This window comes from Dermacentor albipictus, chromosome 7 (genome assembly GCF_038994185.2).
Source record: "Dermacentor albipictus isolate Rhodes 1998 colony chromosome 7, USDA_Dalb.pri_finalv2, whole genome shotgun sequence".
In the NCBI taxonomy this organism is placed as follows: domain Eukaryota; kingdom Metazoa; phylum Arthropoda; class Arachnida; order Ixodida; family Ixodidae; genus Dermacentor; species Dermacentor albipictus.
The window spans coordinates 91888470-91949417 of NC_091827.1; the positions used below are offsets into that span (position 1 = coordinate 91888470).

The 60948-nt window shown below is 48.1% G+C and overlaps 1 protein-coding gene across 2 annotated transcripts; it reads right to left on the bottom strand.

Moving 5' to 3' along the window:
* Positions 1-38623: 38623 nt before the first annotated feature.
* Positions 38624-54818, bottom strand: LOC139048068 (uncharacterized). Of its 2 annotated transcripts, XM_070522462.1 has the most exons (3): positions 54667-54818; positions 42878-42896; positions 38624-42124 (listed from the first exon to the last, which is right to left on the bottom strand). In XM_070522462.1, exons 1-3 carry the CDS (start codon positions 54687-54689, stop codon positions 39356-39358), a joined length of 2811 nt encoding a protein of 936 aa, XP_070378563.1. In that variant the 5' UTR covers positions 54690-54818; the 3' UTR covers positions 38624-39355. The 2 variants fall into 2 exon arrangements, with proteins under 2 accessions (XP_070378563.1, XP_070378564.1); XM_070522463.1 differs by lacking the exon at positions 42878-42896 and having other exon boundaries at positions 54667-54816.
* Between the last annotated feature and the right edge of the window lie 6130 nt (positions 54819-60948).

Consider the following 60948-nt stretch of genomic DNA (forward strand, 5'->3'; position numbering starts at 1 on the left):
GTGACATTATAGATGCGACACCTGGTCCATGGATTGTTGTTGGGGACTTCAACGCGCATCATTCACTTTGGGGAAGCAACAAGATAAATTCCAAAGGAAGAAACCTCGTGTCCTTTGCTTGCGACCATGAACTTTCTTGCCTAAATGATGGCAGTCCCACGTTTCTGCGCGGCCGGACGTACAGTAGTTGTTTAGACTTAGCATTTGTTTCGCGATGCCTAACTCGCTGCATCCATTGGTTCGCAGATATAGAAACCCACGGAAGCGACCACATTCCTACCTACCTGAAGATCAAAGGGCTCACCAAATCCGTTCCATCAAACTTTAAAGAAACAATAGATTGGCCCACGTTTAAATCACTTATGGAAGAGGCATGCCACGAAGGCATTTCGTCCACACTAGAATTTGAGATCGCCAAGGCTATGCAGGATGCTAAGCGCTCATTTCGGCCATTAGAGAAATACACAGATTTTGATTCGGAAATACAGAGCCTCCGTGCAATCCGCCGGCGAGCGGAGCGACGGTACAGACGGACTAAATCATTATACGACCTTAGAGAGGCCAGACGCATTCAAAAGAAAATACAGCGTCGCCTTGCTGTACTGCAAAATCAACGCTGGAAATCGTTTTGTGAGTCTCTCGACCCGCGTAAACCTCTGTCGGTTGTCTGGAGAACAATCCGTGGACTTCGAACAGCTCCTCAACAGCGTCGTCCATTTAAGTCTCTAGCCCTACATCAAGGACGCCGAGAAGTCGAGGTAGCCGAAGATTACTGCGCAAGGATTGCGGGTCGGGCGCTCACGTATTCACCTTGCACACCTACTGCCATTGCGCCCCCTTGCTCCCGAGATCCTCGTATGGACGCTGCTTTCTCCATCGAAGAACTGGAGGCCGCACTTGCTGGGTGCAGGCGATCTTCGTCACCAGGACACGATGGCATCACGTACTCTGCACTTGCAAACCTTGGTCAAGAGGCCAGAGATGCCCTTCTTGGCCTATTCAACGCATCGTGGCGTGACGGCCTGGTCCCTACAACGTGGAAATCCAGTCGGCTTGTTCCACTCCTCAAGGCTGGCAAATCTACGTTGGAATTGTCATCTTACCGTCCAATAGCACTGGCCAGCTGTGTCGGCAAGGTAATGGAGCGAATGATCCTTACACGGTTAGAATGGTACTTGGAATTTTACAACGTCTATCCAGAAGCAATGGCTGGTTTTCGACGTGGCCGCTCGTCAATAGATAGCGTTATCGACCTGGTAACATACGTACAACACCAGAAACATCTGAAACGAATCACTGCGGCCCTATTCCTTGATGTTAAAGGTGCCTATGACAATGTAGATCATCATGCAATTCTGGACGCCTTAGAAGCTGTAGGGATTGGTGGGCGCACCTATCGCTGGATATGCAACTATTTGAATGGAAGATCTTTCTTTATTTTGACTGAAGACGGACCAACACCATCTAGGTATACCAGTCGTGGTGTACCGCAAGGCGGAGTTCTCAGCCCTACCCTTTTCAACCTGGTGCTCGTCGGTCTCGCTGATTCGTTGCCGCAAACCGTTCAGCTCTCCGTATATGCAGACGACATTTGCATATGGGCTTCAGGCGTGACACGTGTACAAGTCCGCGCACTACTTCAGAAAGCCTCAACGGCTGTGGCAACATACCTAAGAAGACAAGGCCTGGAGCTTTCCGCTGAGAAATGTGCAGTCGTTGCTTTTACTCGCAAATCGATGGCCCCATATGCTTTGCGGATAAATGCCCAAATTATACAATATAGACGAACGCACCGATTTCTTGGCGTCATCATTGATCGGGACTTGTCTTGGAGCCCTCACGTCTCGTACATGACGAAGCGTTTGGCCGCCATTGTGGACCTTCTTGCATTTCTTGGCGGGAAGTCCTGGGGCGCAACAGTACCGTCAATGTTGCAACTGTATAAAGCACTGTTTTTGGGCTTCCTGCGGTACAGCTTACCGGTACTAGGAAATACTTGCACTACGAATATTCGCAAACTCCAGAGTGTGCAAGCCCAAGCCCTCAGGACTTGTCTCGGTCTTCCCAAAACTACGTCGTCGATTGCGACAGTAGCCATAGCCAGAGACGCTCCTTTGAGAGTCTACATTGATACAGATGTCCTGAGAGCGCACATCCGACACTTGACTCGGATTCCCTCACACCATCTTGCTTGCTTGCCAGCGAAAAGGCCACTTTCAACTTTTGCCAAAACTATTGTAAGACATCAGTCGTACTTGCCATCAGATTTTACGCCCGCTACACGATTGTCAAATCCATTGTGGTGTCTGCACCGGCCGCAAGTACAACTGACAATTCCAGGAATCAGAAAGAAGGCTGGAGCGCCATTGCAAGCTTTAAAACAAGCAACTTTGGAGCACATTCACCACGTGCACAGATTCCGGCAACATGTATACACAGATGGATCAGTAAAACTCAACAGCTCTGCTGCTGCAGTCATCATCCCGGCACAATCTGAGGAAATCAAATTAAGAACTGCACGTGTGACCACATCGACGGGTGCAGAACTCACGGCGCTCCGTGCTGCACTTGATTTCATTAAGCAGAAGCCACCGCAACAATGGACAGTCTTTAGTGACTCCAAGGCAGCCCTTCAGTGCATACGAAGCCCAATGCGCCATGGACCCAATGAACAACTGGCCTCAGAAATTCGGCACATATATCATCAAAGCTATGACAAGGGACATAACATAATCTTTCAGTGGTTTCCAGGACATTGTAACATCAGCGGGAATGACCGCGCCGACGAAGCCGCCCGATCTGCACATGAAAGTGGTCAACGCGTCTTCATTCCGCTTTCGCGAACAGACGCTGCGGCTGAGCTGCGATTGATGTCCCATGAGTGTACTTTGCCCCTGTGGGACACAAATGTTTTCACCATGTGTCGGTTGCGTTCGTTGTCTCCGGACATACGGATGCACCTCCCACCTGGATTACCACGACGTGAACAAACCATGCTCTACCGTCTGTGGCTAGGCGTTGCCTTTACAAACTCATATGCTTTCCTCATAGGAATGGCCAACAGCCCCACGTGCGACATGTGCAACATCGACGAGACGCTCGCACACATTATCTGTGTCTGCCCGCGATACAGTGCTGAGAGACAAGTGATGTGCAGAGTACTGGACCAGTTGGACAATCGCCCACTTTCAGAACTCAAAGCTTTAGGCCAATGCTCCCAAAGAACATCCGCGTTGAAGGCCTTAGTCGCGCTATTAAGGTTCTTGCGGTCTACGGGGCTTCACGACAGACTCTAAGAATGCCGCCCCCTACCGCTATGTAGTGTAGGCGCTTTGTTCGTGCTTGTCTCGCTTTCTTTCTATTTCCCCCTTCCACTCTGTTTCTCTTTTTATCCCCCCTAACCCTTCCCCCTGCGCAGGGTAGCCAACCGGAACTACCTCTGGTTAACCTCCCTGCCTTTCTCTGCATTATCTTCTCTCTCTCTCTCCGTAGCGGACACGTGATACGGTCTTTGTCACAGGGGTGAGTGAGAGCCAGTGTCAATGTAATGCTCAACCGTCGATGCACGGCCAAGAGATGTTTGCGCAACGTCGAAAGAACGGCGGAAGTGCTCAAGGATTGTGAGAAGTTGTGATCGCTGCGAATGTGTCAGATCTTCGGCAATGAATGGGCTGAACACACCTGCCCATGTTGAGTCGGGTACGGAAAGGGCACTCAGCGCATGGCCGGCAGTAGAAGGCACTTCGTCGAGGACGGAGACAATTCGTGTTGAATCGCCCACTCGACGTAACAAAGGCATTCGCGGCGGATCAGTGATAGCGGCGATGAAAGATTATTGTAAATGGGCATCGTGCTGACACCGGCGGTAAGGTCAAGAGCTGCAAAGGGCAAAGGAAGCGCTTTTCGGGTAACAAAGTGATGAGAGGGCATGAAGACCATCCCGTTGTATATGGTACTACAGAAGACTGGTACGAATGCTGAATAGCACGGGTGAATACAGGAATCTTCTTTCAAGACAACTTTAGCGGCAGGATGAGCATCGACGGAGGCCAGGTCACTAAGGGGAAAAGTTCAATCTCAGCCCGAGTGCAATTGATGATGGCATTGTGACGTGAGAGAAAGTCCCTTGCTAGAATAACGTCGTGTGCGCACGATGAAAGACCTATGAATTCAATCGTGTACAAAACGTCCTGTATGGTCACACGGGAAGTACAAGCAGCGGTAGGGCGAATAGGCTCAGCACTCGCCATTCGAAGTGACAATCCAGACACAGACGTCGTCACTTTACAAAGCGAACGGCAAAACCTGGCATCCATAACTGAAATAGCGGAACCGGTATCGACGAGGGCGACTGTAGCGAAATCTTCGATAAACACATCAATGACATTGGCAGGTAAAGGAGGAGGACTTCGGCATGTCGACACTTGCGCAGTTCTTGCCTCAGGAACTGCGTTTCCCTCTTCGTTAGAGACTGGTCGTCGACGCATAGGGGAAAGCGATCGACGACGTGGGGAGGGTGATCGGAGGCGTTCGAACCGAGGACGACGATCAGTCTGGGAGCGAGCTGGTGATGGGTCGAAGGGTCCGTAAGGCGCATTTGAATAAGGTGGCACATAGGGCACTCGGTGGTCGTCATCGAACCCCTGCGATCGGCGGCGGCAGAACCTTACAACATGACCGAGATACGTACATGCGAAGCATATAGGGTGATTGTCCGCCGTACGCCACGGGTTAGCGACGGCAGTGGTGGCCCAGGGGATGAGAGGGGGAGGGCGGTGCACAGGCTGCTGGAAGCGACGCACCGGCACAGTGCGAGGGGCCATTGCAGCAACCGTAGCATAAGTGACTGGTGTAGTCACGACATTCTGCTGGTGAACAGTCGGCAGCGCTTCCGCGGCCTCTTCATGGATCACGTTGCCTAGATGAGACGGCAAAGTGCTGGCAGACTCCTGAGTGACGGACACCAGAGATAGCTGTCGTGCGGCTTCTTCGCGCACGAAATCCTTGATTTGGTTTATCAGAGAGGCGTGTTCTGGGCCAGTGGTCAGGCTGCAGAGTGACGCCGCATTTGGTGTGGGATGTCGCCTAGTCAGAGCTCGCTGCTTGCGTAATTCATCATAGCTCTGGCACAAGCTGATGGCATCGCTAACAGCGCGCGAGTCTTGGCCAGAACCATCTGGAACGCGTCATCATCGATTCCCTTCATGACGTGCTTGATCTTTTCCGCCTCCGTCATGGCAGCGTTCACGCACCTGCACAAATCTAGAACGTCTGCTATATAGCTGGTGAATGTCTCATCCACGTCCTGTGCGCGTGTACGCAAACGCTGCTCGGCTCGGAGTTTCCTGACGGCGGATAGGTCAAATACTTTTGTAATCGATGTCTAGAACGCCGACCACGTTCGGATATCCCTCTCACGATTTATGAACCAGAGACTGGCCATGCCCGCAAGGTAGAATGATACGTAACCTAGTTTGTCCGAGTCATTCCATTTGCTGTGAACGTTCTCCCATTCGTAGGACGACAGCCGCTCTTCAACGTCGTTGTCGTCGGTTCCGCTGAAGATAGGAGGCTCCCGATGGCGAACGGTGCCAGCGCAAGGGATGGATGGCGATGGAAGAGTCTGCTGGTCGGCGTCCTTCGGTCCTTGATCAAGGATCAAGGACCGCGGTGGGCTAACGCATGAAACTTCCGGGCTCGGGCTGTGCGCGGGCCCGAAAGATTCCGATATCTGTTTCACTTACGTTCCCATCCAGCCATACTGTCAACACTACCACCGGCTAATAGGACACTCTAAAGCTACATTAATCACTCTTAACCCACAAGTGAGTACCAGTTTCACAGTCATGTGGTGTGATATCCGCTTGTCAATACTGTGAATACCGGAAGGCGGTGGGTCGAAACATTGCGGATATACGACGCTGTCTCCCCAACCTGGGGTATGATGCCTGGCGTCTTTATATAGAAGACGCTAATGAACGCTCGCGAGGGTTTGACTCAACGGCCGGTGGTACTGCGGGCCTGTGTGTGGGGCTGCATCCAGACACTGGATTAGCTGTCCGGGAGAAGTTTGCAACAACGTACCATTCCTTTTTCTAATGAACATATTTTTTGGCCTGCACAATACATTAGTATTAATCATACTCAACCACCTGAACAAAACAAATCGACATCACTCCGTTAAACTGAAACACATCTTTAAGCCTGCAGACTGGTAACATCTGGCGGAATACAAGGCTCTATGATCAAAAGTGCAGTTTATTTATAAATTTATTTGTAAAATGCCTTGCGAGGCCCCTACATTGGGCATGGAATAAAGGGGCGTAGATCCAAGTGCACACATAAAAAGTGGCAAGCGCACGACAATATCAATGTTGAAAAAGCAACGCCAGCCGGGTGCACAGCCTAAAAATTATAGAAACATGTTAACGACATGCATTTTTGAATTAGAACAATAAGAACAACTGAATAGCAATTTGATACCGGGTGTTTCTGAGATGAGTGCAAAAAATTCCTGAAAGCAATCAACTGAAGGCTGTATCGTATCGCGACAGGTACACAGCATGTCGAAAAGCTGCTCAGAAAAAGTTGTGGATGAATTTCGCCATCTCTTTTCTGCCATAGTATCCACCCCCACTATCGCATGGTCCTGCACGACGGAGCACTCCCAGTCGTCCAGCCGGCGCGTCGAGTACCACTGGCCTTGAAGGAGCAGCTTTGAGACGAGCCGGAGCGCATGGAGCGGGAAGGCATAATCACGAAGGTGACTGAGTCTACCAAATGGGTGACTGAGTCTACCAAATGGGTGAGCCCTCTTGTCATTGTGCGCAATAAAAACGGCAAAATACGCGTGTGCGTGGTTCCGCGTAAGGTAAGTGAGGTCATTAAACGAGAACACTTCGAAGTGCCTCGGAGGGGACATTGAATCTGAACTCGCAGGAGCTAAAATTCAGGTTTCTGCCAGATTCCGCTTCACGACGAAACGTCGAGAATGTGTACTTTAGCGACGCCTTTCGGTCGCTACCATTTTCTCCGATTGCCTTTCGGCATATCGTCAGCATCGGTAATGTTCCAAAAGGCCGAAAACGGCATTTTTGAGACTGTTCCAGGAACAAAGGTATATGTCGACGACATATTAGTTTGGGGCTCATCAAGGGAAGAGCATGACGAACGACTGAGCTTGGTGCTAAAGACTGCAGAAAAAGCAGGGCTAACATTCAACCCTGACAAATGCGTTGTTGGAATCAACCAAATAGTCTTTCTAGGGGACGTAATTTATGCAGAAGGCATCAGGCCGAGTTCTTTCCTCGTTCAGTCTGGGCTCCGAATTCCAGAGCCGCGTGACAAACAAGCCACGCAGAAAATGCTCCGAGCTGGAAATTATTTCGACAAGTTTATTCCAACACGGGCAGAAAGGACGAAGCTTTTGCGCAGCATAATCAAGAGATACGCGGTGTTTGATTGGACGCTGAACCACGCGGAAGAATGGCGTCAGATATGTCACATTTAAAGTAGACAACCATTGCTGTCGGTGTTCGACCCAGCAAAAGAAACAAAACTCTCGTGTGACCGATCACGCAGTGGTGTAGGCGCCGCACTCTAGTGGTGCTACAACGGCACTTGGAAACCGGTCGCGTGTGGATCCAGAATACTCTCGGAAGCGGAAAGACGCTATTTGCAAATAGAAAAAGAAGCGCTGGCCATTACGTGCGGCTACGAAAAATTCGACCACTTTGTGTACCGCCGAAAAGTCGTCATTGAGACTGACCATCGCCCTTTGATTGTTATCGGTAAGAAAGCAATCGGTGACATGCCACCAAGGCTACAACGTTTCTTTATGCGATTGCTCAGATATGACTTCGACCTGCAATTTGTTCCAGGAAAACAGCTCGTGCTCGCGGACATGCTGTCTCGAGCACCCAACAATTGGGACACGGATGCGGTTGGCACCGCTGACGTAGAAGTGCACGCCGTGAGTACGGTATCTTCACTCATCAGCGACGAAACATGGAAGCGTCTCGCAGCAGAAACAGCCAAGGATAGTTATCTGAAAGTGTTACTGCAATATCTAATAACGAATGAGCCAATAGACAGTCCGTTGAAACCATTTTCACCTGAGCTATCTCATATTAATGGTGTCCTATTCAAGAGGTGCAAGGTCGTAATTCCAAGCAGTATGGGGAGAGAGACTTTGCACAGGATTCACGAGGGTCATCTAGGAATCGGCAAATGTAAAGCTAGGGCTCGTCGTCTCGTCTTCAGGCCTGGAAAGAACTCATAAATCGAAGTGTTCGCTCAGAGGTGCGCTGCATGCAAAACCTATGCGTATAACCAGCCGAAGGAGCCACTTATGATGCGTCCCGTTCCGGACCAGCCTTGGTATCGTGTGGGAATCGACATATTCCACTACGGCTGCAAGTACTGCCTGTGCGTCTATGACGCCTTGTCTAACTTCCCAGAAGTAGAATGCCTCCGAGACACTACAGCCAGGACAGTCGTTGAAGCGACTAGGGCTTTATTTGCTCGTTATGGCATTCCAATGGCGGTTCTTTCGGACAATGGTCCACAACTTTCGAGCAGAGAATTTCCCACGTTTTCGTGCACTTACGACTGCAAACACACTACCTCAAGTCCGGAATTCCCACGTTCTAATGGGTTATCGGAAAAGGGGATACAGGTGGTGAAGAGACTCCTTAAGAAAACGACCAAAGCTAAACAGGATTTTTCGTTGGCACTTTTGACTTACAGGACTTCCCCAATGGAGTGTGGCCGGTAGCCAGCAGAGATCCTCGAAGGTCGCCAACTACGAACACTGCAGCCTGCTTACGAATGTGGACCAGCCCACCAAGTTGTCAAGCACCGTCAGCTTCAAACCTCCTCGTAGCCACTAGCACCACTCCGCAAAGGCAATGTCGTGCGAATCCAGGCCGGCAGGGGCCCCGAAAACACAGGTTGTGAAACCGTCGACGTACCCAAGGTCGTACCATGTCATCACGACGAAGGGGTGGTCCTTTCGGCGCAATCACAAACACCTACTACCGACCGGGAAGATCTTTCAGCGGGACTCCATTCCCAACGGTAGCGACACGGAACCCGCGTGCTCGACATCTGCTCGGCACAGCGATGACGCAGCACCGAGTAATTATGCTATGACAGCCGCGGACATGTCCCACAGTGCGTCGCCAACGCCAGCCAGTGTTACGGCAACTGGGGACATTTCGGACAGATCGCCGCCTGCACCAGTACCGAGGAGGACCCTGAGGCAAGCAAGACCACCCCGACGACTGCAGTATGATCAGAACTCCGAAAAGATTTGCCGAACACGCTGCGTCAATATTCATACGCTTTACTTTCGTTACAAATGTGTAACCTCAGAATCATCGCTATACCACACCTGCAAATAATTGCGCTGTTTATTTTATATTTATTCTATCTCGTAACGAAAACGGATGCATCGTATCGCGTCTGACGCGCGTGCTACCATGCATGATAAGCTGAGGGGGCGTAGTCCCACTTCTATGTGTATTGTGGCATGATCATCTGAGGGGCGTTGGCCCCTTTTACTGTATAAGATAACTGCTCAATAATTCCCGGGCACTCGTGCTCTGGCAACCGCAAGCATGAGGCCATGTTGATGCAGGCAAAATTGTTATTTTTAAGAAAACTGGATTATCGGGAACAACAGACATTCTCTGTTCAAGAACAGGTTATCTGTTCTGATTGTCTAGCTAACTAGTTAAATAAAATATTACTATAGATATTTAGCACAGTTACGTGGCTACTGACTATGCGGAGTTGGTAGATGGTGATGAGGTGATCCGATGAGATTTTTCAAATCCCGCGAAATATATTTCTCCTACGCCTTGCCCTCACCAGGAATTGTCTCACTTTTGCGTTGGGAACTAAAACTTGGCGATTGAGGAGCGTAACGAAACACGTGCATGACAAAACGCATTTGTTGACGTCTTCTGGCGTCTCCCGGTCTGCCAAAACGCAAACCAAGCCATCGTCTTGGGCCTGTGGCGGTGCTACACGCCGCATTTTTTACACGCACGGTAATATGCAATATAACAAGAAACCAAGAAAACGGAGATCTAACCTTTGAAAGTACTCACCTCCTTTCTTGTTTTTATTTTCTGTGATGTTTTTTTGGTTGTTTTTGGTAAAGACACCAAACAGTCCAAATGTGAGCCTCATCACCTACTATTGTGAAAATCACCGCTTCTTTTGCAATTTTACTGAACACTAATCTTTTTTTTTCGCTTCTTGTGAGAACTTGATTACAGGAACTTCAGACATAAAGTCCCCAATCAGCGTTCCGCACTCAAAAGCCCAAGTAGACTACAAAAGCTCAAATACGCGTTTTGCATTATTTGGTATTTTCTTTGCATTATTTTGTACGCCTGGCCCACGGTATATACTAGTTTTTGGTACACTATTTCCTAAACATTCCCCTAAATGCCAGCGACTGGCTGTACACCCGCGAGCAATGGGCGCGGAAATGGCCGACGCTGCTGCAGACGACGTTTTTGTCTCCGCCCTGAACACGGCGCTCTCCAATGGCTGTTTGTATATTTTCCAGCTTTAGTTCTATATATGACAGCATTGGAAAGACAACGATCGCAGTATACTTATTGTATCTGCTATATCACCACCTGATGTGGTAGCCCAGCGCCTATGGCGTTGCGCTGCTAAGCTCGAGGCCGCTGATTCGACCACGAACTGCGCATGTTGATGGAGGCCAAATGCGAAAACGTTCGCGTGTACTTAAATTTCGGTGCGAGTTTGGCACGTAATATACCACCATTTCGTTTCTTTATTAAACAATTTTCATTAACCACGCCCTTCGTGGGCAGGAAGAAGATCTCGTGACTAAGCCATATAACATCGTGCCGAGTGACTAAATGAGTCTTTAGCGCATCTTTTGCACTGAAGCACGATCTGACGACTCATTCGCTAAATTTCCTGTTGCCTCACTGGTATGGTAGCTGAAAACAAATTTTTAATTTCGCTGACAATTCTACTCACTTAATGTTACATATATGAAACATCTAATTTTATCAGTTCTATCATGTCTCGCAATCCTCAAGCATGCTTCATACTATCTTATCGAAAGCAAATCTCATTATCACTTTCTAATGCAAAAGTATGGTTTGTTTAAATTAGCATAAGATTGTTTCTGTGCGACGGACTTTCAAACTACTGGACATCACACGGAAGACATCACTTTGTCGGCGTAGAAATAAAAGTATTTTTATAAAAAAAAAGAAAACGCCGGGATACTTGTGAACATTTTATTGCGCCTTTGTACGACGACATTTCCATCTTCCTTTATTCTAATTTCTTTAGCGCTCCAGCTACTTATTCTGACACGTACCAGCCAGCCTGAACTACACTGAGTATTTCGTTGATAACACAGAGCAATGCAGAGTGTGAGCGGCAGTTCAACATTGTGAAAAAGTTCTTGTTTTGGTTTTCAATACGTATGACGCTTTTACAGAACAAAGTATATAGAAAACGGTGATCTAAGCTAAGGTTATCACCTGTTCTTAAAGCACTAGTACGCCTAGCCCGGAAAACAAATGTTCTCGCTACCCAAGGCAGGAGCAAAGTAAGAAAAGGTTAGGCTGAGCAGACTAAGTTGCAGGATCGAGCTGCGTCACGATGAAAGTAATTAAGCTTAACTAAAATTATATTGCGAAGGTCAGCACAGCAGCGCAAGGCTACGTATCTTGGTTTGTCCCACTAATTTTGTCCGCCCCTCTATCAGACATTGCAGACTGCATCTTGAGTCAATGCTGCTAAAGCAGTGCAAGCATTAACGCACCGCAGCCACCACTTCGTTTCCTGAGAATGGCATCGAACGTCTTTCGTGATTTGGTTAACGTGCTGGCAGCAACAAAAATGGAATGTCCGGCCAACGGAGCGGGCGGCCAAACACGCAGCACGCGCTGTAGAGACAAACACGCTATTGCAGCGCAGACGCAGTAGCTGAAGGCCCAATGCTGCAGTTCACCGTCGACGACATGTGAGTGCGCCGCGACAACGGAACACTCGCACTTCAAAAACTTGAGCAGAACAGGTCAGCCGACCCCGCCAAGTTGCCTTCACGTAGCAAGCGCGCATGCGGTGCGGAATGCCCCCTCTGACGTCACACGCGAGAGGGCGCCACTCAGTGATCCCGTGGCTAATAACAACCTGTGCCGCTCTTTATGAGCTTCAAAATTAGCTTCCGAAAGCAAGCAGCTTCGCTAGCACGCATACATCTCTCTGCGCCCTTGGAAACAGTTTCATCGACTTGCTGAAAATAGCCAAAAGCGACATGGACATAACGAACATACAAGAATATGACGACACGCAGTAGAATATAGTATTCGTTATGCTCTTGCAGCATAACGTTGTTAAATCGAAATGGAAATTAATCAAATACCTTATAAACATCCCCTAGATACGTTCCAACCACCTGGCACATTTGTGCTAAAGACCCTAATAGGCCGTGCCAGAATATATACAACGTGCAATTTCATCCTTTGTGGTGTTTTTTTTTTCCCTATGAGAGCCCGGCCAAGTAACACTTATCAACAAGCTCGAAGCAGTCCAAAATCGCTCAGCACGTTTCGTACTTTCTAACTATCATCGAACATCAAGTGTAACTACCATGAAAAATAGCTTTAATCTCCCTAACCATGTAATGCATGGAAAATTATCTCACCTCTGCTTTTTTCAAAAGGTCTCTTATCACAATCACGTACTTAAATCGCGCTGGGTACAGCCTGCTCCTTTCATATCTTCACACCTTGATCACCGTTGCAAAGTTCATATTCGTCGAGGTAACACGGTAACATATCCTCATTCATTTCTACCCAAAACTAGCCGTGACTGGAACCGCCTTACAGGTTCAACCGTCAGTATTACTAACCTAGAAAGATTCCGCAAGCAACTTAACAGGTCCTTTTGACGTACTTCGTTCTTTTATGTTCATCATTTTTTTTTCTTTGGCGCATGTATGCGTGCATAATGCATTGACATTTGTGACGCCATATCACTCCATGTACCTTCTGTCAAGATGCCTTTCTATTTCACTCAGTTCTTTTATGCTGCTTCTTCTGATTCTGTTTTAGGTAAAGTGCTTCTTGTCAGATTTGTAAGTGTTCTTTCTGTGTTCCTCCCTTCTCCAATGCTGTGAAGCCCTGAAGGTACAACAAATAAAGAAACAAATAGATGTTCAATTTCTTTTGATATGTCGTCTGTCCTGAAGAGTAAGCAGGAGTTGTGCCACTTTAAATGGCAGCTTCTATCCCTGATATATGCCGATTTTCTTCCCTGTCCTTTCTAATCGCACATTTGAATATTGAATAATACTTTGTGCAGGTTTTTTTTGTAATGAAATGTTTATTTCCCTCAAAGCTACAGAGTAGCCAGGAAAAGGTTGGGTAGGGCAAAAATTTACTTTGATGCAGCTTAAGGACCACTCAGCGCCCGTTCACGTACCGTATATATATGTTCGGTCCTTGATCAAGGATCACAGACCGAACCGCGCCGGCCTCAGGTGGGCTAACGCATGGCACATTCGGTCTCAGGCCGTGCGCGGGCCCGAATGATTCCGATATCTGTTTCACTTACGTTCCCATCCTGCCATGCTGTCAACACAAACACCGGCTAATAGGACACTCTTAAGCTACATTAATCACTCTTACCCCACAAGTGAGTACCAGTTTCACAGTCATGTGATATACGCATGTCAATACTGTGAATACCGGAAGGCGGTGGGTCGAAACATTGCGGATATACGACGCTGTCTCCCCAACCTGGGGTATGATGCCTGGCGTGTTTATATAGAAGACGCTAATGAACGCTCGCGAGGGTTTGACTCAACGGCCGGTGGTACTGCGGGCCTGTGTGTGGGGCTGCATCCAGACACTGGATTAGCTGTCCGGGAGAAGTTTGCAACAACGTACCATTCCTTTTTCTAGGGAACATGTTTTTTTGCCAATACAAGCAATTAGTATTAATCATGCAGAACCACTTGAAATAAACAAGTCGACATCACTCCGTTAAGCTTAAACACATATTTAAGCCTTTAGACTGGTAACGTCTGGCGAACCACAGGGATCTGCGATCAAAACTGCTGTTTTTTATACATTTAGTTGTAAAATGCCTTGCAAGGCCCCTACATTGGACATTGAATAAAGGGACGTAGATCCAAGTGCACACATAAAAAGTGGCAAGCGCGGGGCAACATCAAGTTTGAAAAAACAACGCCAGCAGGCTGCACAGTCTAAATATTACAGAAACATATTAACTACATGCAGCTGCATGTCGTTAATGTCGGAATAACAATTGGGAATAACGTCGGAATAACAATTTGATACCGGTTGTTTCTGCGATGATTGCGAAAAATTCCTGAAACAAACAACTGAAGGCAAATTTTTTTTCTTTTTAAGAAAACTGGATAATCGGGAACAGCACACGTTGTCTGTTCAAAAACAGGTGATCTGTTCTAATCGTCTGGCTGATTAGTTAAATAAAATACTATAGATATTCAGCGCAGTTACGTGGCTGCTGACTATGCGGAGTTGGCAGATAGGGACGAGGTGATCTGACAGGAATTTTCAGATTGCGCGACATGTCCTTCTCCTAGGCCCTGCCCTCATGAGGAACTGTCTAACTTTTGCGCAGGAAAACTTAAACTGGGCGCGTGAGGAGCGCAGCAAAGCACGTGCACGCAAAAAGTCAATTGTGAACGTCTTGTGGCGTCAACCCGTCTGCCGCCACGCAAACCGAGCCATCTTTTTGTGGCTGTAGCGGTGCTACGCGCCGCATTTTCCACAAGCACAGTAATATGCAATATAACGAGCAGTCATGAAAGCGTAGCATTGCATACTTTAAAAGTACTTACCGCCTGCTTTGTTGTTATATTCGTTGATTGTTTAATATGAACATCAAAACAGTCAAACTATCAGCCCTATCGCCTGCTATTGTGCGAATCACCACTTTCTTTGCACTTTTACAGAACACTAATCTTTCTTCCTTCTTATCTTCTTTATGTGAGAAATTGCTTGAAGGTACTGTAGAAATAAATTCTCCAACCAGCCTTGCATACTCCAAAGCCCAAGCACATTTGTACGCGTTTTGCATTATTTTGTATTTTCTTTGCAGTCTTTTGTAAGCGTGGACGACAGCCTCCTCTAATTTTGAGTGCAGTATTTATAAAACTTTCTCATAAATGCCAACATCTGGCTGCGCGCCTTCAAGCAATGGGCGCTGAAATTTCCAAAAGAGAGAAGCGGTTCTTTATGAGGAAGGGAAAGGTTAGCGCTGTCTTCTGCGGCCCTTGCGGGAGCACGGCTCAGAGCGGCTGCAGACGACGCATTCTTCCTCCCACTGAACAACTGCAGGCGTGGCGGAGTTCGTGGTGACGCCCTGCTCCAGACTCTTCGACTGACCGAAGCAACCATGGGCCTCTATGACTTACGCTGTGGAGCAGCTATAGGAAGTCATATATGAGCAACACGCTAAGCGCTGCACCCTTAATTTCAAGTGGCCCCATTGTTGTTACCCATTAGTCTCGTGCGCGACCCATGGCGGCGCTGAGAAGGTCGCTCCAACGTAATAGGCGATTGGAAGATAGGTGAAAGAAAAGTAGGGAAACGACAAAAAAGGCGACGTACAAAAGCAAAGATCGCAATAGCGGGTCAGAAAATTTGGTTGTGGGAGTTCATAGCTGTTTTTTTTTTCTTTTTTAACCTACACTCTTGAGCAAAATTATACCCTTCTACCACACAAAAATAATCGTCATCTGTCTTGTCCGCATTTCCTTTCTTTAACGCAGCGAGCCCGGTGCTTCAAAGCCACGATTGGCATGCGCGTTATCAACATGACAAAGCATTCTCGACAGGAAAGTAGCGAGCGCAGCGTTTTCAAGGAAGGAAACTCAAGCAAGACAGGTGACGATTATTGTTGTGTGGCAAATATACACCGCGAAGGGTGTCTATTTGCTTAAGAGTGCAGGTAGGACATTAGGCATTATAATAGCAAGAGCTTAGTGGCGCAACCCACCGCCCCGTTCCAAAGGGGTCGCTCATAACATCCATCTATCAATCCGGTGACATCAGTAGGCGGACCCGCCTTTGTCATCTGCTGCGCTCAGATTATATAACTTTCATTTTCATGCGTTTTCTCGCGCTCTGACTGTGCCTCACGTAGCACGGCGCTCTCCAAACACTGTCTGTATTTTTGCTTACTTTTGTTCTATAAATGACAGCATTTGAAAGACAACGAACGCTGTATATCTATAGTATCTGCTATATCACCACCTCGTGTGGTAGCCCAGCGGCTATGGCGTTGCGCTGAGAAGCTCGAGGTCGCTCGCATCACTTAAAATTAAGTGCACATTAAAGAACCACAAGTGGCCGAAATAAATACGGTGTCCTCCATTACGGCATGCAACGTAAAATCCCAGAATCTCATTTTTTTATAAATCTGTTGTCATTAACCACAGCCTTCGCGGGCAGGAACAAAATCTCGTCACTCAGTCATAGAACATCGCGCCGAGCGACTATATGAGAGTCTACGCAACTTTTGAATAGAAGCGCGATAGCAGGGGGTGCATTCTCTAAGTATCCACCTAGTGGACATGTCCATTTCGTCTGCTTCTGAAGTGCTCATTGGCTGGGGGCGCCTCTCACGTCATCCGCGAGAGGGCGCCACTCTATGATCTCGGAGCGAATAACAACCCGTGCCGCTCTTTATGAGCTTTAAAATTAATTTCCGAATGCATGCAGCTTAACGAGCATGCACATGCCTCTCTGCGCCCCCGGATGCACTTCCATCGACTTGCTACAAATAGCCAAATGCGACAAGAACATCATGAAAATAGCGAACATGAAAACTCGATAGAAAATAGTATTCTTTAGGCTCTTGTTGCATAACGCTGTTCAGTTGAATAGGACATTCATCAAATAGCTCATAGGCATAGCTTCGATAGGTTCTATTCACAAAGCAGAATCGCGACACAGATCTGAACAGGCCATACCATAGTAAATACAACGTGCGATTTCGTCCTCTGCAATGAGTCAGTACTACCAACCACCCTTTGTTACACGTAGGCATGTATAGGCTCCGTACAGTGGAGTCTGCGGCTACTCTGGCGCAATCTGCCGTAGTGATGCGACAGTACTGGGAAGGGGGCCCTGCGGCTCCTCCGGCTCGACGCCTATTACTTCACGCGCACTGCGTGTCGGACACGGTTGGGGCCGTTTCGCTCTGTTAATTCGCCTCAACGCCTTTCTTTTTTCGGATACGTCTTGCGACAGTGCAATGGCATGCACTTCATGGACAAGCATCGAAATTACGGAGGTGCCAAATATAACAAGCGCAACTGGCGATGCTGCTGCGCAAGACTCCCAGCCTCGAAGGCCAGCCCGAGAAAAATTGGTACGTTTCCTGGCAGGCTTTACGTACTAGAACGGTAAATAAATGTTCAACTTTTGCTATATTGTGTTTTGAAAAGTAAGAAGGCGTTGTGCCGTTTTAAATGACAGCTTCTATCCCTGATCTCTCCTTATTTTCTTCCCTGTCCATTGTAATCGTGTATTTGAATGTCAAAAAATACTTTTTTCGGGTCTTTCTTGTAATGAAATGTTTATTTCTCTCAAAGTTACAGAGTAGCCAGAAAAAGGGTGCGTAAATCAAAAATCTACTTTGATGCAGCTTGAGGACCCCTAGCGCCCGTTCAACACATGGCAGTATACTTAGAATGCGCGAGAAATCACCCTGTCATCGCATAGGATCAAGGACTATATATATATATATATATATATATATATATATATATATATATATATATATATATATATATATATATATATGTGTGTGTGTGTGTGTGTGTCTGTGTGTGTGTGTGTGTGTGTGTGTGTGTGTGTGTGTGTGTGTGTGTGTGTGTGTGTGTGTGTGTGTGTGTGTGTGTGTGTGTGTGTGTGTGTGTGTGTGTGTTCGCTAGGTTCGGTCCTTGTTCAAGGATCAAGAACCGAACCACGCCGGGCTTAGGTGGTTCACACACACACACACACACACACACACACACACACATATATATATATATATATATATATATATATATATATATATATATATATTGCCACATCCTATATGGTCGCCGCGGGTATGTGCCAGGCGATGAGAACGACGCTGAGGTAGCGCGCGAGTGGAAAAACAGAGACGACAACGACGTCGCGTTGACTGCTCTGATGAAGTGCTTCCATACGTCCTCTACGCCGGCTTTCCCGTCTTCTACTAGGCTGCGACACTGGTGGAAGTTCTGGGTAGGATTGCCTCATGCTCGGCACCCCTTCGCGGAGCCATACCTCGAATTACGGAATCCCCTTCGTTCGTCGAAACTCCTGTTCACCGGTACAGTCGCCGCCTGCTAGGCCTGACGCCCGAGTTCAACCCTTTTCAGGACCCTGTTGGAACACCTCTACCTAATTCCATCATGGCTACTGCAACTCCATCGCAGGACACGCTGCAGAATCCTAAGATACCGGAAAGTTTCCAAGGCGACGCTTTTGACGATGTCCAAGATTGGCTGGACCAATTTCAGCGTGTCGCCAGTTAATGACTGGGGCTCCCAGCAAAAGCTGTCTAATGTCTATTTCGCGCTTCAAGACAGTGCGCGGACGTGGTTTGTGAACTAGGAGAGAAGTTTGACCACATGGGATGCCTTCCGCACCCAGCTGCTAGACACGTTCACTAGTACCGACAGAAGAGACACTGCGCAGTGCCTACTCGAATCCCGTATTCAAAAACCAAACGAGAGCGTAGCCATGTATGCAGAAGATATGACCCGCCTTTCTCGCAGAGCAGACCCTGAGATGGCCTAAGAAAAGAAGTTACGCTATCTCTTGCGCGGAGTGAAGGAGGAACTGTTTGCCGGACTCGTGAGGAACCCACCAACGACAGTGGTCGAATTCACCAAGGAGGCTATATATACCGCTATAAAACGGGCACTAAAGCAACGGAACCGCCAGTATGATCGCGCGAGCTCGCCGGTGAATGCTTCAATGCTACCTGACAGCTATGGCACGTCTCTGCGTGAAGTCGTCCTGGAGATTGTGTTAGAGGAGATCCGGCAGCTCGGGATTTCTCCTATGACACCAGCGGTGGCTTCTGTCGCCGATATCGTTCGGGAGGAAGTTCGACAGGCCTTTTCGTCCCCCGACCGGCAGGCGGTGCCGCGACGACTAACCTACGCGGAAGCTGTCTGTCGTCCACCTCCCGTGACTTCGATGCTGCTGACACCGTCGACCACTATGACGCAGCCAGCACCGCCACCCCCGAAGCCATATTTTCGCCAGTCACAGACGCCGCCAGCTATGCCGTATCACCGCCAGCCCATCGCTGCGCCTCGGTCTTACGGCAAATCCCCTGTGGGCTACCCGCTTCGAAAGACCGATTTGTGGCGCACCGCTGACCGCCGGCCGCTGTGCTTTCATTGCGGCGAAGCAGGACATGTTTATCGCGCGTGCCACTACCGCGCAGCCGGGTATCCAAGGTTTCCCAACTGCAGTTACCCTGTGTTTGATGCTGCACGTACCTGCGACGAAAATTCTTCATACTTTTGGCCGGAAGGTTTAGCGACGCCTCGATCGCGTTCCCCTTCTCCGGCTCGTTATACCCCACCGACCCGTCGCGATTTTTCTGACGCCTCTAGGGGCAGGTCCCCTAGCCCACGCCGGGGAAACTAGAAGCAGCGACCTCCGGGGGTGAGGATGCAAACCGTCTAGCTTTCCAAGAGCCCCCATCACCGACGACCGACGACTCTAAAACTCCGACGTCTCCAACCGCACCCCCTGTAACCGATGCCGTCAGCGCCGATCTTGTCGTTTTCATTGACGGCCAATGTGGCCGCTCTCGTCGATACTGGTTCGCATTTTTCGATAATAAGTCAAAAGCTGGCCGACAGGTTGAGAAAAGTGAAGACGCCGTGGACCGGGCCCAACATCAGAACTGCCGGCGGCCAGTTGATGAAGCCGATCGGAAAATGCACAGCCAGGCTAGTATTCGCCGGTGAAACCTTTGTCGCCACCCTCGTCATTCTCTTTGAGTGCTGCAAGGAACTTATATTGGGTATAGATTTCTTGAGAGAGTACGGTGCAGTGATTAATGTCCGTGACCTCATCGTCACATTTTCTACGAGCTCAGATGACGTCGACCCCGCGGAGCACCAGCGACCCCGCTTACGTATCGCCGACGACGACGTCACGCTTCCGCCGCGAAGCTGTTCCCTCGTACCTGTTACCTGCGACAACTTGAACACCGGGACTGGTGTCGCTGAACACATCGACGCAGTGGCACTGAGTCAAGGCGTTTCCATCGCCAGGGCCGTAATTAACGTACACGATGGACGTGCTGAATTCCTGCTGACGAATTTTACCAGGGAACGTCGACACATTGTTAGAGGCACGGCTGTTGCTTACTTCGACGAATTTACCTCAATACAAGACTGCCTCTCAGTGGAGCAGGTGATGGCCACCGTGGCCATGCCTGCCCCTGTGGTTGATATCAGTCCCATCTGATCACCCGTTGAACGTAACAGCCTTCTTGAGCTCATCGATGAGTTTAAGAGCTGTTTTAGAGCGCAGCTCTTTGGCGTCCGTTCCTGGGTTTCGCGTCGGCGTTGTCGTCGGCCTCGTAACCAGCTCCGCCCCCCTTTCATCCCCCCAGCGCTAGCAGCGACCGACTGATACCGCTGGATGCCGCTGACGCCGCTAGAGAGTCAAGATAACGTGACTGCATAGAACACCGTCGCCGCCATGCAGAAAGAGGAGGAAAGGGTCCCCCCCCCCCTGGTTCTTAGGGCTGCGGAAGCGAGGGTATCATATTGTTTGTGTCGGCATCGGCGGCGTTGTCCCTGAAACCAACTCCGCAGCTGGGGTTGACTCACTATCGGCGTCAGCGGCATCAGTCAGTCGCTGCTATCTCTTCTCTCCTCCCTTTATCGTGTTGTCCGCTTGCTGCACGCGCTTCTGCCCCCATCGTTTGCCGCTGGGTGCACACGCCGCCCCCCTCCCACCCCTTCCTGCGAGTCTCCGGTTGTCAAAGCGCCGGCTCGAACTTTGAAGTTGGCGAACTGTGCGCCGCAAAGTTGCCCAACGGCTTGCTGGTAGTAGCTGCCTACTTCGCCCCTACCGCACTCACGAAAGACGTCGTGCACTTCCTGCAACTCGCATTAACCGTCCATCGATCCACACCGATGTTAGTAGTGGGGGACTTTAATGTTGACATAAAGACAAACAGCAATTTCCTAACACTTATGCGGGAGAACATCCCGTTCCTCTCGCTCGTAACGCGTCCCACGGCTGTGACAACCTCGCGAGGCACTTGTATAGATCTCGTCTTTGAGAATCAAGCATTGGTGTACCAAGTCGAACATATATCAGTCTATTTCTCCGACCACAAAGCTTCCTTCATGACTGTCAAGAACTGTTAGTGGAGTCTTTGTTAAAGGAATACGTGTGAAAAATAAAAAAAAATTCTGTGATAGCGCATACATGTGTTGCTCGATTTCTTTGCCTCAATCTATCGAAAAGGTGAAACAGCTTATTTGCTGCGCTCAAATTTCGCATTAGGAAGTAACGTAATCGTCGGTAATTTTTTCATCTACGTCACGAGTCAGCCAGACGCCGCTCACTAAGCACCGTATTGTCACCGAAGCCGATGCCTGGCCAATTCGGCAGAATCCTTATCGTGTGGCACAGAAAGAGCGCGAGGCGATACAAACGCAAGTGAAGACGATGCTGGAGGACGGGGTTATTCGGCCATCTGAGAGTCCTTGGGCATCGCCTGTCGTGTTAGTGAAAAAGAAGGACGGTAGCCTGCGCTTCTGCGTCGACTATCGAAAACTCAACCAGATCACAAAGAAAGACGTTTATCCGCTGCCGCGTATCGACGATTCACTGGACAGGCTACGAAACGCACGTTACTTTTCATCGATGGACTTGAAAAGCGGCTACTGGCAAATAGAAGTTGATGAGAGAGACCGTGAGAAGACCGCTTTCGTGACGCCCGACGGGCTTTATGAATTTCAAGTGCTCCCCTTCGGTTTGTGTTCTGCGCCACCAACGTTTCAGCGACTCATGGACACGGTAATCTCAGGCCTCAAATGGCAAACCTGTCTGATGTACCTCGACGACGGGATTGTTTTCTCCGTCACGTTCGAGGAACACTTACGGAGACTAAAGACGGTCTTTGAAGCAATACGCTCAGCTGGTCTAAGTTTGAAACCTGAAAAGTGCCATTTTGGCTTTGAAGAACTTCAATTTCTGGGTCACGTTGTCAGTCGTGAAGGTGTCCGACCTGACCCTGATAAAATATCTGCCGTTGCTAATTTCCCAACGCCATCAGATAAAAAGGCTGTGCGACGTTTTCTGGGCCTTTGCGCCTACTACCGACGCTTTATGGCGGACTTTTCGCGCGTCGCATGGCCATTAACGCATCTAACCAGAGAAGATGTCCCCTTCGTATGGGGTGAAGAGCAGCAACGGGCATTTCACGACCTACCGCAACGGCTGCAGACGCCTCCCGTGCTCGCACACTTTGATGACGACGCTCCTACGATTCTTCATACCGACGCTAGTAATGTCGGCCTCGGCGCAGTGCTTGTACAGCGGCAGGACGGCGCTGAAAGAGTGATTGCTTACGCCAGCAGCACGCTATCAAGGACGGAGGCAAACTACTCCACAACAGAAAAAGAATGTCTCGCACTGGTGTGGGCCGTCCTCAAATTTCGGTCATATTTGTATGGTCGGTGTTTCACCGTTGTCAGTGATCATCATGCACTTTGCTGGATGACTAATTTAAACGATCCAGCTGGTCGGCTAGCGCGCTGGAGTCTTCGTCTCCAAGAGTTCAACTTCACGATTGTCTACAAATCAGGGAAACGACACACCGACGCCGACTGCCTTTCTCGGTCTCCTGTTCAGACTGCAGTGCACGACGATGATGACATGGCTTTTCTAGGCGTGCTAGATACTGTCGCCGTTTCACGCCACCAACGCGAGGACGCAGAACTGGTCCCTCTTTTTGATTACTTAGAGGGAAGAACAGGCAGCGTGCCGAGGTTATTCGCCAGAGGGCTGCCTTCATTCTGCTTACGCCACGACGTTCTGTTAAAAGAACTTTTCACCTAGTGGCAGCAGCTACCTTCTCGTTATTCCCGCATCTCTTCGCGACGAAGTCCTACATGCCTGTCACAACGAGCCGACCGCTGGTCACTTGGGCTACACTCGGACATTGGCAAGAATTAGGCTAAAGTACTATTGGCCGAGACTTGCGTCGATCGTGAAACGTTACACAAAGACATGCCTGGATTGCCAGCGCCGAAAAGCCCTACCCGGCAAGCCAGCTGGACTACTGCATCCTGTTCAGATACCGCAAGCGCCGTTCGAACAAATTGGCATGGACCTTTTAGGTCCGTTTCCACTGTCTACTGCAGGAAATAGATGGATAATCGTCGTCACGGATTACCTTACGCGATACGCCGAAACAGGTGCTATTCAACGTGGAACAGCAGCCGAAGCTGCGCGATTTTTCGTCGAAGCCGTCGTCCTAAGGTATGGCGCTGCCGCAGTGGTCATAACAGACAGAGGATCTGCGTTCACGGCTGCGCTTCTGGATACCGTGTTGCGACTAAGTGGTACCACTCACCGAAAGACCACGGCTTCTCATCCCCAAACCAATGGGCTGACAGAACGTATGAATAAGACTTTGGCAGACATGATGAGTATGTACATCGACGTCGACCACAACAACTGGGACAAGATTTTACCATATGTTACATTTGCGTATAACACGGCTCGTCAAGAGACAACACGCGTGACGCCTTTCAACCTTGTTTACGGACGCGAAGTGACAACAATGTTGGACGCAATGCTGCCGCACGAGTGTGGTGACGACGAGACTGGTGCCGAGGAGTTTACGCAACGCGCAGAGGAAGCGAGGCAGCTTGCGCGTTTGCGAATCACAGAACAACAAGAATACGATGCCCGACACTATAATCTTCGACACAGACACGTCACGTACAACGTCGGTGACCACGTGTGGGTCTGGACTCCGATTCGTCGGCGGGGGCTGTCTGAAAAGCTCCTACGAAGATACTTCGGCCCGTACACAGTTGTGCGCCGCATCAGCGATGTTAATTATGAAGTTGTCCCCGACAGCCTTAACTGCTCCAAACTCCGGTGGCATCTGGCCGAGGTTGTGCATGTGCTTCGTATGAAGCCATACATTTCCTCATGACTTTGCACCGTCTGTGCACAGCCTTCGGACGTTGGTGCATCGGGACGATGCCTCTATTTTCAAAGGGGGGGGGGGGGGGGCAAATGCCACATCCTATATGGTCGCCGCGGGTATGTGCCAGGCGATGAGAACGACGCTGAGGTAGCGCGCGAGTGGAAAAACAGAGACAACGACGTCGGGTTGACTGCTCTGATAAAGTGCTTCCATACGTCCTCTACGCCGGCTTTCCCGTCTTCTACTAGGCTGCGACATTCTATACATGTGTGTGTGTGTGTGTGTGTGTGTGTGTGTGTGTGTGTGTGTGTGTGTGTGTGTGTGTGTGTGTGTGTGTGTGTGTGTGTGTGTGTGTGTGTGTGTGTGTGTGTGTGTGTGTGTTCGGTATATGTTCTGTACTTGATCAAGGATCAAGGACCGAACCGCGCCGGGCTCAGGTGGGCTAACGCATGACACTTCCCGGCTCGGGCTGTGCGCGGGCCCGAAAGATTCCGATATCTGTTTCATTGACGTTCCCAACCAGCCATACTGTCAACACAACCACCGGCTAATAGGACGCTACATTAATCACTCTTAACCCACAAGTGAGTACCAGTTTCACAGTCATGTGGTGTGATATCTGCATGTCAATACTGTGAATGCCGGAAGGCGGTGGGTCGAAACATTGCGGATATACCACGCTGTCTCCCCAACCTGGGGTATGATGCCTGGCGTGTTTATATCGAAGACGCTAATGAACGCCCGGAAGGGTTTCACTCAACCGCCGGTGGTACTGCGGGCCCGTGTGAGGGACTGCATCCAGACACTGGATTAGCTGTCCGGGAGAAGTTTGCAGCAACGTATCATTCCTTTTTCTAGTGAACATATTTTTTTGCCTGTACAAGCAATTAGTATTAGTCATACAGAACCACTTGAACTAAACAAGTCGACATCACTCCGTTAAGCTTAAACACATCTTTAAGGGGCAGGGTAGGTCCTATTCTTGCCATGCATTTTAGGCTATGTTCGCGACCCTTTTTCTCATGATCTGCTAGGGTTAGAACATTAACCTTCGTGGCATTGTAGTCAGCAATGTTAGGTAGTGTTACTGAAGTAAGAATATTTTTTAAGGATTAGTATTTTTTTTCCTTTTTTACTGGACCCACCAAATTTTAGAGCCGAAATCTGCAGTAAATAGCCTGTAAATAATATTCTCCTACAACATATTTATAATCCTAGTTCAGTAGACTGTCTGTAATGTTCGCTCAATATCTGCAAAATATTATCTCCCTAGCGCTTGTAGTTTCCGGAAAAGGATGGTCAAATGCAGCAAAACTTGGTGTTTTGAGATAATTGGCTTTGAAGTAGAAGAAGGAGCTTTATTGCAATATAGGGCTATAGAAACAAATTCTGACGCATTTTTTCAATAGCCACCAGCTGGGTAGTCCCCTCCATCATCAACACTTCTTTTCTGTGCTAGCTGCCTAGTTTTCCGGCCTCCTTAGTGACCAGTCGTGTAGCCCTCTCTGCAAAGTACAGTCGCCGCCGGTCAGCTTCGCGACACCACTGGACTGTGAACCGTCCTGGAGAAACTCCGAATGACCTCAATATGTCGGCTTGATCAATGCTGCCGTCATTAAAAGCTAGCACAGCATCTATTGTCGCTATTTTCAGCGGCTTGAGGCCAAGACATTCTTCGGAGCGCGCTCCCGTTCAACGTTGTTGAACGCCTCATTCGCGTTCTGAGTTTTTATATGGAAACATTTCAGGAGAAGCTCAGGCCTTGAGAGCTGCTGAAACACCAGCTTCACTGCCTCAAGGACCTCAAGGTTCTTCAAGCGTTCCGCCGACTGCGAAAGCTTCGATGCAGACGCGCACGTGGTGGCCGCAGCACCCACTCCTGGATTGTGTTGCGGAGAATTGGCGTCATTGGAGATCGACTTATGCCGGTTTCCGTAGAAGAGACGTTTTTTAAAGCACTTCTTTGGCTTCGTCATTGCATTACCACTAAATAACCAGCACTAAAGTATACGCAAATTCGATTGTCCGCGAAAACACGCCGAAGCACGCGCAAAACTACAGTGGCTAGAAAGGGGAAGTGTGATTATCCCCGAGCGGCCACTATGGGAGTCGCTGACGCTGCCTAGCGATGCCACCACCAGATGGCGCTCGTTCCTGTTTACACGTCGTCGTCGAGTTGAGCGCTTTTACAGCGGATGACTGCGAGTTTCCTACACGTGTTGTCGGAGTTTTTTGCAGTCTGCTTGCGAAGATTTTCGTCGAAGTTTGTGCGAATGACGCACAATGAGCCGCCGTCAAAGCCATTGTTTTGTGCCCGGATGCACCATTGGTTACAAGTCATGCAAGAACAAGTTTTCATTGTTCGGAGTCCCAAAGGAAGACGCCGTGTTTCAGAAGTGGCAAGGGAACATACCGAGGGCAGACAAGCCGCTTGAATGCAACGCAGCCGTATGTGAGCTGCACTTCGATCAGCAGTTCATCTCACAACACTTTGAACACTCAACTGACGGCCAAACAGTGCTCTTGGACCGAAGCAGGCCACTTCTTCTGCCGGGCGCCGTACCGGCGATATTTCCAAATGTACTGTACCAAAGTACCTCTCCAAGGCAGTTCCGAAAAAAGAAAGCCTAAAGAGAGGTCAAGCTTGCATTCCCCAGTGCCATCAAAAAGGCGTCGAGGATGGGCCGCTACAACCACTTTCGCAAAACGATGTTGGTCACTTTGATCTACCTGTGCCTTCCGACGATGAAGACGCACGTGACTATAAGAATGTCCGTCTTCCGTCCAGCCGGTGGGGAAAGCACATTCTCAGCGAAGAACCGTTAAAGGTAGCTTATAGTGTGTGCTTAGCTGTGCTCAAAAATATGAGTGTTCTGCATGCACAAAAGCTGGTGCTTTCCACAGTCGTCGACACCGTGGTGTGTTTGTGCGAGGGGTTCCGATCGCCCTGGAAACCTCAGGGGATCCAGCTTCTTTGCTGAAGGATGTTGATGCCATCTGTATTCGCTGGGGCCGGACTTTTGGAAGAGTTCCCGTTTTCGTCTTCGAATGCGAATTTAAGCCACTAAAGATAGCATATGAACTGGACAAATGTGCCACAACGCTCAAAGTTATGCCAAAGATAAGCGAAGTCCACCTGAACCCTAATAATTTTGAAAAAAAAGAAAGTTAATTATGCCTTTCATTTTTTCAGCTCTGAAGTTCTAAGTGGCCTCTTCTTCTATAAGAGCCAAATTGACAAAGCCTTGGCACACCGGAAGCAGACAGAACATTTCATTGGATTTATGCAGAAGTTAATTGCCATCATGACATCAAGACTTCCATCCAGTGCCCTCAGACCGAATTCCCCAGAAGAACAGGTGCTGAGTGATTCCCTACTTTACATCAACGAATGGGAAGCCAAAACTGGCCCCTCAAAAGCAGGTTTTTTTTTTGTTTGTCTTCAAGCACAGCAGAGGGTTTACGAATGACCCTGCAAGGAACGTCGGAGCTTTTAAGATACCTAACGGAGCAAGTAGGTTACAAATATTTGCTAACTTTCCGTCTGAAGCAGGATCCCATAGAGAAGTTGTTTGGCATAATTCGCCAGTTTTCGGGATGTAATGATCATCCAACCTCAGCACAGTTCCTTACTGCTGTTAACTGTCTGAGCTTCAATAATTTAGTAAAAGCTCTAGACACAGGCAACTGCTCAGGTGGCGCAATCGTGTCAATTGTCGGACCAACTGAGGCAGCCAACCAAGTGGACAACTTGATTGGTGCAGGAAGAATTGACGAAGCCTCCGGCGTGCTTGAAACATCATCCTTGTGCACTGATCATCCTTATCCGCAGTAGCATAGTGATGCAAGGCTGGTATTTTATTTGGCTGGCTATGTGGCCCGACGGAAAATACTAACAACGAAATGTCGGGACTGCTTTGAGTAGCTGCTGACATCGGTTGAGAATTCAGATGAAGCTCTGTCATCTGTCACCCAGTTTTGCGATAAAGGAGGGCTTCTGTATCCCTCAAGACAACTTTTTTCATTCCTGGAAGCTCTGGAGGATAGCTTCACAATGTGGTTCAGTTGGAAGAAGGTCCAAAGAGATAGCGTCACCGATATTTTGCATTGTATGCAACACGTGCCATTGGTTGTGATGCCCACAAAGAAGCACTGTCAAGCAATATAGTGAAGTTTTTTATCTTGACATGACTTCACTTCTACATCAAGTCTTTGAACAAAGAAAGAATATCAACGCGAGAAAAAAGAAACATCTGAAGATGCGCCGCACCACATAACCAATATTACAATGCGGATGCTCACTTTGCCTAATCTTAACTTGCTGAATAAAACTGATAAAAATTAAGAAGCTTGTGTGGATCTGTTATTTTTTATTTTTATAGACAGTGCTATGGTGCCTGTTTGTTAGGAATTAGTAGTCAGCACCAGCATGCCAGCAATTTTGAATCTCTAGTAATGCAGGTCATCTCACAAGATGAACCGATTAACTAACTCAGACCTCACGGGTTAATGAGGAGCAAGATCGGCAGGAGGGCACGAAGGCAGTTACAATAAGGTCATTTTCGCAGTATTATTTAGGAGCTAATGCCGCGGTCGTGATAAATTAGTTTCGGATATAGGTCAAACATGGCGCCGTTGAACAGATCAGCGTCGCTTGTCGAATGAATAAACGCAGATCTCGGCACTAATACGCTGTGTTTAGTCTAGTAAACATGTGAAACTGCGATCGCGTGGCCTCCGCTGTAGAATCAACGGCATCTGACGCATGTACGGAATAGGCAGCTGTAGATGCATTTTGGACCGGCTTTTGCAACAGCGCAAAGCGAAGTGCGGAGGCCATGCGATCGTAGTTGCCTTAGATATGGCTTCATTATGACTGCAGCTAATCTAAAAAAAAGGAGTGTAGAACACCAAGCTGCCTCAGTGCCGCGGCTGGAATGCCACAGTGCCTACAGCAGACCGCCGCCTCCGAACGACGTGTAAGCGAATGCGAGCGCCACCTGAGCGGAACATCCGAGAAGCCCACGCGAGAGGCGGCGCCTTGCGTACACTTCCCCTATTCTAGCCACTGTAGCAAAACGTCGCGCGTTGCGAGTAATCCAGCTGCGTCTTAGGATTCGTTTGGCTAAGTGAAATATGCTAGCTAAGTTTTCACTGTTGCCAGATGAGTGACAGCCATTCCGCTAAACGTGACAAAAAAATAAGCGTTGAAAAAAAAATTTTTTTTTCAGTTTAGGAGAGGCACAGATCCCGAGCATGTGTCAAAGGGGGCGTGGCTGGATGCTGCCTACGTTTCGAAAAATGTTGATTTTGACGTAAATGTTTCGCTTGCGCGCAAATAAAACACTGGGCCATGTTAAGGAAAGTATAGAGATTTTAAATTGCACAAAAACAAAAAATCGATTTTTTTCGGAAATATTGCTTACCCTGTTCTTAAGCCATTAGACTGGTAACATCTGGCGGACTACAAAGCTCTGCGATCAAAACTGCAGTTTCTTTATATATGTATTTGTAAAATGCCTTGCAAGGCCCTTGCATGGGGCATTGAGTAAAGGGGCATAGAACCAAGTGCACACATAAAAAGTAGCAAGCGCACGAACAATATCAAGGTTGAAAAAGCAACGCCAGCCGGGTGCACAGGCTAAAAATTATAGAAACATGTTAACAAAATTGCAGTTTTGAATTAGAACAATAAGAACAACTGAATAACAATTTGATACCGGGTGTTTCGGAGATGAGTGCAAAAAATTCCTGAAAGCAAACAACTGAAGGCTGTATCGTATCGCGACAAGTACACAGCGTGTCGAAAAGTAGCTCAGAAAAAGTTGTGGATGAATTTCGCCATCTCTTTTCTGCCATAGTATCCACCCCCACTATCGCGTGGTCCTGCACGACGGGGCACTCCCAGTCGTCCAGCCGGCACGTCGAGTACCACTGGCCTTGAAGGAGCAGCTTTGAGATGAGCTGGAGCGCATGGAGCGGGAAGGCATAATCACGAAGGTGACTGAGTCTACCAAATGGGTGACTGAGTCTACCAAATGGGTGAGCCCTCTTGTCATTGTGCGCAATAAAAACGGTAAAGTACGCGTGTGCGTGAATCCCCGTAATATAAGTGAGGCCTTTAAACGAGAACACTTCGAAATGCTTAGACGAGAGGACATTCAATCTGACCTCGCAGGAGCTAAAATTCAGGTTTCTACCACATTCCGCTTCACGACGAAACGTCGAGAATCTGCACTTTCGCGACGCCTTTCGGTCGCTACAATTTTCTCCGATTGCCTTTCGGCATATCGTCCGCATCGGAAGTGTTCCAAAAGGTCCTAGACGGCATTTTTGAGACTGTACCAGGAACAAAGGTATATGTCGACAAAATATTAGTTTGTGGCTCATCAAAGCTAGAGCATGACGAATGACTGAGCTTGGCGCTAAAGACTGCAGAAATGGCAAGGCTAACATTCAACCCTGACAAATGCGTTGTTGGAGTCAACGAAATATACTTTCTAGGGAACGTAATTTCTGCAGAAGGCATCGCGCCGAGTTCTTCCCTCGTTCAGTCTATGCTCCCAATTCCAGAGTCGTGTGACAAACAAGCCGCGCAGAGAACGCTCCGAGTTGTATCAATTATTTCGGCAAGTTTATTCCAACACTGGCAGAAAGGAGGAAGCTTTTGCGCAGCATAATCAAGAAAGACGCGGTGTTTGATTGGACACCGAACCACGCCGAATAATGGCGTCAGATATGCCACATTTTAAGCAGACAACCATTGCTGTCTTTGTTCGACCTAGCAAAAGAAACAAAGTTCACGTGTGGCACATCACGCAGTGGCGTAGGCGCCGCACTCTAGTGGTGCTACAACGGCACTTGGAAACCGGTCGCACATGGATTGAGAACACTTTAGGAAGCGGAAAGACGCTATTCGCAAATAGAAAAAGAAACGCTGGTCATTGCATACGGCTGCGAAAAATTCGACCACTTTGTGCACGGCCGAAAGGTCGTCATTGAGACTGACCATCACCCGTGATTGTTATCTCTAAGAAAGCAATCGGTGACATGCCACCCAGGCTACAACGTTTCTTTATGCGATGCTTCGACCTGCAATTCTTTCCAGGAAAACAGCTCCTGCTCGCGGACATGCTGTCTCGAGCACCCAACAATTGGGACACAGATGCGGTTGGCACCGCTGACGTAGAAGTGCACGCCGTGAGTACGTATATTCACTCATCAGCGACGAAACATGGCAGCGTCTCGCAGCAGAAACCGCAAAGGATAGTTATCGGAAAGTGGTACTGCAAAACCTAATAACGAATGAGCCAATATACGATCTGTTAAAACCATTTTCACCTGAGCTATCTCATATTAATGGCGTCCTGAGCTATCTCATACTAATGGCGTCCTATTAAAGGGGTGCAAGGTCGTAATTCCAAGCAGTATGGGGCGAGAGACTTTGCACAGGATTCACGAGGGTCATCTACGAATCGGCAAATGTAAAGCTAAGGCTCGTCGTCTCGCCTTCTGGCCTGGCGTGAATTCGGAAATCGAGGTGTTCGCTCAGAGGTGCGCTGCATGCAAAACCTATGCGTATACCCAGCCGAAGGAGCCACTTATGGTGCGTCCTGTTCCGGACAAGCCTTGGTATCGCCAGGGAATCGACATATTCCACTACGGCGGCAAGGACTACCTGTGCGTCTATGACGCCATGTCTTACATCCCAGAAGTAGAATGCCTCCTAGACACTACAGCCAGGACAGTCGTTGAAGCGACTAGTGCTTTATTTGCTCGTTATGGCATTCCAATGTAGGTTTTTTTCGGACAATAGTCCCCAATTTTTGAAGAGAGAATTTGTCGCGTTTTCGCGCACTTACGACTTCAAACACACTACCTCAAGTCCGGGATTCCCACGTTCCAATGGGTTATCGGAAAAGGGGGTACAGGTGGTGAAGAGACTCCTTAAGAAAACGACCGAAGCTAAACAGCATTTCTGGTTGACACTTTTGGCTCACAGGACTTCCCCCTGGAATGTGGCCGGTCGCCAGCAGAGATAATCCAAGGCGGCCAACTACGAACACTGCTGCCTGCTTACGAATGTGGACCAGTCCACCAAGTTGTCAAGCACCGTCAGCTTCAAACCTCCGAAGGCCTTCCAGCGGGGCTCCATTCCCAATAGTGGTGACGCGGAACCCGTGTGCTCGACATCTGTTCGGCACAGCGACGACTCAGCGGCGAGTAATGGTGTTACGACAGCCGCGGACATGTCCCACAGTGCGCCGCCAACGCCAGCCAGTGTTGCGGCAACTGCAGACATTTCGGACAGATCGCCACCTACACCAGCACCGAAAAGGTCCCTGAGGCAAACAAGACCACCTCGACGACTGCAGTATGATCAGAACTCCGAACCGATTTCCTAAACACGCTGCGTCAATATTTATACGTTTTACTTTCGTTACAAATGTGTAACCTCGGAATCATCGCTACACCACATCTGTAAATAATTGCGCTGTTTATTTTATATTTTTTTCCTTCTCGTAACGAAAGAGGATATATCGTATCGCGTCTCACACGTGTGCTATGCATGATAAGCTGAGGAGGTGTAGTCCTGCTTCTCTGTATATCGTGGCATGATCATCTGAGGGGCGTTGGCCCCTTTTACTGTATAAGATAACTGCTCAATAATTCCCGGGCACTCGTGCTCTGGCAACCGCAAGCATGGGGCCATGTGGATACAGGCAAAATTTTTATTTTTAACAAAACTGGATTATCGGGAACAACATTCTCTGTTCAAGAACAGGTTATCTGTTCTGATTGTCTGGCTCATTAGTTAAATAAAATATTACTATAGATATTTAGCACAGTCACGTGGCTACTGACTATACGGAGTTGGTAGATAGTGAAGAGGTGATCCGATGTCATTTTTCGAATTTCGCGAAATATATTTTTCCCAGGCCTTGCCCTCACGAGGAATTGTCTCACGTTTGCGTTGGGAAACAAACTTGGCGCTTCAAGAGCGTAATAAAACACACGTGCACGCAAAAACACAATTGTTGCCGTCATCTGGCGTCTTCCTGTCTGCTGCCACGCAAACCGAGCCATGTTTTTTGGGGCTGTAAAATGTATTACATGCCGCGTTTTTTACACGCACAGTAATATGCAATATAACAAGCAACTACGAAAACGTAGATGCAACCTTTGGAAGTACTTACCTCCTTTCTTGTTTTTATTTTCTGTGATGTCTTTTTGCTTTTAGTAAGGACACCAAAACAGCCCAAATGTGAGCGTCATCTTCTACTATTGTGAAAATCACCGCTTCCTTTGCACTTTTCCTAAACACTAATCTTTTTCTTTCCATTTGCTTCTTGTGAGACCTTGATTACAGGAACCTTAGAAATAAATTCCCGAATCAGCACTGGGTACTCAAAATCACAAGTACGCATTTTACGTTATTTTGTATTTTCTTTGCATTATTTTGTAAGCCTGGCCCACGGCATCCACTAATTTTGAGCACAGTATTTCTTAAACATTCCCCGAAAGGCCAGAATCTGGCTGTGCGCCCGTAAGCAATGAGCGCAGGAATGGCCGACGCTGCTGCAGACGACATTTTTGTCACCGCCCGTAACACTGCGCTCTCCAATGGATGTTTGTATCTTTTACAGCTTCGCACAATGAATGCACTATATTTATTGTATCTGCTATATCACCCTCTGATATGGTAGCCCAGCACCTACGGCGTCGCGCTGCTAAGCTCGGGGCCACTGATTCGACCACGAACTCCACATGTCGATGGGGGCAAAGTGCAAAAACGCTCGCCTATACTTAAATCTAGGTGCAAGTTTGGCACGCAATATCCCAGAATTTCATTTCTTTATTAAACAATTTTCATTAACCACACCCTTCGTGGGCAGGAACAAGATCTCGTGACTAAGCCATATAACATTGTGCCGAGCAACTAAATGAGCCTATAGCGCATCTTTCGCACTGAAGCATGATCTGACGACTCATTCACTAAATGTCGCGTTGTCTCACTGGTATTGTAGCTGAATACAAAGTTTTAATTTCGCTGACAATTATAATCACTTAGTGTTACATATATGAAACATCTTATTCCCTCAGTTCGATCATGTTTCGCAATCCTCAAGCATGCTTTATACTATGTTCTCGCAAGCAAATCTCATTACCACTTTCTAACGCAAAAGTATGGTTTGTTTAAATTAGTATAGGATTATTTCTGTGCAATGGACTTTCAGACTACTGGACATCACGCGGAAGGCATCACTTTGTCAGCGTAGAAATAAAAGTATTTTATTTAAAAAAAAGAAAACGCCGGGACGCCAGTGAACATTTTATTGCGCCTTTGTTCGTCGACATTTCCATCTCCCTGTATTTTAATTTGCTTAACACTCCAGCCACTTATTCTGACATGTACCAGCCAGCCTCAACTTCTAAATTTTCTTGTTTCGGTTTAATATACGTATGACCCTTTACAGAACAAAGTATATTGAAAACGGTGATCTAAGCTAAGGTTGTCACCTGTTTTTACAGCGCTAGTTCTCACCGTTGGACGAACCTAGCCCGGAAAATATTCTCGCTACCCAAGGCAGGAGCAAAGAAAGAAAAGGTTAGGCTGAGCAAGTTGCAGGAGCGAACTGTGTCACGATGAAAGCAATTAAGCCTAATTAAAATTATATTGCGATTGTCAGTACAGCAGCACAAGACTACGTCACTTGGTTTGTCCCGCTAATTTTGTCCGGCCCGCCCTGTTTGCTCAGTGGCTATGGTGTTGGGCTGCTGAGCACGAGGTCGCGGGATCGAATCCCGGCCATGGCGGCCGCTTTTCGATGGGGGCGAAATGCGAAAACACCCGTGTACTTAGATTTAGGTGCACGTTAAAGATCCTCAGGTGGTCTAAATTTCCGGAGTCCTCCACTACGGCGTGCCTCACAATCAGAAAGTGGTTTTGGCACGCAAAACCCCATAATTAAAAAAAATTGTCCGCCCCTCTATCACACATTCCATAATAATAATAATATTTGGAGTTTTACGTGCCAAAACCACTTTTTGATTATGAGGCACGCCGTAGTGGAGGACTCCGGAAATTTTGACCACCTGGGGTTCTTTAACGTGCACCTAAATCTAAGCACACGGGTGTTTTCGCATTTCGCCCCCATCGAAATGCGGCCGCCATGGCCGGGATTCGATCCCGCGACCTCGTGCATCACACATTCCAGACTGCATCTTGAGTCAATGCTGCTAAAGCAGTGCAAGCATTAAGGCACCGTAGCGACCACTTCGTTTCCTGAGAATGGCATGAAACGTCTTTCGTGATTTGCTTAACGCGCTGGCAGCAACAAAAATGGAATGTCCGGCCAACGGAGCGGGCGGCCAAACACGCAGCACGCGCTGGAGAGACCAACACACTATTACAGCGCAGACGCAGTAGCTGAAGGTCAAATGCTGCAGTTCACCGTCGACAACATATGAGTGCACTTCAAAAACACTTCAAAAACTTGAGCAGAACAGGTCAGCCAACCCCGCCAAGTTGCCTTCACGTAGCAAGCGCGCATGCGGTGCGGAATGCCCCCTCTGACGTCACACGCGAGAGGGCGCCACTCAGTGATCCCGTGGCTAATAACAACCTGTGCCGCTCTTTATGAGCTTCAAAATTAGCTTCCGAAAGCAAGCAGCTTCGCTAGCACGCATACATCTCTCTCAGCAGTTTACATCAGCAGTTTCATCGACTTGCTGAAAATAGCCAAAAGCGACATGAACATCACGAAAATACGAGAATATGACGACGCAGTAGAAGATAGTATTCGTTATGCTCTTGCTGCATAACGCTGTTAAATCGAAATGGAAATGAATCATATACCTTATAAGCGTCCCCTAGATAGGTTCCAGTTACCCAGCACGGTTGTGCTAAAGAACTTAATAAGCCGTACCAGAGTATATAGAACATGCAATTTCGTCCTCTGCGGTGTTTTTCTTTTTTCGTATGAGACCCCAGCCAAGTAACACTTATCAACAAGCTCAAAGCAGTTCAAAATCGCTCAGCACGTTTCGTATGTTCGAACTACCATCGAACATCCAGCGTAACTACCATGAGAAACAGCCTTAATCTCCCTAACCTTGTAATGCATGGAAAATTATCTCACCTCTGCCTTTTTCAAAAGATCTCTTATCACAATCAAGTACTTAAATCGCGCTGGGTACAGCTTGCTCCTTTCATATCTTCACGCCTTGATGACCATTGCAAAGTTCATATTCGTCGAGGTAACCGTTGGTTCAACCGTCAATATTGCTAACCCAGATAGATCCCGCGAGCAACTTAACAGGTCTTTTTGACGTCCTTTTTTTTTCCTTTTTGTTCATCATTCTTTTTTGTTCTTTGGCGCGTGCATGCGTGCATAGTGCATTGACTGACCTATGTGACACCATGTCATTCCGCGTACTTTCTGTCAACTTGCCATTATCTTTCACTCAGTTACATTTTGCTGTTTTTTTTCTGATTTTGTTTTAGGTAACGTGCTTATAAAATTTGTAAGTGTACTTTCTGTGCCCCTCCTCTCTCCAATGCTGTAAAGCCTTGAATGTATAACTAATTAATTAATAAATAATTAATGTTCAATTTCTTTTCATATATCGTCTGTCCTGAAGAGTAAGCAGGAGTTGTGCCACTATAAATGACAGCTTCTATCCCTGATCTCTACCTATTTTCTTCCCTGTCCATTGTAATCGTGTATTTGAATATCGAATAATACTTTATGCGTGTTTCTCTAGCAATGAAATGTTCATTTCTCTCAAAGTTACAGAAGAGCTAGGGAAAGGGTGCGTAGGGCAAAAATCTACTTTCATGTAGCTTAAGGACTACCCGGTGCCCGTTCACCACAAGTCAGAATATTTAAAATGCGCGAGAACTCGACCTATCTTCGTATAGGATCAAGGATTATATATGTAAGTTCGGTCCTTGATGAAGGATCAAGGACCGAACCGCGCCGGGCTCAGGTGGGCTAATGCATGACACTTTCGGTCTCGGGCTGTGCGCGGGTCTGAAAGATTCTGACATCCGTCTCACTTACGTTCCCATTCGGCCATGCTGTCAATACAACCAACGGGCTGTTAAGCTACATGAATCACTCTTACCCCACAAGTGAGTACCAGTTTCACAGTCACGTGGTGTGACATCCGCATGTCAATACTGTGAATACCGGAAGGCGGTGGGTTGAAACACTGCGGACATACGACCCTGTCTCCCCAACCTGGGGGATGATGTCTGGCGCATTAATATCGAAGACGCTAATGATAGCCCGCAAGGGTTTGACTCAACCGCCGGTGGTACTGCGGGCCTGTGTGTCGGGCTGCATCCAGACACTGGATTAGCTGTCTGGGAGAAGTTTGCAACAACGTACCATTTTTTTCTGGTGAACATATTTTTTTGCCAACACAAGCAATTAGTATTAATCATACAGAACCACTTGAACAAAACAAAACATCATTTGATAGGTCCTGGCTTACAACGCGCCGGAGCGCAATGAGGCATACATCTCCTACAGCGAGGCGTCGATTAAAAATTGGCCAAACTATCAGAAGCACAACGTTTTCAGGGTGCCAGCTTAGTGACTACAATGTTAGTGTCACAGTAGGCTTTACTGACGTGCAAGATGACCTCGTACAGTTCGTTTCTCTGCTATGAACGGCACTTCGCATAAACGTCCAGGCCGACCACTTCTTTCGCGGAGAGAACATGTGAAGTAGCCTACAGCTTGTCTCCGCTGGTTGATGTAGCAGCATGAAAGTACTCTCCTATTCTTTTAATATGTATAAACCCGCAAAAAGTATTTTCGACATCGCGGAGAACCACGATTGCAGCTTCATGTACACAAAAAACGGCGAATCACGGATATACGTGTGGCTTTCGGTGAAATGTGTACGTAGTTTAAATTTCGCGGTCTTTCCACCTTCGCAGTGTCGCGCCGTTTGCCACAGGCGGCGTTGAGCAGTGCGGCCCCGCTGCTGCTCAGTGGCGCCGCCGGTTCACTGGATGGAGCCTATGGGCGAAACTATTTTGTTGTGGTCTTTTGAGGAAGCAATTGTACAATGCGGAGTTGTTGATTATCTGGCACCCATCGGACCTTGTCTAACCACTGGGTGCACAGATGCAATTATTCTTGAGATACGAAATAGGAAAGAATGCTTGATCTAACCGAAAAGGGACGCGCATATCTTTGTTGAATGGATATGTGTAATAGATGAAGATCAATGCTCACTGAACAAGGGAAATTATATTTTCTTTCTGAATTCCGAAAGTTACCTACGTTTTCATGCATACTTAAATATTGCCGTGTTAAACTATGTTACCACATTTATTTATTCAGGTGTGAGCATGTTCAACGCCACCACACTTGGCCTTTTTTTTCTCGAATTTCGCATGAATGTAGGAATAGTATTTCGTCTTCCCCATAACATATAAATTTTCACGACACCTGCTGCTTTCTTGCAAAGCAGCGTGGTGTCATCATTTAATGCCAGTACTATAGACGCTCCTAATTTCACGAAATGTAACGCTGCCACCTCTCGCGAAATTTCTGGACAGTAGTTATTACGCTTTGATTGAGAATGTCCATTTTGTGCGCTGGTACCCTTCACCAAGGCTGCACTGTGCGGTATGTATATCTGGTGCCTTCGAAAGAATGCTCACCATGTGAGCTCGTAGACTACTTCACCTTTTTTGACAAATACTCAAAACTCACTTTGCAACAGAGCCTGACGAGCAATTTCGTGCGCCACCGCTAAAATAATAGAGTACGTCGTCTCGCCCTTGTCTCGAAATATGGCACATGCGCCAATGTAGTACGCGGTATATTGGATCAAATAAACCACGAAATAGGCCATTCCTGTCTTTGGCCATACAGGTGCAATAACTTACGACTGACTCGAGCACCGACGCCAGAGGAACCACGCGACATGCGTACTTCGCCCTTGAGTCTAACGAATGAAGTGCAGCGTTCAATGGTCACTTGCATGCCTCGAACAATAGTCAACCGTCCAGCAGACAACAATCAGCGAAGGGCAAATGTTACGATGCTGGTCGCAGCTGTTGCACCTTGTCTAGTTCATCAACCCACTTCAGCCTTTCAGACGGTGTGCGTACTGGCAATGGTGGTTCTTGGCTAACCGGGTCTGCTGTCGGAGCCGCCAGCGTGGCGTTCGCGGCGGACGGAGAATCGCATAAAGGGCAAGGTATTGTCAGTGACAGTGGTGTCCCGGGAATCTGGGCCTGGGCTACTGAGCACAGTTTACAAGCCTGCCGAGATGACGCACTGGACGGTAGCTCTGACAGAATAGACTTGACCTCGGCTGTGACACGAGAACGTTGGCCACTCGCAGCAGCGCCGCAGGTCGTACCTTGCGACGAAGACTGTGTGATTGAAGATGGCACCTGAGCAGCTGAACATTGAGGCTGACCGGTGGCTGGAACATCGTAAAAATGAACTTTCGATGGTTCTTGTGTCACGGCGGTGGATACCAAACCTGGGGTGAGATGGGACTGGAAGTTCGGCCCAACATCCTGCACTTGGGCGCCCTGTGGTGGCTGAACACACGAAGAAGGTTGCGGCTGGTTGCTGGATGGAACGTACTGGACTTGTATACCTGGCGTCAGCTGTGTCAAGGGGGACATACTTCCGGAAAGTTGAAAATATTCGTTCACTGGAAGATTGTACATCTGAACGCCAGGTGGAATCTGTGCCACAGAGCCTATCGGTGCCATAGTCGTGCAAGATTGAGGCTGGCCGTTGACTATACCCACTGACATCTGAAGGCCTGACGATGATTGCGTTACAGGGGACGTCGCCTCGGCCTTTAAAGGCTGAGGCTGACTGCTCGCTGAAAGGTTGTAGATATGTGCATCCACAGGTGGTTGTGCCTGTGGCGACGTTGCCACAGCATTGGGTGTTGGAAGCTGGCCGGGTGTTGGAACTTGTCGCATCTGAACAGATGGCGGCGATTGCGTCTGAAGGGATGAAGCCGGCGCCATAAATGGCTGAAGTTGGCTGTTTGGAGGTTGGCTGCACATCTGCATGTGAAACGGTACCTGCGCTGTAGACGATGGAGCCACAGCCGCGGATGGATGATTTTGGGTACCTTCTACAAGGCCGTGCATCTGGACGCCCGACGGTACCTGTGTCGAACTGCTCGGCGATGCGGTTGTGGGTGGTTGAAGTTGGCCGCTCGGAGAAATATTACACATCTGGATTTCCCATGGTATTTGTGTGGGAGAGGGTGGTGGCACAGCCGTGGGTGCTTGTTGGGCGCTCGCCGTAATTCCTAACGTCTGCATTCCGGACGGCATCTGTGCCGGATTGGGCGGTGTCGTGGTTGTGGTCAGTTGAAGTTGGCTGCTCGAAGAGATATTGCACATCTGGATTTCCCATGGTGCTTGTGTCAGAAAGGGCGGTGACACAGACATGGCTTCTTGTTGCTGGGCGCTCGTCGTAATTCCTAACGTCTGGATACCCGACGGTGTCTGTGCCGAATTAGTCGGTGGCGTGCTTGTGTTTGGTTGAAGTTGGCCACTCGGAAGACTATTACACATCTGAATTTCCCATGGTACTTGCGTCAGAGAAAGAGGCGGCCCAGTCGTTAGTGGTTGTTGCTGGATGCTAGTCGTATTGCCGAACGTCTGGACTCCCGACGGCACCTGTGCCGAGTTGGGTGAAGGTGCGGTTGTGGGCTGTTGAAGTTGGCCGCTTGGAGGAATATTACACATCTGGATTCCCCATGGTGCTTGTGTCAGAACGGGCTGTGGCACCGCCGTAGATGGTTGTTGTTGGGAGCTCGTCGTATTGCCTAACGCCTGCATTCCAGAAGGTACCTGTGTCACAGGGCTTGGGGAAGTGGTTGCTGATGTTTGAGGTTGGTTGCTAGGTACAAGGTTGTACATCTGAACTCCTGGTGGTACTTGGGGCACAGAAGGCGCGGACGCAACCAGGTATTGTTGAGGCTGGCCGCTCACTACCTGTGGGTCCTGTCCTGCGGGCGATGGGGACACGGCACAAATCTGTAAGCCCAGTGGAGAGTGACAGTTTGCACACATCAGTGTGGGGATCACTGGCATCGCTGTGGCGTCTGTCTCAGAAATCGATCGCATTATCACGTCAGGCTCTGAGACCGAGGCCATTGTGACGTCAGATTCAGTCAAGGACGCCATGGAGACGTCCGGCTCTGTAATGGACACCATTTCTACATCGGGCTCTTCCACCGTAACCATGGCAACGTCCTGTTCTGTCAAGCTCATCATTGCCGCAGCTGCCTCGAAAGTCGACCCCGTGACGGCTTCCATAAAAGTCACGATGTCAGGCGTCTTGAAGCGTTTCCTCGCGACCTCGTCTTGTGGCACGCCTTTCCCTGCTGCGACAGAATCGATCACGGCACACGTCTGCACTTTGTTCGCCGCATTAGATGTGTCCGCGGCGCACTCCATCAAGGAGTTTTGACTATCACCCGGCTCGCTATTCACCGCGCTTGACGCATTAGCGCCGGTCTCTGCTTGGGTGCTGTGGTCATGTCCCGCCTCGCAGTTAACTATACATACGTTTGACGCTTTCTCGGAGGATGCTGTCTGGGTGCTCTGGTCACGTCGGGGCTCGCAGTCCACCTTGCCTGATGCCTTTGACATCTTCGGACGATGGCGCTTCCGGCGTCGTCGATGTAATCTGCGCCTCATCTTCAGTCCTTCTCTCGGCAATTTCGATTGCAGGAAGCTGCCCCACCGGCCCTTGCTGCAACTACTTCGAGGTTCCGAATTTCGCCCACTGTTTTCTAATCTGTGTGTGCGCCAGCCTGTCTGCAAAAAAGAAAAGTGACATGATCAATCTACTTTCGCGATGTCGTGTACAGACCATGCTGTCCGCGGGCAACAGCGATGTGCCTGCGAAGTCATAATTCCCCCCGCTGCACGATTCGTTAAGCCTACCTTATGTAGTAAAAAGTACAAGTGAGTTAACGCGTCACCGTACTGCTTTGGAATACCACCCTCTCCTTACAATTGGCGTATTGTCGTATTACGCTTGATAAACAATTATGCCTTTCTTGTTATTAGGTTAGTTTTGCGTTTTCTGTAAGGTTGTCATGTAGCATTGTAACATGATCACGTAACAGTCCCTTATCTACGCGCTTGAGACGTACCACTTAAAATATATTGTCACTGTACTGTATCTATTGCATATATATATATATATATATATATATATATATATATATATATATATATATATATATATATATATATATATATATATATATATATATATATATATATATATTATATATACCTTTTCGTTATTATTATTTATTTTAAATGCTCTTGCACATGCCCACTTTAGTTAGCCTGGTTATGTGCGTGCGTGTGTGAGTGCGTGTGTGTGTGTGTGTGTGTGTGTGTGTGCGTGTGTGTGCGTGTGTGTGTGCGCGTGTGTGCGTGTGTGTGTGCGTGTGTGTGCGTGTGTGTATGTGTGCGTGTGTGTGTGCGTACACACACACGCACACACACACACGCAAGAAGCAAGAAAAAACTTATATGCACAAATGAAAAACTTACATGCACAAACGTGCCCAGCCTGCAGCATGAAAAGAAAGCAATTACATCGACATTGAGTATCACAACACATGCTCCACAGCACTCAGTGCCTTGCCCTCAATAAACCTAGAAAAATGTGGCTGGGGTTCAATGCGGCTTGAACCTAATTAAACGAGCGAAAGCTTTCTTAAGCATGGTTAGACGTGGTTCTTCAGTGCTTCTTCCGGGCGAGATATGTCGGCAGGGTGCTCAGACTCAGCCTGGCGCCTGCGGCGAAGAGCTGACGCGCTCGCACCAGCGCGTGCTTCACCCATGGAGAGACTGAGCGACCAGGCGCCGCCGAAGCATCCAAATCCTCGCTATAGTCACCTGGCACACAGCGGCGACATGCTCGAGTGAGCATAGCTATGACGCCTCTCCGGAGCTGATCACGTGACGTGACTTCACACCTTCACATGGGCGCGCCGGTGGCTGAAGCTAAAACGAGCACCGATATTGACCTCGGTTGTTGTACCTCGATGAGTAGAGCTTCCACCCGAAAATCGAGGTGTTCTTTATGAACTTCGTAGCATAGTCAGATTTCGAACACTCTCAAGTTCCAGCGCTCGCCACAGAGGGCAAAAAATCAGGCCCCGCGCGTGCCAGCATGAAGCGCGCAAGTGGAACATACATTGATTTGTGTTTTTCTGCAAGGGGCACTCAACGCTCAACACGGCTAGATATTCGATGTACAAATGTTGCTGTAGCATGCGAAAAACTAAGTGACCATGTCATTTTTTTACGAAACGAGTAGGCAATTGCTTTTATTTGAGTTTCATTATCAATGTCTGTGCGTATTTATTACTTTACAGCTATTGAGACCCCGCTGACGTGCGATAAGCAGCAGTTCATCTGTATCGATTGCAATCCGGGTGACTTATTGATCCACATTGTACGGCGGCAATATTTGCAAAAGGGGGGATCATTTCCTTTGAGCAGCATCACGCAGCTTCGTTTTAAAGCCGTTTTGTTTTAATAATTACACCTCAGCCAGTTTATGCGTCCGACTTTCGATATCCACCTCCAAGAGAATGTGTTTAAGGCGGTGAATTTTATCAGCTGCCATGTTTCACTGGCATAGCAGCTGCACGGCTACTATCGTTAGTGGTCTGCCGCGTCTCGCCGCGTAATGACGTGTTGCTGGAAGTAATGCGCTGGCTGGCGTGAAAATTCATCGCTCGATCCAAGCCCACGCTGCTTGGACACTACCCACAAAAGCGGACTGACCTGGCAGGCTGTGGACGTCGGCACCGGCAAGTGAAAAAGCACTGCTTCGCATTTGCAATTTTGAATTTCCTTGCGTGCGAGGCGGACGAAGCAGATTCCTGTAGACATCCCTTAAAGTTGCAAATTAAGATATTTATATGATTATTCCTCCTCGAAGATAACTTAAATAAGGTTCTTAGTATTTTGCCCCGTTGCTGAAAATTTCCAACATGAATTACACCATACATGATAAATAGTTTGGCAGTTTCTGCATAAATTATGCAGCACGGTAATTTCATTGTGCATTAGTTGCAAATGTACTTCCGGTGATACATTTAGATTAATTCAATTTGAGACATTATATTATGGCTGTGTTTATTACTAACGTCTGAGAAAACCAATTCACATCTAATTGAGGCTCGACTAAGAACAGCACACATAAGGACACAACTGAAGGAAAAGCACACGCAGAACAATGTTCTGTGTGTGTGCTTGTCATGATGAGTTATGAGCACTGTTCTGAGTCAGACATTAATCGCAAGCTCAACCATACTTCCACCATAGAAACTGAGGCTTTCTTTTTTGTTCTTTCGACCGCAGCCTCCTCCAAGGCTTTGCTCATATTAGTTCACCTCTTTGGACTTTATTGTCTCTGCACGTACAAGTCAACACAGAATGTGCCACCACTGCAAGTAACACCAAGGGCCAGAATACTCACACGGTATGTTTCTAAACACTTCCCCTAGAACCGTGATGTGTTATATTATACTAACTTTTTCTCCAATTTTTTGGTTGTTTGTCATAGCTTCATCACTTCTCTTTTCAGGAAGACTGACAAAAGAGAGAATATTGGCCTGCAAGCTGCCCACGCCAAACTATGATGAGCTCAATGGTCCCCGTAATGACAACAACTCCTCTTGAACTTCGTGCCTCACCATGAACAGTTTTCAAGTTTATCAGATGGACGGGTGGGATCCCTATACAGAAAAGCAGAAGTCTACAGTTTTGTATGATACTGAGTAGGAACGCTAAAATTTAACATACACGCTTACATGCTTTTAAGATCATTTTATGACAAATGGAGAAGTAACATGTTGATTCCTGACTTGCTAAAATGATCAAAAGCGCTGAATGAAATTTTGAGAAAATGACAGCTCATGGTTACTGAATCCCTGGTCGCCACTTTTACTTGGTTCATGAACAGTTAGCATGAAATCAATAACTAGGCTAGCTCTGCGCAGTACGATAAGAGGTCCTAATAAAGGCAATTAGGCTTACAAGAAAACTATGAGCCGACGCGAGAAGTCAGATACTCAGCAATTTTTCCTTGCGTTTTCAACTTCTTCTCACGCAGTCCTATCCTGCGCACGCTTATTTTCCTTTTATACATCCTCCCGCCCCAAAGGGTTGTAGACCAACTCGAGTTTCTAGAGTTTCTGCGCTGGACTCCGAATGAACTTCCCATCTTGTATCCTGACTCGCAGACCCGCACTGGACCGTCTTGACCTCGAAAAAACTTCTGCTACCCGCCCAAGGGGCCAAATACATTTGGAAATGCTGGGCTGTTTGACGAGAACGGCGTCATCCACTTTTAGGTCACTAGTAGCAGCCGATGGGCAGCAATGCAGTGAACGCAGCTCGAGGAAGTACTCTTTTCTCCGCCGTATCCAATAGTGGTCAAGCAGTTTTTGACGTTGACGCCACTTCTTAGTCAAATCGTCCGTTGTTGCTTGCGTGCACCGAGTTTCATACTCCGGGCTGTGTTTTCCTGGAGCAGCAATCAATGAACGCCTGACCAGAAAGTGGGCTCGGCATATTGCTGAAGGTTCCGACGCGTCAGTATATGCGTTAGTCAAGGGTCGTGAATTGATCACCGCTCCAACTTCAAGCAGTACTGTCTCGGCATCTTTGCTATTCAGGTAGCTCTTTCCAACCACTTAGCGTAGGGAAGACTTTGTTGAGTGGATCAACCTCTCCTACCAACCTCCCCACCAGGGCGCTGCTGGCCCAATAAACGCCCGCTAGACGCGATGTTTGGCGAGGAAGGGCGCAAAACAAGAGCTTTTCATTACATCCCATGTGTCTCTTAGGCTCTGTGGTGCCTTCTTGAAGGCCACTGCGTTATAAGAGTACAGTGTCAACGGCACCCCTTTGCGAGCTAGAAATCTTCAGAACGCTAGGAAGAGGTTTCCGCTGTGAGCCCGCTCGTCAATTCCAGGTGTACCGCTCGGATGATGGCGCATGAATAGCAGAAAAGCCTTTTCAGGCGAGGACTGTCAGGGCTGTTTGTTTTATATGGAATGGTCCTGCATAGTCTAGTCCAACTACTTCAAAGAGTCTCGAAGAAACAAACCGATCGAGTGTCAGGGGAGCATACTGCACTTTTGTTGGATTCGCGCAATACCTCTTACACACAAAGCAGGCATTTATAACTCGTTTGGTTTGCTGCCGAACACTAATAATACAGAAACGCTGGTGAACTTGTACCATGGTGCCCGCAACCCCTCCATGCAATGTTCTACAATGCGCCTCGATGATTACCAACGTCGTGAAGCGGTGGTGTCCCGGTAAAATAATACGATGCTTCTCCATGTACGTGGTGCCCATTCGTTTTAGTCGACCTCCAAGTCGAAGCTGTTTCTCTGGTCGATGAAAGGTTGAAGACCTTTTATGACGAAGTGTTTATGAGCAGCATTTTCATGTAAAAGCCATTGTATGTCCACAAAGAAACCCTCTCGTCGGACACGACAAATTTAAAACGTTTCAGCGTTGATGAGCTCTTCAGCTGATATTGTCTTCGCACTCGCTGCTGGCTTTCTTCGACTTCGATTCACAAGCTAAGCAGTGATACGCAGTTCTTGCAGAACTTTGTGATATCAATTAGCATGTCCGCATGATGTTATGCCTGAAGAAGAACGCTTGGCAGGTCATACAATGGCTCGAAATCCCGGCCAGGTCTAGGAACTGCATCTGGTTCTTCAGGCCATGCTGATATCGGCTGTTCTAACCCTCTGGGACCATTCCACCAGATGCTGTTCTCCCTCATGGCTCTTGCAGATATTCCCCGAGTCAATGAGTCGGATGCATTGTGATCACCTGGACAGTGACCAGGCCAGTGGCGTCTAGTATCTCTGTCACTCTTTTTTTGACAAATTGGCCTAACTTGACATGCTGGCCCACGGATCCAGCTCAACACGATCATGGAGTCAGACCACAACCCACAGGGCAGAAGCCTTGAATTCCATGACGACCAGATATATTTCATTAGCTTTCCTCCTACGACTGCTGCCATGAGCTCTAGTCTCCGATGCATCAGAGCTTTTATCGGTGCTATTCGCGATTTGGCTGCTACGAGCGACGTGACTGTGTTGCCACGGATGTTTACTACCCTCAAATAGGCTCAAGCTGGCGGCAAAGGAGATACGAAGCTCAGCAGTCGCTATCTCCGTGTCTCGGCCAGCTCTTACACATCTTGAAATCGTCACAGAAGATAGTTGGATGACGTTTGCGCACCATTTTTTCCACTGGGTCTTTATCTCTTCCGGCAGCTCTTCATCTCATGGGCTCTTTAAGACCCATAAGCTCTGAAACAACAGCTTTGCAGTCATAGTAAACGGGAGGACTATGCCAAGCGGATCAAATATTCTAGCAACAGTTTTAATAGGGTGCGTTTCATGTGGCCTTGGACTTGATACATGTATTGGAACAGGAAATTTGCAGAGAATTTGAAGAGGTCATTCGCTGTGCCCCATTACATACATAAAACGGACGTTTTTTGTGCACCTTCTACATGTTCTTCGTTGCGATCAAACACTTCTTGTAGTACTTTGTCATTCGTTTTTCACTTACGGAGGGTCATGTCTACGTCTCTCATGATGGTCTTCGACCGCCTGTAGATGTCTAAAATTTCTTCTAAAATGTTTGCACCCACGAACAAATCATTGACATAAAAAGCTTTGTTCGGGATTGAAGCTAATGCCTTGTCTTCATCTCGTACGGTGTCTAAGTGATGATAGACAGTCGTCATTAGCAGAAACGCACTAGATGTTGACCCAAAGGGCACCCGAGTCATACGCCGTTCTACGATGCCATTGCTCTGGCTACCGGGGACTGTATCGAACCGAAGAAAGCGGAATGCATCTCGGTCAGGCTCTTGTATTTCGATTTGGAGAAACGTCCTTTCGACGTCCGAGCTAAAGGCTGTGGGGTACCAGCGAAAGCATATCATGACCTGCAACAGTTCTGGATGCAGATTTTCCCCCATTTCCAGGCAGCCATTAAGGGATGGGGCACTTTGTGCATACGACGAGGCGTCGAGCACTACTCTCAGCTTCGTAGTCAGTGATTCCTATCTTATCACTTCCTTATGAGGTATAAACAGCTCGTTAATTAGGAATGTTTTCGGACACTAAATCCGAGTGTCAGAGCAAAATATATTGCCTAATCACCATGTCGCATCACTGTAGCTGTTCGTCATGTACCGATAGCCTTTTAACCAGCTTTTGTAGGCGAGTGACAGCTGCATCACGGTAATCTCCGAGTAAATTGTTGCGCTTTTCTTTCCACGGTAGCGCAACGGTAGACCTGCCATCAAATTTACTGATCGTCTCGTGGAATCGCTCCAGAGACTTGTACGTGAATGAGTCGTTTTCGTCAGTGATACCTATCGCTTCGAGTTACCAAAGAGACTGCAAAATTTGCGATGTTTCTTCGTCGTCAGGAAGACTCTCCACTTGTAGCGCATAGACCATCAAGTTTGTACCGCGTTCGATTAATACTTGTATCGATTTGGTCCGTGGAGTGTCCATCCAAAGGTGGAATTTATTGCGACTAATCCTTGGATGTCTGTGCTGCGTTCCAGTTCTCCGGTCAATAATTTCTGGAGATGATCTGATCCGATGAGTAAAAAAAGTCCCGGTTCGGCATCTGGTCCAAGAAAACACCATTCTTCCGCAAAAAAAAGAACTTGCCGTTAAGCCACAGCTACCTCACAGAGTTGTCGATGGATTGTGCAGATAGTTCGTGGCAGATAAACGGTACCACGATTGCTTGCATAATGAAGAATTGAGCGTTGTGCTGGCTATGCAACGGAACTTCCTACGATTTTACGTTTTTCAGCACTTGACGGAGTCCCACTCTCAAACGTGTTGAAAGCGATTTTTGTCTACCCAACTATCTTCCGTCGTAACCTTATTGCAAGATCTTCTTTGGTAAATGACCGTTGACTACCACCATCCAAGATACCTCTGACGCATCCAGAATTAGCGTCGTGACTAGCCGAAGCACGGAACGTCTGAAGGTATACTACGTTGTCTGTCCTAGAAATAATGAACGATGACTCGTTACCTCGGAGTATTGCATTTGACGACAAAAATGCTGTCGTGCTGTTAGCGGATCTTGCTGTACTCTCTTGCTTCTTGTAGTTCGGGTCACTCATGGTGGATGCATGTCTCCCGTTAGAAAACGAACGAGTTAGCTTTAAATGACAAGACCTTGACTGATGACCTCGTGACATACGCCTGAAGCAATGTTGTCCTTAACTAGTTATTGCTTTTTCGCAGCCAGGGAAAGCTTAGCGTCCCAGATGCGTGTGCCATGCTTATTGGATTGGCAGAAGAAACACTCGCGTCTTGCCAAAGACGCATTATGTAGAACAGAAGCGGTGCTGCGGTCTCGTGACTTTTGATGTGCATCTTTTGAACGCATGCCGTCGGTGCGAAACACTATACTCCCGGCTTTTTAATTCAACCCTGACGAAGTTGAGCAGACCTTTCAGCTCGGCTTCTCAAGACGCAACCGCCATCGTTTGTGCCGAAACATTTCCTGGAGGGCTGACAATGGTAGGTTTCCTTAATGTCTCTTTCCGCTTCTCGCACCCAAAAGCAAGTACAATGCCACTTGGTAAAGCGTTGCGCATGACGTCTACCAGGATCGCCGAAAAATTAAGCGCTGGTATGTTCAATGCAGTCGGGCCACAAATATGCACTTACGCGGCATCGTACAACTTCCGGAGACCTCTTACATCGTTTTTCGACATGACGTGCGGAAGGTTTGCTAGGTTTCACAAATGATATTGTTCGACATTTCTTTCGGTCGCGGAACCTTTCCTTAAGAAGCTCGACGGCGTCCGCAGAACATGATTCTGTGATCGGTAAACCAGCGATCGACGCTACCGCCTCTCCCGCGAAGCAATTCCGCAAGTAGTAGAACTTGGTCGTGTGCGATAATGTCTTGTTGCGATGAACAGTTTTCTCAAACTGCCCCCAGGATCCTGACCATCGGTTAATGCGTCCCCTAAATGTGGGTATGTTGAACTTAGGCAATCGTAATCCCGAATGCGACGTTGCCGTGTTAGTTGACGCCGGATTAGGTTCAGCAGAAAGTGTGGGTTGCGGCTCACTTTAAAGCCATTCCAAAGCGGCGATCTGACAACGCACTTCGCCCAGCATGCCTATGGCCAGATCGTCGTAATCTGCTGCGCTATATTCTGCTTCAAGCTCGTGATCGCGAACGTGCTGTTCAATAGCGGCATTAAGATTTGAAAGGTCGAGATTGCTGAACCTCAGGCTGCCGAGAAAACCTGTGAGCTTGGCGATGTCGGCGATCGAGTCGTTGAGCAGCACTCAGGCCGCCTGCAGCAGCTTGGTGTTCTGGGCACGCCAAGCTGCCCACTTGGTCTTGAGGCGGTCCATCAGCGAAACTCTTCAGCTGTGAGTAAGCAGGCGTCCGGCTTCCACGGCGATGCTCGGCGAAGCGTTCCTCGGTCTGTCGACGCTCACCACCCGCGGCCCGAAGTATAGTGGATTAGAAAGCCCTGCTAGTCGTGCACAGAAACGAAGCGTTCCGCACGGAGTGTTCGGAAGCATAAATATAAGAAAACTATGAGCCGACGCCAGGAGTCTTGTTCTTGTTCCCTAGTGGAATGGCGCAACCTACTCTGGGGGATCGGCCATGCATCGTGTGGCGAAGGAACTGCTGCGAATGTTTTTTTTTTTTATAAGTTAGTGCGAAATAAAATAAGCATACGTATCTTGCAGTTGGGATTTACAGGTATGAATAATCATTTATCATTTGTGCATTTTGTGAACATTATAAGAATTTTGAAGAATTCTAACATACAATTCGTTTTGTATCACGCAGAAAGATGCAGAGGGCTTCACAAACGTGCCTGTGGCTGTAACCCAGTACGGTAGCCCCAAAGGAAAGAGTTACAGGAAGAGTCAAATTCAAACCAATCTTTTGGAAGGGTTCTTCTAAAAAACCTTTCCCTTGAATAATGAAACGGCGGCATGTCAAAAAGAAGTGTTCCAGAGATTCTCTCTCATTTGCATAAAGGGCACAAGGCCGATATAGCCAGACCAGACCTGTGGAGGTAAAAGTTCAGTGGGAGGACTCGGCACCGTAGTCTTGTAATCATTACTTCAATTTTTCTATAAGAGCACCATTCGTTGTTCCAAGGAAAACTGAGATGCGGGAAATCAGAGAACTCGGACAACGAACTAGCTGCGTTTTCCACTTCCTCTTCTTCTCACCGAGTTCTAACCTGCGGAAGTTTATTCTTCTTTTTCTACAAAGCTCACACAACCGGCCTACTCCACGTTTCACAAACATATGACAAATCACTAAAGAGAATTTCTCTTTCCCTTCCAACAGCAGATCACAAACCTGAGCAGAGCGCGTTACCTCACAATTTTTTGAAATATTCTCTGCTGTAAAAAGGTTCACATCCTTAAGGATGTTGTCTTGTCGCAATGGTAACACCTTTACCATTATGACCTTGCAAAAATTTAGACAGGCCGACAAGGAAGCTCTAATTAAACGAGCGATGACAAAAGACGTAGTGGAAAACCATGTACTAATTCTGACAGCCTTGGGCTCACAGAAATATCCGACAGAAGAGTTTCATATCTCTCCCTCACGAAGCTCCGAAACGATGCACTGCCTGTGAAACTGGCGCAGCACATCACCACTACCGGCCCACCTGTCATCGCGCGGCCACGCAGGCTCGCTGTACGGAGGTTGGAAGTCGCCCGCCATGAGTTCGAATATATCCTTCAGATCGGCGTTATTCGCCCTTCCTCCAGCAATTGGTATTCACCTTTCCATCTAGTTCCAAAGCAGGACAATGGCTACTGGCGGCCTTGTGATGATTACCGAGCTTTGAATGCCGTCGCTACTCCGGATCAATATCACCTTCCCACATACACGACTTCAGCGCTCGTCTCGCAGGAACGAAAACATGGCACATTGATTCGATGAGCGCGTACCACCAAATTCTTGCCAAACCCAGCGGCATTCCGAAGACAGGAATCATTACTCAATTTCGCCTATTTAAGTTTGTCTTCTGTGTGCCTTACGATTTGAAGAATGCGACGCAAACTTTTCAAATGTTCATGGACGAGGTTACGCGAAGACTCCCGTTCATTTCCGTCTGCCTTGAAGACGTTCTCTTTGCAAGTCGCACAGACGAAGAGCACAAAGCGCACCTTCGCCTTCTATTTCAGCGACTGGGATGAACACGGCTTGGTCTTAAAGCCCTAGAAATGCATTTTCGGAATTGAATTCCCTGGATTTTCTCGGCCATCGCATTTCACCCCAAGGCATCGAGCCGATGAAATCACGGGTGCGGGCAATCGAGGACGTCACCTTTCAAACCTCCTTCCGAAAGTTGAGCGAGTTTCTGGGGCTCATAAATTTTCGCAGGTGCTTCATGCCATCCTGTGCACAATTTCTTCAGCCGCTTCCCAACCTGCTGCGTCGCGGCTACAAAAAAACGTCTACCTTCCACTGGTTCTCGGAGCATGAACACTATTTCCAGGAAGCCAAAACGTGGTTAGCCACTGCAGTGTTGCTGATTCACCAGTTGCCTGACGTGCCAGCTCGCCTTATGGTAGATGCATCGACAACGGCAGTGGATGCAGTACTGCAGTAGCACGACGGCATAGACTACAGACCGCTGGGCTTCTCAAATCAATTCAAACCCACAGAAGCTCGCTACAGCACTTTTGGGAGGATAGATGTTGGCCCACTACTGCGCCGTCAAGCATTTCCGTTTTTTTTTTCTTGAAGCCTGTAGCTTCTACATTCTGACTGACCACAGGCCATTAACCCTCGTTTTCAAGCATAACAGTTCCTTGTACTCAGAGCGTGAGCTTCGTCAACTTTCCTTTATCTCCCAATTTTCAACGGACATCTGCCATATCTCAGGGACCGAAAATTAGGCAGCTGACGCACTGTCGCGGATAGACGCTGTGCCTTCTGGCCCTGCGGATTTCCAATCTCTAGCCTCCGCCCAGCAAACCGACCCTGGGCTTCGCCAATAGCGGGGAAAATGCTCGTCGCTCCAGCTTGCGGAGGTGCCGCTTGCCTACACAACAACATTGCTCACGTGCGAGACATCGCAGGCAGCTCCTCGCCCGTTCGTGCCCTATCAGTTTCGGCGGCCAATATTCGATTCACTGCACGGGTGAAGCCATCCCGGCATCAGAGCGACACAGAAGTTTATCACAGACCACTTCCTCTGGACAGGGATCAACAAAGATCTTTAGACTTGGTAGAGCCCCTTCCGCCCTACCAAGGTTTCAAGTACCTACTCACGTGTGTCAACCGGTACTCAAGGTGACCTGATGCGACACCTCTACAAGACATCACGGCCGAAACAGTGGTGGAAGCATTTGTTGCTACGTGGGTGTCGCGGTGCGGTTGCCTTTTGCGCATAACTGCTGACCGAAGCCGGCAATTCTAAAGCTCCCTTTTTTCTGCCCCGGCGAGACTTCTCGGCATGCGCCTTCATAAGAGGGCATCGAGCTGCTGTGCTGGAGGGCAAGGGTACGAAACAGACCACCTTAATTACGTTTTTATCTATTTGTTTATTTTATTTCTAATGACAATTCTCACTAGTAAACTAGTAACTAGCGACTAAACTAGATGTAGCTAGTTAACTATTGACATCTAGTGTGTCAAGTTAACGATTTATAAAGTGCCAGAAAGTGGCAAACGGCTAAGTGGGGGCAAGAGCCAAAGAAAGGCTATCGCTTTAATATACCAACTGCAGACTTCGTACATGCTCGGAAACTACTGCCGCCTTGCAGCATTCTTGCCGGCGTCGGCGTCAAGAATAAATGGAATCTGACATTACTTCAAGCAGGAGTACCCAGCTGGCGAGCTTATCAGATCGTTCGAGCGGGAAAAGCCAGCAGATGCTTAAATTTGCCTTAGCACGGAATGTTTAATGTGCTACAGGGATCTGAAGAACACGTTGCCTGTACATATTTCACAAGCTTGCCCTGCCCCATCTATAGTTGCAATTGCACGTGGCGGCGAAAAGAATCTAGAGGCCAAGCACTTCTGCCCAGAGCAATATTTTCCGCCTTGTGTTTGTGCGTGCTTGTGAGACAGTAAGAGGGAGGGATCGCATAAATTGATGTGGGATGTTGAATTATCAAGGTTAGTGTGAGTGAGAATGTACTAACCTGGGCGACCGAACCAACAGTAGTGCGCTAGCCTCGGAAAGACATAGCAGCTTGTTGCGGAGAACGAACGCCGATGTACACCTTTCGGCTCACCTGTTTTGATCAGTGCCGTTCATGGAACGAGCACTCCGGCGTGGGCAGCCCCATGCTTGAGCGGAGGCGCCGACGGACCGGGCATGGAGTTGCCACGGTGCGTGGCACTGCCGTGCCACCGCTGCGAATGGCTGCTGCCACGTTGTTGCAGTTGCTGCTCGTCAATTATGGCAAGCACCCACTATGCGGGTTAGGATAAGAACCGGGCCCTACAATGATATAACAAAGCATAGTGCGTCCAAATGCAGCAAATGTTATCTTCATATAGAGAAACATAGCTCGGCCGACTGGCTCACAGTTGCGATGACTCGTACTCCCTCCACACAAGTTTCACAGGCTTGAGACGGAGCTTTTGTAAGTGACGAAGGCTGTGAATGAACATTAGTGTATCTGAACGGAAGTCAATGACGGCGTGTTTGAGTAGAGGTGAGTGTGAACAGCAGTGGGTGCCAGTGAGCTCGAAAAGGCGTATCACCGTGATTGACTAAAGCGAATGTGATTGGATGTGAGTGTAAATGTGAGTGAGTGCTGTTCAGTGAGCGTTGATGCGAGTATGAGCGTGAGTGGGTGCCGGTATGTGTATGTATGTATGTATGTATGTATGTATGTATGTATGTATGTATGTATGTATGTATGTATGTATGTATGTATGTATGTATGTATGTATGTATGTAATAATAATTAAATAGGCGGTTTTAAGAGCCAAAACCAGTTTTTGATTATGAGGCACGCCGTAGTGGATGACTCCGGAAATTTCGACCACCTTAGAACCCCTGGGGTTCTTTAACGTGCACCTAAATCTAAGTACACGGGTGTTCTCGCATTTCGCCCCCATCGAAATGCGGCCGCCGTGGCCGGGATTCTATGTATGTATGTATGTATGTATGTATGTATGTATGTATGTATGTATGTATGTATGTATGTATGTATGTATGTATGTATGTATGTATGTATGTATGTATGTATGTATGTATGTATGTATGTATGTATGTATGTATGTATGCGACCATTAACGTGAATCGGTGGCAATGTGAGTGAGTGTCGGTTGAGAGTGCACAGGAATGCGAGTGAGCGCAGGTGCGCACAAGAATAATAGAATTGCACCGCCAAACTAAAGCATGCTATCAAAACGACGGCACGGCATGACCATGATCAGAGCTTCCGAGCTAGATATCGTTCCTGCCACGGGTGCCTGTGGACCAAAGTACATTAGTGGGGATATTCCCGCTGCTTAAAGAGACCCTGAACTACCTTTCATCTAAGTAGACAAATGCATTGAAGTTAAATTAGACTTTTTGGCAAGGTATTTCTGAAATAAAGTACCTGAATCCGTTCAGCAGAAGCAAACATGCCGTTGGCGGTCGGCACTTCCGCTTCATCTTCAACGACTTGCACTGCGAAGGCTACGGGGGAGCGGGGTGTGCTCACAGCGCTTCCCCTACTGAGCATTGCCTACGCCAAACGCGGTTGTCCTCAGCGAAACCTCGGTGCGCTCAGTCATCTAAAGAGCCATCTAAAACCTCTCAATTTTCCAAAAAGTAGCGCCATTCTTATATCTTTCCTCCTCCCCGCCTCCTGTCGCCCTAGCATCCTCCACTCCCCCATTGGTCAGTCTTTGTCACGCGGAAGCACGCGTCCCGCGCGTCCCGCTTTTCTATATATATTTTTTTTTTCTTTCCAGCGCACTCCGACCGCCATTGCTGGCCGAGTGCGATGAAAGTACGCGCAGACGGATTGATCGCGAGGTCGCGGGATCGAATCACGGCTGCGGCGGCCGCATTTCGATGGGGGCGATATGCAAGGACGCCAGTGTCCCGTCCATTGGGGGCACGTTAAAGAACCCCTGCTGGTCAAAATTAATTCGGACTCCCCCATTACAGCGTGCCTATAATCAGATCTTGGTTTTGGCACGTAAAACCCAAGAATCATTTTTTTTTTGCTCTTTGTTGCGTGGCTTGAGTGTGCCAGTTAAAGCAACACTGCTTCCCTGCGACAACTTACAACGCAAAAGAATACAGACGCACGCAGGATACAGATATGAAATGAGCACTTCAACAAAAGTGTTACTGGTGCTAATGAGTGGGGGGGGTTAATTATTTTAGGAATATCTGTCCAGTTGTCTCAACAAGTTCGTTGTTATCAAATTCCAACCACTTGCACTGTAATAAATAAATAAAAAACGATTTCACGTGCTGGTACGTTGTTCAAATTATCAATACTGTCTACGTGTGAAAACGTTGCTAATGGCCGCCACCACCCGTGCATGAGCTACACACTTCTCTAAAAGGCGCGAAGCAGAAGCGGCGCTGTTGCTGGCCCCAGACACTTGGAATCTCACGTGCCGGCCGAACAAAAGTATCCTGCGGGTATCGTAAATGAACCTACGAAACCACGTATACATACTTTCACGCAGTCAAAACCTGAAACTATAAGGTAATTAAGGGCATGTTTGAGCACACCGTGTTAATGCGTCGTGTCCGAGCAACACGAACTCAACGTGCGGGCTCTTCACGTGTTAAATAACGGTCCTTTTCTCTATATTTTTCGCAGTTACAACACGACAATATTAAGGCCAGTTACCGACTGACGAAGCAGTATCTCACCTCAAAAACTGCTCTGCAGGGCTAGAACGAACTTTTCCGCTGATTTCCTCCGGTAGCGTGTTAGTCGTCGTCTGCTACAGCAGGGAACTACTAGCAGAACAACAACAAACTGCCGCATATTGGGGGCAAGCTCCACCACTGGAAAAGCTAGCGCCACCGTCGGCGTGACGTGACATGAGGGATTACGTGGACACAGGGACCGCGTCGGCTGCTTCGGAAGCGCCGAAGCGAGTTTAAAGTCCCACTTGCGCCGAGGTTCTGATTAAGTGGTGACGCTTTACCGCCTTGGGTGTCTGCTTGACAACATTCGAAAGTACTATAATAGGTAGTGGCGGCCTTTGGAAGCGTGCAGCATGGTAGCCTGCTGCTCGGTGCCGCAGTGCCGGACGTACGCAACGGAGCCCGGTGTCAGCCTTATTCACATGTAGCCGCAGGGCAAGGAGTTGCGTGAAGCTTGGCTGGCGAAACTTAGAACCGGCAGACAGCCATCGGCTAAAACTCGGGTACGCAGCAAGCACAGACGCGAGGAAGATTTCTGCTACGGCGCCGGGACTGCGCGATGTTCGGTGAGCAGCAGAAAACGCGCACCGAGATCCTGCTGCCCGGCTAATGTCATGACGGTTTGGTCTATGAACTTGTTGATGCTACATACTGGCAAGTTCACTGGAACGAAGGAAGCGGTAAGACGCACATTAAAAAAAGGCACGGCATATGGTCATGTTTGCGTTATGAATTAATGCACTGGATTACGAAAAAGCAGAGGAAAATCGCACGCTGAGAAGACCGATAAACAGACAGTGCGACGCGGCTTGAGAAATAATATTGAAACGTCCAAGAATTTAGAAGACAAAAAAAGATTTGATCGTCGCGACAGCACATCACAGTCGCCGTAGCTAGGCGTCGAAGTCTCTATAACGGAGAGAGAGAGAGAGAGAGAGAGAGACAACTTTATTTATCCCATCTTAAAGGGAAAGGAAGTGCGGGAAGAAGGCGAGGGAGGTTATCCTTCTCGCGGTAGGCCTCCTCTACCACCTCAGCCCACCTCAGGATAGCTTCCTGAAGTTCGGGGTTGTAGCTGCGCATGGCAGCCTCCCACAGCTCCCTACTACTTAAAACTCTACAAAGGTTAGGGGGAGGGGAGTGGTTCTTGCATTGCCACATAATGTGGTCAAGGTCCGCTCTGCTAGCAGGACAAAACTTGCAGGCTGAAGTAGGGTATATTCCCGGGTGAATTTTGTAACGTAAGGCAGGAGATAGAAAAGTGCGAGTCTGTAGTTTACGCCATAGTACCTCGTGTATGCGTGACGACCGAATCATTAAAGGAGGGAGGGTTAGGCGACCTAGGCGGTAATGCCCGCAAATGTCGTGGTACGTAAGTAATCTGTCTTTGGAAGTGAATGGTAGAGGGAGATTATTGGCGTCTGAACCGTCCCCTGCCTGTGCTCGGTTCGTGAAAGCTCGAGCACTTAGGTGGGCCGCTTCATTGCCGATTAGGCCTGCGTGAGCAGGTGTCCAGATTAAACTCAGAAGTTGGGCTGGCGGATTGTGAGATAGAATGGCCAGGGCTGTCCTGCAAACCCTACCCGCTCCAAAGTTGTGTATGACAGTTTTGGAGTCACTTACTATGACAGAGTAATTGGGTATTGTTGCAGCGAGTGCCACCGTCGCTTCCTCTGCCTCCTCCGAGGAAGAGGCTATAATGGATGCTCCCGTCGCAATACTGCCAGTGGAGTCAACGACTGATATGGCAAATTTATGTCCACATGGATACTCTGCGGCATCGACATAGAGCACGTCTTTGTAGTTAAATAACTTTTTCTGCAGGGCTTTAGCTCGTTGTTGCCTTCTATGCTCGTGATGAACAGGGTGCATATTCTTAGGTAGAGGAGGGATATGAAAGTGCTCATGTATCGAGTGGGGAATATTGAATTTCTCATTGGTCATGGGTGCTGGGGCAATACTTAGGGAGTTTAGGATGTGCCTACCAGTGTGGGTGTTCGATAGGCGCTGGTATTGAGCGGTCAGGTGGGCTTCTGCGAGCTCACTAAAGGTATTGAAGGTACCTGTAGCCAAAAGTCTCTCAGTAGAAGCTCTACTTGGCACTCCAAGGGCAAATTTGTAGAGTCTGCGCATCAGTGAGTTAACTTTATCTTCCTCGGTCCTAGTTAAGTGGAGATATGGTAGGGAGAATGTGATTTTACTGACAGAAAACGCCTGTACCAGTCTTAGCAATTCCGCCTCGCGGAGACCTCCGTGCTTATTGCACACCCTTCCTATGAGCCGTGTGGTATGACCTACGCTGGCAGTAACCGTTTGAAGTGTATACGTATTGAGTCTGTTAGATTGAATGTGCATGCCAAGTACACGGATTTTGTCTACTACGGGAACTTCCTTCCCGTTAATGTTAATCTGAATGTTCGGCGTAACACGTTTATTTGCGGATAGAATTAACAGCTCAGATTTGGTGGGCGAGCACTCGAGGTTCATGAACCCAGCTCTCGTAGCCACTGCGTCTGCAGCCTCTTGTAAGGTATCTTGAATGTAGCCATCCGAGCCACCCTTAATCCATAAGGTAATGTCGTCTGCATATAAAGAATATTGGAGATCCGGTATTTGTGCTAGCTTCCCAGCAATAGACCTCATAGCTAGGTTAAATAGAAACGGCGAGAGCACAGAACCCTGAGGAGTGCCAAAGCTACCTAGGGTGATTGGGGGCGAAGTTTGATCATTGAGACTTATGATAGCTGTGCGATTGGTAAGAAATTCGCGGATGTAGTCATGCATTTTTCTACCGCAGTTAATAACATTCAACTCACGTAAGATAGATCCATGATCTATGTTGTTGAATGCACCGCGAAGGTCGAGTCCTAAGATGGCTTGGGTGTCTTTACTAAACGTAGGAGTGAGAAGGTCATGCTTGAGCCTTAGCATGGCGTCCTGGCAAGAAAGCGACTGGCGAAAGCCAATCATCTCCGGCGGGAATAACTGATTGTCTTCCGCGTATTTATTGACGCGATTAAGCATGACATGTTCGAGCGTTTTGCCCAAGCACGACGTGAGGGAAATAGGTCTAAGATTAGCTATGTCAGAGGGTTTATTGGGTTTGGGAATAAAGATTACTTTAGCAGTTTTCCACGAGCTCGGAAGAGAGCTGTTATCGAAGCAATGGTTATAGTATTCTGTGAGGGCAGAGATTGATTTGTCGTCCAGATTTCGGAGTAATTTATTATTTACATTATCTATACCGGGAGCAGATGTAGTTTTAAGGGAAGCTAAGGCATGTCGCACTTCTGCCTCCGTTATTGGGGCGTCTAGAAGTTCGTTAACATCGCCTGTATAATCTGAATTTTCATGGGTTGTGGTAGGAGGGAGGTGTAATCGTGCAAGCTCCTGAAAAAGATGGGGAATATTATCCTTGTGTTTGTGCAATAATTGAGTGATGTAGTGACTGTGTTGCGCGCGCGAGGTCGAGGGATCAAGCAAATGTCTCAGCAGTTGCCAAGTCTTTTTACTACTGAGATTACCATGCATGCTCTCACATACTTGGCCCCATTGTTGATTAACTAGTTGGGTCGCATATGCTTGTATGTCATCGTCAAGTCGAGCTACACGTATGCGAAGCCTGCGGTTATGGCGGCGTCTTTTCCACCGCTTTAATAGTGATTCCTTCGCTTGCCAC

Coding starts and splice junctions, on each gene's coding strand:
- LOC139048068 (XM_070522462.1), bottom strand. CDS start 54,689: ATGAACGGCACTGATCAAAACAG.